At 33.1% G+C, this 63916-nt stretch overlaps 6 protein-coding genes and 1 pseudogene across 7 annotated transcripts in view; 3 read left to right on the top strand and 4 right to left on the bottom strand.

Moving 5' to 3' along the window:
• LOC121246834 (magnesium-transporting ATPase, P-type 1-like) overlaps nt 1–9350 on the bottom strand; it is a 9938-nt gene extending 588 nt beyond the window's left edge. Inside the window, exons 1-8 of the mRNA XM_041145128.1 lie at nt 8906–9350; nt 8676–8792; nt 5164–5390; nt 4860–5071; nt 4662–4764; nt 2958–3328; nt 1623–2121; nt 1–823 (exon numbers count right to left, since the gene is read on the bottom strand). The exon at nt 1–823 is cut by the window's left edge and continues 588 nt beyond it. Coding sequence (XP_041001062.1) covers nt 1–823; nt 1623–2121; nt 2958–3328; nt 4662–4764; nt 4860–5071; nt 5164–5390; nt 8676–8792; nt 8906–9071 — 2518 coding nt within the window. The 5' untranslated portion in view covers nt 9072–9350. The remainder of the gene's footprint in view (nt 824–1622; nt 2122–2957; nt 3329–4661; nt 4765–4859; nt 5072–5163; nt 5391–8675; nt 8793–8905) is intronic.
• Nucleotides 9351–22720: 13370 nt separating this feature from the next.
• Nucleotides 22721–23521, bottom strand: LOC121246543 (protein MIZU-KUSSEI 1-like). The gene has a single exon (XM_041144718.1). It carries the CDS (start codon nt 23519–23521, stop codon nt 22721–22723), a length of 801 nt encoding a protein of 266 aa, XP_041000652.1.
• An 8115-nt stretch (nt 23522–31636) lies between these two features.
• Nucleotides 31637–32990, top strand: LOC121247021 (E3 ubiquitin-protein ligase ATL31-like). The gene has a single exon (XM_041145353.1). The coding sequence runs from the start codon at nt 31767–31769 to the stop codon at nt 32700–32702; it is 936 nt and encodes a 311-aa protein (XP_041001287.1). The 5' UTR covers nt 31637–31766; the 3' UTR covers nt 32703–32990.
• A 5130-nt stretch (nt 32991–38120) lies between these two features.
• LOC121247019 (putative clathrin assembly protein At4g40080) lies at nt 38121–39356 on the top strand. 2 transcript variants are annotated; one of them, XM_041145352.1, is made up of 2 exons: nt 38121–38692; nt 38885–39356. In XM_041145352.1, exons 1-2 carry the CDS (start codon nt 38251–38253, stop codon nt 39313–39315), a joined length of 873 nt encoding a protein of 290 aa, XP_041001286.1. In that variant the 5' UTR covers nt 38121–38250; the 3' UTR covers nt 39316–39356. The 2 variants fall into 2 exon arrangements, with proteins under 2 accessions (XP_041001286.1, XP_041001284.1); XM_041145350.1 differs by having other exon boundaries at nt 38123–39356.
• Nucleotides 39357–42476: 3120 nt separating this feature from the next.
• On the bottom strand, nt 42477–45557 carry LOC121246542 (annotated as a pseudogene).
• A 5935-nt stretch (nt 45558–51492) lies between these two features.
• LOC121247018 (classical arabinogalactan protein 4-like) lies at nt 51493–52442 on the bottom strand. Its single transcript, XM_041145349.1, has 2 exons — nt 52139–52442; nt 51493–52108 (listed from the first exon to the last, which is right to left on the bottom strand). The coding sequence occupies exons 1-2, from the start codon at nt 52265–52267 to the stop codon at nt 51794–51796; spliced, it is 444 nt and encodes a 147-aa protein (XP_041001283.1). The 5' UTR covers nt 52268–52442; the 3' UTR covers nt 51493–51793.
• A 5213-nt stretch (nt 52443–57655) lies between these two features.
• On the top strand, nt 57656–63047 carry LOC121247506 (GLABRA2 expression modulator-like). Its single transcript, XM_041145845.1, has 4 exons — nt 57656–58109; nt 58204–58305; nt 60641–60912; nt 62670–63047. Exons 1-4 carry the CDS (start codon nt 57692–57694, stop codon nt 62856–62858), a joined length of 981 nt encoding a protein of 326 aa, XP_041001779.1. The 5' UTR covers nt 57656–57691; the 3' UTR covers nt 62859–63047.
• The last annotated feature ends 869 nt before the right edge of the window (nt 63048–63916 follow it).

The raw sequence follows: 63916 nt of genomic DNA, 5'->3' as shown, positions 1-63916 counted from the left end.
TATAATAGAACCAAATGAAGAGGAGGGTGCTTACATCACAAAGAGTACACACGGGTCCATTCCATAGAATGAACATGGGTAAACCTTTCTTGGACCATCTCTGTGGTGTTTTCACAGAATCATCTTCCATCTTGTCCCATGGGATGGCAATTTGGCCTACACTATACAAGAAGTTTTGTGTAAGAAGCTCCCTTGGAGTCAATGGCTCATACTGGAGGACCAGGGTTGATATTAGGAGTGAAACAACACTCCCTATATTGGCAATAACTGACATTTTTATGTACTTCATAGTATTCCCGAAAGTGAGTCGGCCTTGCTCAACTCCAGCAACAAGAACGTTGAGATCTTTCTCAAGTAAGATGATGTCAGCAAAGTCTTTTGCAACTGATACCCCAGAGTCAACTGATATACCCACGTCGGCAGCATCCAACGCAAGGGAGTCGTTTACGCCATCACCCAAAAAACCAACAACATGGTTACCAACCGTTTGCAATGACTTTACTACTCTGAATTTCTGGGTTGGGGTGAGCCTAGCTAGTACTGCAGCTCCTTTGACAGTCTCATGGAAGGAATCCTGGTCCAGTAGCTCTAGCTCGGGTCCAGTAATTACATGGGTTGTTTTGATGCCTACTTCCTTACAAACCTTTATTGCCAGGGAGAGTGAATCACCGGTCAATACTTTGGCTTTCACCCCCTTCTCAGCCAACCGCCACAAAGCTTGCTTTGCAGTGTCCTTGGGCGGGTCATAGAATGTTATGAGGCCTAGGAACACCATGTCTGATTCAAAAGTCTCATCATCAACCAAGTTTCCATCACCATTTTTCTGCAACATAAGAAATAAAACAGTAATATGAGTAAATGCTTTGAGGTCCCTCTATTATTCTGCAGTGCTTGTAGTTCTCACTATCCTAAAGTTGGCATAATGGCATCAAAAGTGGAATCAATATGAGTCCCAGGAACTCTAACGCATTAAGTTCTAAAAGAGCAACGATGATAACCCTCAGGGAGGTGGGGATTCTGGGGAAGGTTGTTATAAGGATTTCTGGTACAGACACGTGCATATATGTTTATAACTATGTCCAAGTACTGATAGAATTATGTACTTGAAGTTCCTTCCAAACAATGAAGATTTCTTAGATTTTTTATCTCTGGCAAATATAATATAAAAACGACAGCCAAAAAAAAAAAGTTCCAAAGAGAAAATAGGAATAAGGCTAAAATTTGCATAGGTTGCATAACCAGGTACTGGTAATTATTGAACTTTAATGCTCCTAATTTATGTGGGTTCCTACTTCAGATGTAACTTGGAACTGTAGATAATTCAAACTCGGCGGATAACTACTACGAGAACCAAACTTCTGTTACAGTGGTAGTTTTAGTTAAAACAAAGTTCGAAGACTTTCTAATCAGGACCTCAAGTACGGATATAATAGTGTCTCTAGGCTCGTTTAATGTGCCACTAATTATTTGTCATGTGAAATAAGAAATCAGAATACCAACTAGTGGAATTTGAATTTGATCACGTATATAAAGCAAATGGAAGTTGTAAAGTTCACAAATACTGCAGGATTGGACTGAAACATTTTAAAAGGCAGTACAGATTAAAAGAGATCCAGACACACCGGTTTCAGCCTCTTTATTGCTACTCCTATGGTCCTTAGTCCCTCATTGCTTATTTCTTCTGCCATACTAAGAATCCTCCGATGATCTTCGGGAGAGAGATTTGTAATTTCACCCTTATCAATATGCTCAACGAAAGAACAAACTTTCATTACTTCTTCTAGTGCTCCTTTTGTTACCATGAATCTCTCGCATAATTGGAGGTTTCCATATTCTGCATGTGAGTCTGTTTCCAATATGACAGATACTCTCCTTCGTATGAAATCAAAAGGTATCTCATCTATCTTCCTCCACTTGGATGGCTGGAGCCTGTGTCCATTTGTATATACATATGCCAAAATTGCATCATCCAAAGGATACTTCTGGTCAGTCTTGAAGTAGGAGTTAAGGAAGGCAAATTGTAGAACCTTCTCTTTGGATGAACCCCCACTGTCGAGATGGTTAACCATGATTGCACGGTTCATGGTGAGTGTTCCTGTCTTATCAATGCACAAGATATCCCTGAAAAAAAACATATGAATGAAAAATAAGACTGGACGGTTGTAGTTTCAAAATGTAAATGTTGTTGCATTAAGAACTACAGAGGATGACAGGAACCAGGTTAAGACTCAAAGGCATCACTTTCTGCCTAGACTTAATTCATGTTGTACTGGAACAGTTTGTCGTCCTCCATCCAATTGTTTGGATAGACCTATTAATACGATAAAATAGTTAGTTGCACTTTTATTCTATGAGGATGTGAACTTGGATTCTATGAAAAAAAATGTTTCGGAAATCAACATCGGAGTCTAGACAATCTCTATGACCCGGTTATAAAAAAGAACCAAAAAGTAGAAATAAATTGAAATTTAAAAAGAAGTTAAAAGGATTTAGAATTATCCACTCTTTTCTATGATTTCAAGCAATCATGCCAGGTGCAATGCTATGTTTAAAAAAATATCTGGTCACATTGGTCCAACTCAGTGAATAAAGTTTAATGATGATTTTCAGGGCAGACACCACCCTGCTCTTGTTTAAAAAAACTGTAGATATATGTGTTTACGTAATTGTTCACCTAGTAAATTATCAAGTAAATCTAAATACTGTATTATTATCAAAGAAAAGCCTTGCTCTCGTGAAGTCACTTCATCCACAATCTCCTCTATAAAGTCACATCATTCCTCCAATTGTATTATTGTTTAAGGAAAAATAAATAATATATGCAATTAATTTAAACTTACTAAATGAACACTAATTCATCTAGTTAAATCAATGTTTTATTTAAAATTATATGCATTATTAATTAAATCTTATATTATTCCCCGCATTGTGCAGATATACAACAAGTATAAACTTACATTGATCCCATGTACCGGACGGCAGTTACACTTTTGACTATGCATCTCTCTCTGGCCATAGAAAGTGCTCCTTTAGCAAGACTTATGTTAACAATGAGGGGTAGCATTTGAGGAGTGAGTGCACTTGCAACTGAGATTCCGAAAAGAACACTCTCACTCAAATTATAGGATGTGATGTAGTCAGTTAGGACTATGATGGTGACTACTACCAGCATAACAGCAATTAGCACATAAGATATGCGCCGGACACCCCTCTCAAAGTCATCTGGTGGTTTCTTCTTCCCTATAGCTGAAAACATGGTACTCATGTATGTCTTGGATCCAGTAGAAACTACTAGGCCAGTTCCACTACCTGATACCACATTTGTTCCCTGAAATATATAATGATAACCCATATAACTTTCATGATTTCAAATATAATAAACAATGGACAACTTATTATGAGAGGGCCCTGATGAAAAATAAAACATATCCCTGATGAGAAGACCGACTTGTTAGGAACATATAAGGAAAAATTTAGGAATGGATACTATCTGATCCTAACCCACCTCATTCCACCTAAGCCAAGGTGCTGTAGCCAAATTTTTAAAATTTCATTCCTGTTTGTCATTTGGGTCCCCCAAATCTATGCTTTTGATTAGTTATTTATAAGTTTGGGTTCTTGGATTCATAAAAAACTCTGTTGTATCAAAGAAAATTACCCTACTAATTCCTTTATCTGGTATGTCTGGTAACGATGATCTTCTGAAGGGAAGAATAATAAACAAATGAACCCCCTAATTCTGTCACCAGTTGATACTTTGAATGAGAGCAGTTCATATAAGAATTTAAAAGAATGCAAACCAGCATCAAAAGATCACATCTTCAGTTATTTCACCCTAGATTTAGGAACTAACGGTCTATAATTTATGTTTTGAGGATGAAGAAAAAAATGTTTATATGATGGTGAATAGTGTTTCATATCCAATTGGACCTGTGGTGATAGTATTTCATAGCTTTTAACATTATAGTGTTAAGAAAGGAAGAACAAAAAATACAGATAAACAGTTGTATCAAAGACTCAGATAACATGAGATGAAAAGTCAAAACATATAGAGTATTTATGAAAAGAAGAAATTTTAAAATTTTAAATGAAAGAACCTATATTAACAATCCTGATCAAGACTTCTTTAATTTTAGTGCTGGAAAGACAGGCTTAAAAAGTTTATCTGCTCCTCGAAAATGCCAATGGAGCCAAAAATCTACCAAGTACAACCAGAAGCTTTTGACTGTTGTTCATGGAGTATGGGTCCATAAAAAGTAGGGAAGAAAGCCCCGTATTTGAGGATTCTTGAAAATATTCCTTGTGCATTATGCCACACATTGCTTTCAATCACACATGTTACCTAAGCATATCACGTATGATATATCCACTTAAAAATTAAAAACCTCAGTGAATATTGAAGAAATAAAGAAACTCCCTATTTTCTTTTTTGCAAAATTCCAGGAAATACTGCTATTTGATAACATGCAATCCTTTCCCGGTTAGTATATTTTCTCCTGTATTCGTGATAATTCCCAGTAAAATCCAGATGCAAAGAAAACTCTTCCCAACTGAAATCCCAGTTTTGAAATTTGAGAGTGGGAACCCCTCGAATTTGTCTATAGAATTGAAGCTATAAACTCCACCAAAAATAGAAAAAACAAAAAGACAATTATACCCACCATGAAACAAATATTCTTTAAATCTAGTAAAGGAGTGCCCTCATCTTCTCTGACGTCAGCTGTTTTTTCTGTTGCCATGGACTCCCCTGTTAGCGAGGACTGGCTGTTCAAGAAACAGGATGTGATGAAATGAACTGTAATGAACGAACTCAAAAATCCTAAGCCACAGAAAAGGATAAATGTTTACGGGTAGCATACCTTACAACAAGGTGTTTTGAAGATAGCAGCCTCACATCTCCAGGGAATAGGTCCCCTGGTTCAAAAATGACAATGTCACCAGGAACAACATCTCTCTGATCAACTTGAACAATTAATTCAGTCTGAACTACTCTTCCTGCACATCTTTGAACTTTGACTGGGCATCTTACTAATTCTGAAAGTTTCATGGCTGCTTTTGAACTGCTGTATTCCTGAAGGGCACGTGGAGAATTAGTAAAGATCACGTTTGTGAAAAAGAAATGCATGGCACCAATTTAACCAAACTAATTAAGCAAAGAGATACCTGGTAGAATCGAAGGGAGACACTAATAAAAACCAATACAAGCATGATGCATCCATTAGGAACATCACTGGTTATGTATGAGAGCACAGACAAAACAATCAGAATGATATTAAAAGGATGAAAAAAAGCAGTCCAAAGAAGATTCCACCATCTTGGAAAAGAAGAATCAAGAGGAACATTTGGGCCATTTTCTCTCAGTCTCCTCTCAGCTTCAGTGAAGCTCAGGCCTGCACAGAAGCAAACGAAAAACTAAGGCCAACTCATCATAGGAAATGGTACACAGGGATTTAAGTGTATTAGTAAATACAACGTAAGAAAAAAGAATTAACAGAATGAAATTTGACAATGTAGGTGAAGTAGAAAAGGAAAAGACAAAATCATTCCCATCAGAAAATAAGAAGACATAAATGCTTAGGAACCTGATCCTCTTTGTCTCAACATATGTTCATTTTATGAAAATTATTGGTAGAAAACTGCATAAATAGAGGCTGAGAATAATAATACCAAATAAATTATGCTTGTTTACTGATCTATTCCTGTGCTCTTCATGTCCTTCATAAATCAGTGTAAAAATTTTAAATTCTACTTCAGCTAGTGATATTTTATTACAAACTTAAACTTTATATATGTATTTCAGGGAATCACAATGTGATCAAGTTTGAGAATTTCTCATGTCATACTGAAAAGAACCTAGATCCACTCCTGAAACAAATTTCTTAAAAGTTAACTTCATGAGTAAATTGACAAATTGTTAACAGTACAAACGCAAAATCTTGGTGCATTTGCAATATAGCATCATAATCAGCAAACAACATTTTGTTAAGTTGTTTGTTTTATCTCCAAGTCATCCAATTTAACCATTGAAGCTTGAAATAGTGCATCTGGCTACAGAAATACATGATGATAGGTTAAAATCTTAATCCATGACCACATTGAGGTAGGCATTCTGCATTCTCCATTACTTCAGAACAAAAGAAGAAAAAAGGGAAGGGGAGGTGTGGCGGGAGAGAGAGAGAGAGAGAGAGAGAGAGAGAGGCCAATTTTGAGCCAGACTAATGCAAACCTAAATTGATATGGGGAATCCGCCATCCGGTCCATATTCTATGTTGATTATACTGAACTACCTTAAGAGCGTAAATCTACGCAAATATGGCAGTAAAAGCTTAATTTTCATTGGATTGGGGCAATATCAGTTCTTTTTTTTCCCAAATCATCTATTTACATTCATTTGCCTTCTTAGGAAATATTTCAATTCATGTTTTGGAAGTGAATCTGATTTCGATTTTGGCCAAATTTTTTGCAGGATTCTCATTTACTTATGTATTTAATTTTCATACAATAATTTGGATTTTTCATTTTAGGAAAAACTCTCATAATTTTGGATTTTGAAGCTATTTAAGCCCGGCTTATGGGCTTCATAAAATAATTTCGAATTTTATCATTAATCAATATTTTTCAGAGATTTCTCTATGTTTTGCATCTTTTCTCAATCTCAATCTCTAGTTTCTGTTGATTAACTAGCCGTCAAAATAATCTTTAATCTTGACCGGTATCACAGACCCAAGGCAGGGTAATATACCATGACTAAGGGCTCATTTGGACACTTGGAGTAGCTCAGAATTCTGTGAATAGTAGTGAAATAATTTAAGTTAAGATATGTTATTGGGTTTTGGGAAAGGAGAGAGAAAATATTGAATAAAAATATTATAAATTTAAAAAATTGTTTGAATATAATTTTTATTTTGAAGTTTGTAAAATTTGTATTGATTTTTGTGTTTTGTTATGAAGTTTGTAAAAGTTGTATTGGTTTTTGTGCTTAGATAATGATGAGGTAATGATTAGATGAAAAAGTTGAAGATTTGAAATCGAAAAGTGATTTGTGTTTGAGTCATATTTGGGAATGAAATTATGAGAAGTTTTGAGAATTTTGAGAATTTCATGTCTTATCTTTGTGTCCAAACGTCCCTTTAAATGGTATTGGCTGAAAATGGGGGTTTGATGTTTATCTTCCTTGCATTTACAGTATAAGGCTCGAAATGCCCAAGCACAAGAAGAAAAATCCACACCAGACATCAACCTCTATTAATGATTTCTACCAGATGTGGCTATACAATTTTTGGAATGGTACATAAAACCTTTCAGTGCACTGTTGAAATGGTGCATCTGGCCATAGAAATACAAGAAGTATCTCTACCTCAAAAAGTAGTTTTGCTTGCATACTCAGGAAAACAGCTTTTTGAAGTAGGCATTCTGCATTCTCCATTACTTCAAAAAAAAAAAAAAAAAGGAAAGGGGGGGGGGGGGGGGGGGGGGGGGGTGCGGCCCGGGAGGCCAATTTTGAGCTAGACCCAAGGCCGGGTAATAACATGACTAAATGGGTATTGGCCGAAAATAGGGGTTTAATGTTATCTTCCTTGCATTTAAATTATAAAGATCAAAATTCCCAAGCCCAAGAAGAAAAATCCACACCAGACATCAACCTCTAATGATTTCTATCAGATGTGCTATACAATTTTTGGAAAGGTGCATAAAAGCCTTCCATTCACTGTTGAAAGTATATAAAGTGACTGCACTACTTTAACTGCAATACAAACCATAATCGGCAATAGAAACCTACATTTCTGGTGTTCCCTACATATGACAGAGGAAACCTGTACTTAGCCAACAGTTTATTCGTCCCATTAGGGAACAAACAAAGCACAACACCATTTGTTTACATACCTTCTTAAGATATATGAGAGAAGATTAGTAGGTTTTATCAATGTATTCTGAAAATTTCTTCACGTGAGGGATGGAACCAAAGTTCCCATGAGAAAAAGCTTTTCTGAGAAACTAATGCAATGGGTTTTGGAAAAGTATTTCATGCTCTATCCAGAGTGTACAATTGTATGTTAGATCTGCTCTTAAATGTTTGAGCGTGCTTGAACACATTTTCAATGGATATTGTATCCGTTATGGGGAAGCCTGCGTGAATAAGGCCACTGAATGTCAACATTCTATGAGTTGCCGTGTGGTGACTGGAGTTAATATTTGATTAGGATTTTGGATTGCTTTGTAGCATGAGCTGAAATTAGAAGTTCTGCTATTAGTATGAGTTTAGTTGCTTTTTTCCTTGGTGTTTTATTTCACTACAAATTACAATTCCCATCGTAAGCTATAAAGATTAAAAGGAAAAGAAGTCATGATCGAAGTTATGTTGATTTTTCAATAAACAAAATTTGGTTGTTAGGGAGGCTAGTAGACCATCTCGAGTAGTTTAGTTCTATAGCAGGGGACTAGCAATCCTGAACACTCCTTATCAGATTTTCTTTTTCCTTTAAAAGAGGGAACCTTTCGCAAGAAAGATCCCTGCTCACTTCGCATAAAACATCCTTGTTCGCTACCAGTACAGCAACTTGGTAACGGAGCCAACCATGTCCGACCGCAATTTTTCAATTTCTTGGCATTGCATTAAAATTTGAAAGATATTCTAAGAAACTAAAATATTAAACAATAAAGACGAAGACAATCACCTCTTTCAGTGGATCCTACGTACTCAAAGACCAAGTACTTATCTGACATTGCCAAGGCATACAGCCACGAGTAAACCTTCTCTTCCGCCTCGGTCCGGGACCCCCCATCAATTTTACCTACACATTTAACAGAGAAATAAACACAAACACATACCAAACACACCTCCTGTGGATATCGAAACCCTCCAAAGAGAATACATAAAGTAAATAAAGAAAGCACTGAAACACACCTCCGGACATAAGCCGGCGGAGAAACCCGAAAACCGAATTGGGAGTTCCATTTCTGGGTACACCAGAGTCGTTCTTGTTGAGGAGAGTTTGGCGAGTGGGATGGGAAGTGGGAAGTGATCTTTGGTTGTTGCTTGCTTTCAATATGGTGGAAAGTTTGTGTCCCATAAGAGCCAAACGCTTCTTGAGCTAAAGAAATACACAAATATGAAAGAGAGGAACAAAGAAGAAGATGAAGATGATGATGATGTCGATGGCAAGTGAAAGCAAGCATTTTGTGTTGTGGGGTGGTGGTTTGAAGATTTGAAGAGAAGGTATAGAGAGAGAAACAGATCGATCGGGAACAAAAAAGTGAATTAAAAAATTAATTAAAGCTTTTTATGGAGTTAATAAGGTGAGAGATCTTAATGGTCGAGGCTCTGAGTCAACCGTTTTGTTGGTGTTTTATCTCCAACGGACTTTGTTGCTGCTGATCGTCAACTACCAGACTTCAGACGACCGTTTGGTGCAGTTGCCGGCTAGACGCACTGTCCCAGAAAACAAACTTTCAAAATTTTGAATAAATTAATAATTACATAGAATTCAGTGAATACACATCGACAGACGTGCAGCGACCTATTTTGGAAACAGATTGAGAGAAAATAGAAATAAAAGGGCTTTAAGTTTAGAGATAATTGTTCAATTTTTCTTTTTTCGTAAACGCATAAATTTTTAAAGAGTATTTTTAGTGATATTACGTACAGTTTTGGGATGTATATGTTCTGCTTAATCTCTTTTATAAACGGGAGATATTTGTAAATAGCAGTGAGATAATTTATTAATAATAATAAAATAATTTAAATCAAAATATTTTATGAGATTTTAAAAAATGAGAAAGAAAAAATTAAGTAAAAATATTATAAAGTTAAAATATTATTATAATATAATTTTTGTTTTGATATTTGAAAAAGTTAATTTTTTTTTTCTTTTATGTTTTGTTTGGAAATTTGAGAAATTTATAATGATTAGATGAAAAAGTTAAAAATCTAAAAAATTGAAATTGAAAAATGTTTGTATTTAAATGGTATTTGAATGTACACATGAGATAGATTGCAATCATCTATAAAACCAAACGGGACCTTACTATTAAAAATTGAATTTTTTATATATAAGGCTTGCACACTTTAAAGTTGTACAAATTATTATTTTAATTAAACTAAGATGGAAAATTATTTTATTTGATTTAAAATCCTAAAAGTTCGTACTTAAACATAAAATTTATATATAGAAAATGCTAAATATAATTAAGAAAAATTTATTTCTTCACGTGTCAGTTATTGATATGTTTGAAACAATTTTATATTCTTAATAGAGACAACAAGACTATTTTGTCTTATATATAGAAAGAATTCAAATATTTTCAGTGTTCATCAATAGATTTTGAGTAAATAAGGACATTATCAATGTAAATAATAGTGAAGTGAGTGAATGAAATGAAAATATCATTAATAGTGTTTTGGAATTCACTATGGGCATTTTTGAGTCCAAAATACATTACGTTCCACTCATAATGTTCAAATGAGATAGTAAAGACACTCTTATATATATCTAACCCACTAATATAGATTTGTCAAAACCATGATTCAGGTCAAAGTGGGAGAACAATACTGCGTTATTAAGCCTATGAATCAAATCATTCTTATTGGGAATAAGGTACCTAATCTACTCAAAGAAGTTGTTCAATGGTTTGTAATTAATAACTAGAAGAGGTGTTTCTTTTTCAATCTCTGCATTTTTCTAGATATAAAATGCAGCACAAGACAAAGGGGATTTACTATGCCTAATAATATTCTTAGCCAGTAAATCCTATATTTCAATTTTAAAAAATTATAAAATCTCACTATTCATTTGAATAGGTTGAGTTTTGGTGGGAATATTTTTTTCAGAAAAATCTTTAATATAAGGTAAAATAACAACATATTTCTTCCTATGTCAAAAAACATTTTGAAGATCAAAACAAACACCTTCAATCAGTTTTTCTTTAAAATCACTAATCTTTGACTGTAATAATTTACCAGAAAATTGTTTAGCAATTTTTTTGTATTTGATTTCCTATAGTAGGAAATCTAAATGTTTTGTTTTAGCAGAGTAAAGATTTTAAACTTTTATCCGTATCAATATCAAATTTTGAAATGAATTTAAATTTTATTTTATGACCAAAAGGGTCAATAGTACTACCATCATTTTCTGAAAGGAATAGGCATAAAGAAGAAATAAAAAGAATCCCTATGACTTTGTTAGCCATATTTAACATCAATATTTAGAATACTCTATTTATTAAAATCAACATTATTAGTTTCTTCAATAGAAAAGTCCTCATTAATGATATCAGGGGTATTAGTAAGTGAAATCAACCAAATTAAGACTTAAATACAAGACTTATTTTGTCAATTTTCTTTTGAATTTCAAATTTTAAATTTCATAATTCTCAACATATCAATAACTGATAGGTGAAGAAATAAGTTTTTTTATAAGTTTTTCTTAAATACAATTAGTATTTTTCTATATATATATATATGTATATTATGTTTTATACTATACTTTTATTTTCATAAACAAATTGAAAATTTCTTTTCAGGAAAAGCTACAATATGAAGATGAAAGTATATTAAAACTTGACATATTATAACTAAATGTATACTTATTTAATGTTTAGAAGAATATTAATACTAAATATAAAAGAAAATTTATGTATATATTTCAATTCTCAAATCCATCAATTGTCAAAATCAACCCACATTCTTTTTGTTTTAAATATTATCCTTGAGTGATTCAGATTCTTAACTAAAAAATCTTGTCACGATTTTCTTTCAAACTAAGACATTAAACAATCAGTCAGAAACTTATCCATTTATGAATTACAAATAAAAAATTCTAAACTTTTAAGAGAAATTATTAAAATTTCAAATTCAACAGATCAAATATTTTGTGCTTTATGATGGAATAGTAGTCGAGATTTATAAAGCTCTATGGAAAAGAGAGTTTGACAAAGAAAAATAAAACCTTTAAAGATATCCATTAATGAGTGAAAAAGACAAAAAAAAAAAAAAAGAAACAGAAAGAAAGAAAAGGTACTAAACATATAATCTCATTCTTAATGGTTATTACCTCTTTAATTCACTTATTTAAATGAGTTGTAAGCTATACAAACAAATGGACTTAAAGTTTAATTTCTTTATTTTTAGGGATATTTTAAGCATGGCCATATGTATAATTGTTTGCTTTTTAAAAATTTGTGTTTTCAACAAGAGTGGGATCAGAGCACAAAGATAGAGTATAAAGCATAGCTTGTATACGTATAATAGATATATATATATATATATATATATATATATATCTTTCTATTATAATAAGCCGATATCCAGCTGCTACAAGAATGAATAGTAAATTTGTTGTCATTGTGTTTTGTCTGTGTATATTTCTCACTCTTCTATTTTATTCCGTTTACAGTCCGTGTAAGTCAGTTTGTTTTATTTTTTTATGCATGTTTTGGCATGTGTCAGTCAGTTTTTTTATTATGAGTGATGGGATTGTGTCAGTGTTGGATTGTGTCAGTGCAAAAGTGTGTTTCCCGATTCTATGTAGGTGTGTGAGTGGTGGGTTGTGTCAGTGATTTAATTTATGTGATTTTCCACCGGTTGCATCAGTGCATGTGCTATTTGTGTATATTTCTCACTCTTCTATTTTATTCCGTTTACAATCTGTGTAAGTCAGTTTGTTTTATTTTTTTATGCGTGTTTTGGCTTGTGTCAGTCCTTATTTTATTTTTTATAGCTTGTGTCAATCAGTTTTTTTTTTATTATGAGTGATGGGATTGTGTCAATGCATAAGTGTGTTTCCCATTTCTGTTTAGCTGTGTGAGTGGTGGGTTGTGTCAGTGATTTAATTTCTATGATTTTCCGCTGGTTGCATTAGTGCATGCATATAGATGATGGCACTTCGTCAGACATGCATACAGATAATTGTGCCGATTTAAATCTTTAAATATTTAAAAAAAATGTAAAAAACAAAACCAGTGCTCACTACGGAAGAAGGAAAAAAATACAAATATTTAAAAATAAAAATCTAAAAAACAAATAAAAAATAAAAAAAAACATTAAATAAATATTCTTAATCAGTGGGTAAAAAAAAAATAATCAAAATCTAAAAAACAAATAAAAAATCATAAAAACCATTAAAAAAATATTCTTAATCAGTGGGTTTAAAAAATCTTCCTCATTACTGAAAAAAATAAAATAAAATCCATGCATGTCTCTTGCCCGTTCATGGTCCTATTATTGAGTCAGTCTTCTACCAACTCTTTATTTATTTGATACTCTAAATTGTACTTTTCTCCGAAGTAAAATAAAATACATGTTAGAGAGATTTTTAAGAAGAATGCATCTAAGTGGGTAAAAAAAACTGTACTCATTACTACAAGAAAGAAACAAAAGAAAGCATACATGTTAATAAAAAACTGTGCCCGTTACTGAACAAAAGAAATATATATATTTATATATATATATATATATATATATGCATGCATGATTTCGTTAGTTTTTTCTCATATTTGGTTTGAAAGTTTTTCTTTTTCCATGTTTGGTTTGATTGGTTTTGTAGTGGTCTAATAGGTGATAGGATGTCTGGGAGGAGAGTTCAGGGGACATTGCACGTTAAAAGGGTCTTTGAAGGTTATTTTCCTTTGCCTACTTATTTTGTTTGGTGATTTCTTTCAGACATCCAGATTTCCTCACATTTCTTTCTTGGGTTATTTTCCTTCTCATACTAGCTTTTCTTTTTCTTTTTTCCATTGTTTACTTCTGGTTTTTACTGGTGATTTCTTTTCATGTCTTCTTGGTTGGGGTCTTTCAGAGTTCAAAATTTCTGATTTTTATCTTTATAAGTGTTCTGGTTTCTTTTCATTTGTTGTTGCTCAGATTTATGTTATTTTCTGATTTGGTCCATGCTGGTTTATGCTTGTATCTAAGAAGGTTCAAAATATGGAAAGATCTAAAAAAATAATGCATTGTATTGTATTTGTTTTCTTGATTCGTGGGTTAGTTTCCTTGCACTACCAGCTTCTTTCTAAAATATTTAGTATTTTTATCTTGTGTTCTTTGTTTGCTTCTGGATATTGTTTCTCATTCCAGGTGGTTTTCTAGAAAACCTTTTTTTGTGTTTTTTACTTCTCATATTTTCTCTTCTCTTCCATTTTTTTCTTTTACTGATTTTTAATGTTTACTATTGGTTTTTACTGGTGATTTCTTTTCAGTTTCTTTCCCAGTTCTTCTAAGGTGTTCTTAGTTAGGGATTTCCAAAGCTGAAACTTTTTGGTGTTTGATCATCATGAGTGCATAGTTGTTTAGTGTAGTATTTCTGGCTTTTTTTTATTTTTTTGTTCGTTGGTTACTGCAGTACTTAGTATTTTCTGATGGTTATTTTTTGGTGATTTGTTTTCAGGTCTTGTTGGTTGAGGGCTTTTAGAACTGAACGTTTCTGGTTCTTATCTTTGTAAGTGTATGGTGTTATTTATTTTGTCACGTCGTTTGTTATATAATTTAGTTTTTCAATTTTATTTATTTATTGTTATTCTATTTTATATTATTTTTCTGGCTTGGTTGATACTGTGTTTAAGAACATTACCATGTTCAAACAGAATATACAATATATGCGAAGATCTAAATAGAAATCGTGTTCTGTAAGTATTTAATAGAAGTTTGCCAAATAGGTAGAGACAAAGAAAATGCATCTAAAAACCATATGTTGTATTTATTTTTTCTATTTCTCATTTCTCATTTATTATTTTTCATTTTGATACAGTGTTTTTGGCTTTGTTGATCTTGTGTTTAAGGACACTAATGTTTTCAAACAGAATAAACAATATATGCAAAGATCTAAAAGGATATTGTGTTATGTAAGTATTTAAAAGAAGTTTGGCAGATAGGTAGAGACAAATAAAAAGCATTTAAAAACAGTATGCACCACAAAAAATATATAATAACATAATATATTTACTTACAACAGATGTATATATTGGTGAGAAGTCAAACAAATTGCTACAAAAATAAAAGTCATAACATTAGAACATACGAGACAGATAAGTGGTTTAATACAAACCAAACACAATATACAATATACATAACCTAACAGAAATTGTAAATGTATTTTTTTAAAAAAATTGGCAGATAAGTAGAGATAAAGAAAATGCATCTGAAAGCCCTATCTACAAAAGATGATATATAATAACCTTATTTACAACAGATAATATATTAGTGAGAAATCAAACAAAAATTATTATAGAAATTTAAAAAAAGAAACATTAGAGCACACTTAACAGATAACTGGTTTAGTTCAAACCCAACACAATATACAGTATATATAGAAATATCTAATAGAAATTGTGAAGATAAAATTTTTTAAAATTCCTTTTTTTATTAAATAAAACAAAAATCCTGTTTTATTTAGAAAAGCTAAAAATAAAACAGAATGTAAGAAATTCATTGTAAAAAAGGGGGCACATATTGAATCATAGAGAAAGGATTTAGGAAAGTTGAATCTAATGGGCAATAATACAAAAATCTAAAAGAAATCATGTTTGCACATAAAATAAATTTTCATATAGGCAACCCAGACGCTCTTAAAAAAACACTCAGAAACCGAATCATATAAATTAGATGTAAGTAAAAAAAACAAACTAAACATTCAATGGGATATCTAGAAGAAGCAAAGAAGGGATTTAAACCAAACCAAATTAAATATATAAAAGGAAACACAGGTAAAGAACTTATAGATGAAACCAAACACAATGTATATTTTGGAACTATCATTTATTATATTGGTTCTGAGAAACGTTTCATGAAATACACTAAATACATTCAGAATGTATAAAATCAAACAAATGCACAATATATACAAAGATCTAGAAGAAGTTGTATTTGTAGATAAAAATAGAAAATTAATGTAAGATACCTCTTATGTTCCAAAGTAGGAGATCCAAAGAAGCAGTGTAAATAACAAGAAAAAATCTCCAAAGCAATGTTTAGATCCACAACCCACAGAACGAAACAAAATATAAGTCATACAACCAAGAAGATGAAATCCAAGAATCTTAAGGTCTTCAAGAACAAAAGATCTGAAACTAACAGCCAGAAAACCCATAAAAATAGATAGTTTCATTTTTTATGGAAAAGAAAATCCACGTAAAAATAACACCAACAAAAAATTTCTTCAAAGAATGTTCAGATCTACAACAGACAGTACATGTATAATAAAAAAATAGAGAAAATAAAACGAATAGCGAAGAAAATGAATCTAGAACAGACGCTTAGATTCACAAGCCACAGACTGAAGAAAGGGATTTGAAAGTGATGTCCAGATTCACAACACAGGGACTCAAGAAACCATTTTATGTGTGAGATATTAAAATATATAAAACCCAAGGCATTGACAATTTAGAGTATCATTTTAGTCTAGATCTGTTGGTGTTTGTGAAGAACAAAAAATAACGTTTTTTTCTTCATAGCTATGGGGTAAAAATCGTAGATCTAAAGAATATATACACAAAAGAGCTGGAAAAATATGAAGCGAGTTGAACCAAATAAAATATTGTATCCGTTATCTTCTAAAACAAACAGACATGAGAGAGAGAGATACACATTGATGCTTAGTAGAAGTCGTCTTCATGCTCAGTGCATGGACTAACAACTATTCAAGAAATATGTCATTGATCAAAAGTAAAAATATTTTTTGAGTAGTATATTCTTTTAGAATTATGTTTTAGTCTTTATTTCTTGCATATTTTGTTAATTCTTTTTTTATTCCAATTTTGTAGTTTAAACCCCGTATTTTTAACTATGGGAGGTTGATTTGTGTAAAATGAATGCAAGAAAATGCCGAAATAATTGGGACAAATCCAGTTACATTTGGAACAAGGATAAGAGTTGGTTCTTATACTAGTATTTTTAATAATTAACAATTTTATATTTTCTTTTGTAATGTATATGCTTGCATTAATCATGATATCTATTTCCAATTAAGGATTGTCTCTTTCATCACGTCCGAAAAGTAAATTTATGATCAATCATGTTGTTTTTTAGGCAACTTCATTGCAAAAGTGGTAATCGTCACAAATAAGTCATATTTGTTTTATGCCATTTGAATATTGAAATTTCTATATTTTTATTTCTTATGTTGCATTTGTTTTTATGAATTTTAAAGCTGGTGATTAATGATTCATTACTTGAGAGTATTATTGTAAAATGCTTAACATACCCGTCCCCATCTCTGTCTTCTATTGGTATTCTGGAAATAATCAAGAATTGTGATGTTGCTGAGTTGATCAAAATTTTGCAACCCATAGCAGTAAAATCCTATTTTTCGTAACAAATTCAAATATTTATACAATTAATTCATCTAAAAAACTATTTCTAATGTAATGTAGAAAGTAAAATTTTGAATAAAGACAAAGATAATTGTAGTTGATTTGGTGCCAGATATTTTTTTACGTGTCATGTATTGGTTGTATTAAAAGAACTAGGCATAATTACAATGATAGCTTCCTTTGTTACCATTACAAACACCAAAACATTTCCCAACCACGGTACGTATCTTTCAAATTTTTTATTTGATAATTTATGTGATAGATTTAATGTATACATTTTATTGATTCTAACTTAAAATAATATTTTCATCAAATTTATAGTTGTCGAGCATATTTTAAACTCGACGATGGTATAGAAAGACTATCTGCTGTTATGTTTGGTGAAGTTGTAGAAGAATCATTCGGTTGTTCGGCAGTTGAGCTTATGAATCATATTGGCTATATATGTTTTCTTATTTTCCATTGTCTTTATTGTTGTGAGTAAAAAAGTCAATCTTAGAATTTTTGACATATTTACTATATTATCTATAAATACATTGAGGTTTATATTAAAAAGAACTATTAAAAGCAAATTATAACAAAAATCATTTAAATTGATTTTTACATACTTGTCTCTTATCCCAATTTTATTTTTATTTATAACATGCATAGTAATTTAATTAAAAACATTGCATTCAAATATTTGTGTTAATTTATAAGACATCAATTTCCAACATTTAAGTTCTTTAAATTTTTATTAATCATGCAAGGCTATTAAAAATTTCTTTGAATGAACATTTGTCATATATAGAAAATCTTGTAGCGCAAGCTTCACACAAAGAGTGGATGATTAAACTTTTAGTAGACCCTAATCGACTCAACCAACAGCAGCACAAGAATTTCACTGTCGTCTCTATTGATGCTGTACAAGATGACACAAAATGATGGATCATAGTGAAAACATCAAATGACTCATATTTTGAACTGATGTTTTTGTTGGATTTATTACTAAAACTATCGATGTTATAAATATATGTTGTACTAAGTTATATTTTGAACTAGTGTTTTTGTTGGGCTTGTATTAAACTTATTGCAGACAACTTTGCTAAAACTATTGATGTTATTAATATGTATTGGACTATGTTATATTTTGAACTAATGTTTTTATCTTCTAATCTATCCAAGTATGTAATTATTATACTTTACTTAACTATTATCACCCCTAAATATTTGCTAGATTTCACATTTTTTTTCCATATGCCTCAAATTATTGATTGAAATCAATTTTTTGATGAAATATATACTATTTTTCTAAAATAATTATTTCACTGAACTAGACAAACATGCTTTGCACGTTGTTCCGACCTAGTATGTATATATATATATATAATTATAGACTCATCCAAATCAGCAACAAACAGATGAAGGTTGCACTTATCTGCTGCACAAAGACCAGTTCAAACTGATGATAGTGATAAGTGATAAAGTTTGTTAAACTTCAATTGTATTTATCTTATCTCATTTAGCTTATCACATTCTGTTGTAATTTCAAATATGTGATCCAAGCTTCTATACAAATTCATTTCTATAAATACAAGGCTATACCTTGGTTGAAGGTAAGGCAGACATTTCATCAAACATTAGAAACTCTACACACATACACACACACACACACACACACACATATATATATATATATAATCATTTTTAGTTTTAATTGTCTCCAACAATAAGTCAAATGTTAGAAATAAAAACAACAATTTGACTATAGTTGAATTTGAAGTTAGAAACATTTTCTTTTTGATCATCTTTGGAAGCATGGTTTAGGATTTGTTAGTTTGGTAATTTACTTCTAATCTCGTTACAACAAAACACATGAAATGTATCTTGCCAACAAATAGAAATTTTTATTACTATTTATAATAGATACAACGTAGCACATTAAAAAAATCATTTTATAATATTTTGTAGCACTGACATACTCTAATTAGGGGTGAAAATTGAGGTTGTCAGTGCGGTTTCAGTCTAAAACCGACGCCACACTGACGAATTTTTCAGATGTTTAGAACTGACTGAACAAGCCGATTAGGGGGGAGTAAACTGGCAGCCTCGGTGTGATTCCAGTCCGTTCTTCAGTTTTCTATTGATGGCCCTATGAAAGAGGAAATGAGTAGAGGGCTATGATGATGTTGGGCTGCGTGTGTAAAAGGAGAGAGATTTTGAAGAAAGAAGAAAAATCGGAAAGGAGAAGAAGAGGGAGGGGAGTGGGTGGGCTTATTAAACTCTAGGTTGAAATACTCAAAACGGTGCCCACCATTTCATATAATTCTTTTTATAAACTTCAAAATTAAAACAACGTCGCTTTACTTACTGTATAATATATATATATATATATATATATATATAACCGAGACCAAATTGACCGACATCAATTTTCATATTTTTCTACTGCCATCTGATCGGTTCTCTGCTGGTTTTGGTCGGTTTTGGACTCCAACGGCCGGTTCACGTTGGTGACGGCCGGTGTGATCGGTTTTTGTATAACCCTAACTCTAATTCTCCAATTCCACCTCTCTCTCTCTCTCTCTCTAATAATTTTTTACTCTTTGAAATTCTTCTACATTTTCTTCTATATCAATCCCCATTTCTCTTGAGAGAGTGTTTTTCTAAGATGGAATACCGTTGAGCCAAAATACGAGGCCTTGGAGGCCGGCTGGAGCAGGGTTTTGGGCTTTTACCAATACCAACATGGAATGTACTGTTTTTAGTTCAAGAGAGTGGCTTGAATAGAACTCCAAGACACAATTTAAAAGGCCCATCTTCGTACAGATGTGAGGCCCGAGCCTCTGGGCTCAGGTGAGAAAGAAGGTAGGTACTAGCTAGGTATACGAACATCTCAAAATAAACAAACAAAACTCAAACGATCTTAATTTTTATTTTCTTGGCACGAAGGATTTTCTATTTTTTAATAAATAAAAAAAACGAAGAATTAAGAGAGAGAGAAAAAAAAAGAATAATAAAATAAGGAACATGAACATCCATGAAAAATATATACCTGTTAATTATGAGTAGTAGTAATGTTAACGTTAATATTGAATATTTTCATCTTCAATTATAATTGCCTGCTGGCATTGCATATTATTATTTTAAGTGATTTTTTTATTTTAAGTGCATATTAAAAGTGTAATTAGAAATGATAAAACATAACACCGACCGGTCTTCTTAATTAAAATAAATATGCAGTTTTTGCGAGACAAACAATTAATAGACTGAAGGAATTTATCAAACAACTGATCTCATGTGACATTAACATTAATAATCATAATAACATGAACTAACTAGCTCTTTCATGAAACCTAGTATACTAAACCTAATTTTTGTCTAATACGTGTAGGAAAAGCTTCCAGCTTTGCAGGATTAATTTGATCACCAAGGAAGGACCCATGACCATGCTGCATGGACGTCGAGCTTCGGTTATCGAGACCCATGGCCACGCATGCAATACTGGACGTTGAGCTTTGATTATATATAAATGGCCATTTATAGCCATGTTCGCACATCTTTAATTGACCTAGGAGACCCACGGCCTTGCAGTACTTGCGCGCAGGGGTCTCTGTTCTGGGGAAGAGCTCAAATAATATTGGTTATAAGGGGGAGAAAGATGTGAATTGAGGGGAGGGAAAGAGATTTTAGGGTAATATTAATGGAGTTTTTGTCAAACTTATTGGATCGATATATATAGTTACTTACAATAAAACTGCTTATTTGCGACTAGTTAATTCCAGCGAAATGACTATTTGTAATTAAAATTAGTTGCGAATAATCTTTTAGTTGCAATAAATTGATTACAAAAATATGTTTTTCTTGTAATATACACAAACTAATACCACTCATTTGCATGCATGCATGCAAAAAGTCCAAAATTTTCCGAAAACGATGCAAATTTGCAATGAATTTTAATCCGCGGAAAAGGAATTCGTCGCAAAAGGAAATTTGTTGCAGGTGGTGTCCACAGTATATATAAGTGACATGAATACATGTACGAATATACACGAAAGAGTATATATATATATAGATATATATATATATATATATATATATCGAATGATCAATATACATGACATGACATGAGGGCTACGTGCATCGATCTCACAAAATCAGAGTCTGAAATTCATGCCCATTTCTTAGTGGAAAGACACCGGGAATCAGCTAGCATAACAGCTCATGCAACTGCTTGCCCATTTTGAAGGCCAGGAAACTCCACACAAATTAAAGTAGTACTTAATATATCAAAAAGAAAAGCACGAATAATTTAATTAATTATATATCATGTGATATTAATATCTAGAAAATTAAACTTCTCGATCAATCGATCAAAGTGACATGTTCTAGTCTAGCTTGGTGGTGGAGATCACATGGAAATATTGATGTTGTTCGGTCGGCCTCCTGATGATCAAGAGAACGTACGTACTAGATCGATCCTGTAAATGCATATATAGCAAAATCCATCTCGTCTTTACTAATTAATTAATTAATATATATTATATATACGTAGGTGGGTCATTATTAAAAATGACGAGACAGAATTTGGCAGCTGTATGAACCAGCTTGTCATGAAATTAATTATGAAAATTAAAGTCGGTGCAGGTTTAGTGAGTTAATGATGATATTTGACCAAATTAAGTAATTGATTATATATATCATGTCCATGAAGATCTGTTAATTCAAGTAGTAATTGATCTTTATCTGTTCAATCAATTAATCGAAGATAGTGGGCCACAAAAAGGACCAGAAAATTGGCTACCTAATTGATGATCAACAACTTTCACCTTTAATTTGATCATGGATGCTAGCTATCATGATATATTGGCCATGGCCATTGCTGCCGTACTTCCAACCCCTCCGATCCGGTCCTTCATCTCCTAGCTCGATCTTTGGTATAAATGGTTAAGTATCTTGGCCATCCAGGAAGAAATATTGCATTTATTTTTAGAAAATATTTTAGTCATAAAAAGATTATATAAAAATAATCTCACAAACTGATATGGCTTGATGTGGTTTAATCAGATTATAAAGTTACTTTTATTATAAAATAGATCTAATAGATAATATGAAATCATATCAATTTATAAAATTACTTTTATATATTTTTTTTGTGATGTAGCATAACTCTTTGTATTCATTTTATTCTTGGGGAAGATTAAAAAAAAAAAAAAACAAAGAAAAAGATTTTTAGCTGAACTTTCTCTTCCGGCCAAGTACTACTCCTGACAAGAAAAAAAGCCACTCTTCATAAAATGAAAGCCAAGCTACAAAACATAGCTCAAAAAGGAGAGAGATCAGGTTAAATATAGTTTATAACCCATGATCTTTAGATCAGTACTGCTTGGGATATATTCATATCTTTAAGTCAATGGGAATTAGGTGGTCATGATCACCTTCAGCGAAAAAGGAAAATACTAAGCTCCTGACCAATATTGCTCCCATCAGGATCAATCAAATGGAAGGACTCAGAATTAGCTGACCCGAAAACTCTCCCAAAGTTGGCCCTAAGGTACAATAACTCATCATCATCTTCTCTATTAAGCTCTTTCCCACTTATAATGCCAGCACCCGCAACAACCTCACTCATTAGCCTAAGTGCCTCCATATCAGCCTCAGAAGGCTGCCGCTTAACAGCATACCCAACTTTCCTCCCATTGCAGTACATTGTCCACAATGGCATGGACAAGAGAGAGCAAGAGACACCACCACCAGCAGTACTATATCCCGGCGGTGTGGCACACTCTAGTGCAATTCGAAGAATACCCCCTCGCATTTCTCTAGCTAGGGTTGTTGTTGGGACAGCCAGTTCAAGGAGGAGGACAACTGGGTTAATGATGGAATTGGAAGTACTGGTTTGGATACAGATCCTGGAATTGGAAGTACTGGTTTGGATACAGAGCCTAACTTTGCCGCGGCGATAGCCGAAAATGGTGCCGATGATGGTCGTGGAAGAAGTACTGATGGAGGTGGGTGGTGCAGTTGTTTGGTATGATCTAATTGGTCTTCTATGAAAGTAGTCTTCTTCTTCTTGTTTGATATGTTCTTGATCTTCTACGAAGGTGGTGCAGTTGCAGGTTGGGATGAGGAGCTCCAGGAGAGAGCGCAGAAACCTCCATGAACGGACTTGTTTCTGGCAGTCCACGGTGGTGACACCATTGGGTATGGCGCCAGTGACACCAATTCGTGGGTATGCCATGCCCTCGGTTAGCTAGCGGCCCTCAAGGGAAGAGTACTACTACTATACGCGGAGGGGTGCCAGCTACTACAGTACTGATGAGGCTTATATATATATAGGAGGTTGTGTGTGGCATCTACTGCATGTATATGTGTCATATGTGTGTATATAATATGTAATATTAACTACAAAATATAATAATCTATGTATATTTATATGGTAAATATAGGGTATACTTTATGTAGTGAAGATGTGGTGGGTTTGTTTATTGACATGTGTCCTCATGATCATGATGTGAACTTATTTAAAGAAAATTTGTTATCAGTACTTAATTAACTCTTTGATCAGTCAGAATACAGTGCACAGAAAGAGTGTTCAAAATCTGATCAAAAGTAATTTAAAAATATTGGAGATGAGATCCCTTCAATTGCAATAGTTTAAGATCATATACATGAAGTATGTGAAAAATGATAGATATTTAGCTCAATATGGTAATTAATTGGGAAATGCATGCATGCAGTTTATTATCTTACAGGAAAGAAGGATTTAAATTAAATTGAAGAGCATAAATAAAGTTTTTAAATAATGATGCAAAGAAGGCAAACTCCCATTATAGGAATAAAATTATAATATGGGTATTAATTTACAAAAATTCTATTTGCAATCACTTTTATACGTATATTTTGTGCATTTATCTATTGTGATTGGCTGCATCACTTCCTAACGATTTTTTTACAAAGTGGTGACGAAATCAAAGTGACTGTATATAATAAAACTTATTAATTTAATATATTAATTTTAGATAAATGGAAAAATAGTACAATATATTTAATCACCAAAGCCAACTTCATGCGTCTAATCATTTGGGCATGAAAGATATATAGTGTAGCTAGCATACGTACTCCAAGTTACAACTGTTGAAGTACTATTTTATGCGAGAATCTAACATGATCTTTTCGCTGTCTATAATGGAACACTAATTTTGTGAAAAATAATGTGGACTCCAACCCCACACATACTACCTTTAGCCGTAGATTTTATATCCCCCGTCCTGTCCTGTCGTATGATGCCGCATGGGAAGGACTTTGGGGCTAAAGAATTATGGGGAATAAATTAAATTAGTTTGGTTGTCTTGTCGCTTTCTAGCCTGTTTAATTTCTCCACTCATGTCCCGTGTCTTTTTCTTGTATATAATATTCCAGAAAATGACACCGGAGAAAAATTAGTTTTAGGATTAGTTTGGATTCGAAGAGTTGAGATGAGTTGAGATTAGTTATGAATAGTAGTGAAATTTGTGAGTTAAAATTGATGAATAATAATAAATAATAATAAAATAAGTTGAGATGAGTTGAAATGAATTGAGATGACTTACGAATACAAACTGGATCTTAAATATTTTCCCTTTGTGCAAGCGCCAGATAAAATCATGCAGCTTTTTCATTCCAGAAATAATAATAAGTATAGTTTATCATATTTTAGAGTTATTTTTATTATAAAATAAATTATAAAAATATATCAATTTATAAATTTATATTTATATTTATTTTTATAAAATATTTATAAAATAATTGTTGCAGGTAAAAGATGAACTGATCAAGCTTAATTAAATGATAAAGCTGTGTGGATATATGGTAGCTTTTGTTGGTTCCAGATCAGACAAAAGCAACTGCACTTTTGCATGCACTTTGATCTTCCCCCACAATGTTTTTCTACAGACATAAAATATTGGCTGATCAGTACTTCTAGATTTGTGACCGTGTGTGCAACAAATAAGAGAACTAAACTCGTTTTGTTGGTTTTCGATTCGTAAGTACTGGAACACCAAAAAAGGAATATTGGCAGGGGACAGAACAAGGTGTGCCATCTCACTGTCTGGATCCATGTTGTCGATCATCATGCCAAGCCAATTTTTGCTGTCCTAATTATCATGTGAGGAGAGCATATAATATATTAATGATTTTAAGAACAAACAGTAAAAGATCAAAAGAAACGTAACGCATATAATTATATATATATATATATTATATGATTTTTGAGTGGCTACACATAATACAGCACATACACTTAGGAAAGGTGCAAAAAGCCTCTAAAAATTTAAAATTAAAATACAATTAAAAATTAACAAAAAGAGAGGTCATAAAATTTGGAGAAGCCCCATCGATCGGCCTATTATATATATTTGTTTTTTGAAAAGAAAATTCAATAATTAATGGGAAAAGTACTGATCTTCCGGCTGTCTTACTATGAATGTTTCAATACATTAACATATATAATCTTTCCCTACTATGAATGTTTCAATACATTAACATATATAATCTTTCCGTCCCAAATAATCTATTTTTTCATTATGAACAATTATTTTCGACAATATTATATATAACATCACAACATGGTCACAAATATAACATCTAAAATGACTTTTGGATTTTTTTTTTTAATAACAATGTTTACTGTCTACTAGATCAATTGAACGTGCGAATGACGTAAGATCAAAGTGAAGAATTAGGATTAATGGTATTAAGATCATCTATAATTTTCTAATTTGAGTATTTTTATAATTTAGAAATAACGGTAGATACTTGTGAGGGGTGTTATCCCCTGAGCCAGACCAGGAGAAAGGCTCGGGCTCGAGCCCAAATATGAGGTCTAGCTTAGGCCGAGCATACTAGAAGGGCCCAGACTCGAGCTCAGACGTGAGGTCTGGGCTGGGCCAAGCGTACTCAAGAGGCCCAACTAGAAGAATGGTTAGACAGGAAACAATAGTAGACATGTGGTAGGGAGGACATTTTAACACCCCACTGGCTGACAGATAGAGACAATCCCTGACCATAAACATCGGTGTCTAGACATGACAGGAAGGTAGGAACTCCTGGGTGAGGCCACGCCACATTAATCAGATGGGAAGAGTTATGAAGGGGAAACACGCCGCATTCAATGCGACTTGGGGCTTAGTACGCACGATGTGAGGTTTTGTGTCAAGGGCGAGTGCCATGAGTACTTGGTGGAGGCCATGCCGCATTAATGAGACGGAGAGAGCTGTGAGATGAAGGCACCTCGCATTCAATGCGTCTTGGGGCTCGGTACGCTCAACGTAAGGCCTTGTGTCAGGAGCATTCTCCTTCATACCTAAGTGCCTTGTAGCACGGAAGGTGGACAACGTGAACATTGATTTCATACAGAGCTACACCCCACTAACATGATGGCCAGACATTCAGGTATAAATAGACTCCTCCCACGATCAATAAAAAGGTTGACATCTACATCTACTCTTACTACAAATTTCCTTAATATATTCTCCATTTATCACTTTCACTAAGGCTGACTTGAGCATCAGAGGTACCACAGACCCCGAGCCCACCATTCTTCATCTTAGTAGAAACCAATCCGTACACCAATAGCGTGGAGTTGTCCAGGCTACGAAACATGACATCAACAATACTGTTTTTGGATTTTAGAGTATTGAATGTTCTTTGCATTCAATTATGTGGACCAAATCACTCCATTAATTATAGTAGAGTTCAGTCTATAATTATAGTAATAATAATAACAGAACTGCTTCTAAGCGGTCCGGCTGGTTTTCCTAGAGAAGTAGCCCACTCATTATCGGCTGCCACATCAGACATCACACAAAATACAGAGTAGATGCACCCACACGCAATCACAAACCACCCAGATCGACGCGGCCTCACAAATTTATGAGATTTTGCAGTTCATATCGAAACCATTTTGTACAATTTCTTCTGAGATTTCGGGCTTGACTCGGTTTCCTTCTTTGAAATCATGACGACTTCCTTTTCGTCTTCTGTGTTCTGTTTCTGCTTCATTTTCTTCTCTGTAAACTTATTTACATCATCTATAAAAGGAAAAGATAATCGATGGGATTGATATTGGAAGGGGAAGAGAACGGCCAAGTCTTGCTTCTACACTTGTGATATTGGAAGGGGAAGATAATCGATGGCATTTTCAGATCCCGTAGCAATATAATACACTTGTGATTTTCTCTTCTACATTTTAGCAAACACCTTGTATGCACACTGTTTTCTCCATCGCAGCAGGTCTTCTACATTTCCATTGTCCTTTTCCTTGATACAAACAACCAACATTCATACCTCCAACGTAAACTCTAATACTTCAATCCATCAAAATAGAAACAGAGAAATTGAGAAATTTTTCGGGAGACCATCATCATCTTCTTCTTCTTTTTTCTTTTGTTAATCTAATCCAATTCCATTTTTCTGTTTACTTTATTCATGTGTTTTTTGAAATTGAGAATTTGTTTCGTAGAGAAGGGTTTTTTTCAAGTACTAATCTGGTTCGCATCAGGGGGGGTTGGTCGGGGCCCTTTCGTGCCAGAGAGAATGGGGGGGGGGGGGGGAGGGGTGGCGAAGTGAATGGCTGGAGATCATATGTGGTGCGGTTTCACAGAAAGTAACATGTGCAGCGTACGTGGCAATCCACTATTGAGGGGCTGTTTTTTGTGGGTTATAAGCCCAACTGATCCTAAGGTTTTCTCTAACAATAATAATAATAATAATAATAATTGGGACATAGATGATGTTATAACTCATCATTACTATATGAAATTATGAATCTCTGCCTCCAAATTAATTAATAAAGTACATGATAGATAAAACAGTCTGCAACGTATATATATATGCAGTGAAAAATTTTATTCATCATTTCTACACACCACACACTATACTTCTTTTTATTTTTTTTCTTATTAAATGTGTGGTGTATAGATTATGAGTAGAATAATTTAATTACTTTAAGAAAAATAAAAAAAAATAATTAAAAATAAAAAAATAAATACGATATGTGGTGTGTGAGAATGTGAGTAACAAAACTCATATGCAATTGGTGCTTTCTCATTGTAGTACTTAATTAAAAACGGTTTGGATGTATAGGAATTTGACGTGGTATTCTCCATGTTTGGTCTAGATCGAGCCTTAAATATACTTATTTGCTTTAAAAGGCCACAAAAGTACTTTATGTATGAGGAATAATGTTACTAACAATAAGATATGAAGTAAAGTAAAAATCAAATCAATCGAACATATGATTTTACATGGTTAGACAACGTGCTAATTATGTCCATGGAGTTACAGATGATTTTATTAAGATCAAAGATCAATGATATAGTGTAGCTAAACAAGGGTTTAATACAACTTATATCAAATCTTAATTAGTAGGTTGGGTCTGACCAAGGGTCAAAACAGGTAAAAAAATTCACCTGGAGGCTTCGTTGAAAATTCATAAAAAAATTACAATAAATTCTTGTCGTATCAGGTCATTAAATCGGACCCCATACAAACAAGACCAACAAATAAAATGTGTCTAGAAATGATAAGTCCACCATAATCTTTTGATAAATTGAAGTTTACCATAAGAAGAAAATGGAGACAATACATAGTCTGCTGACTACACATGCAACTTGATGTGATATAAGCAATGAAGCTGTGACTTAAGTTGGAGGGAGAGGAAAAAACTTATATAGGACATAATAAACCAAGAGAAAGCAGATGAATAAGGCTACTTTAGTTACACAAATTATTTCATCTCATCTCATTTCATCTCATGTCATGATCTCATTTTTAATTTTTTTTTCCAAATTGCTACACAAAATACAATAAACATGAATTCAACTAATTTTTCAAATCTCAAAATAAAAATTATATTAAAAAATTATATTTTAACAATATTTTATTTAATTTTCATTTCATCTCATTTGTGTAACCAAATGAGGCCCAAAAGAAAATTTGATAGGGAAATGAGACTTTTGAACCTAACCAGAGACTCCAGTACTAATTAAGAGGGCAAGGGACCAGAGAGTACTACGCCTCTCTTTCTTCTTCTTCTTCTTCTTCTTCTTCCTCAGTTGTCCATAATAATTAAATTTAAATAATTAATCATTTCTATAATATATTAATCGTTTTTACGTTTTTTCCCATTTAATTAAAATATCACACCTTAGACGACTACTCACTAAAAATTAAGTGATAGCTTGGCCAATGCATAAAGCTCATGGAGAGTGTTAGTATATAATTTTATAAATAGTCAAATTTACCTCTTCAGAAATAAAAATATTAATGAAGGATTTTAGCTTATAAATCTATTTTTTTCGTATATCTATTTTGAATATATAACAAATCATGATCGGCTAATTTTGAAGTTCTTAATTAATTAGCCGAATAATGGAAATTATAAATTAAAGCCCAACTCGAGGCTCCTTTTTTTGGATGATCTAATTATTATTCAGGCCAGCCCAAACTATTTTATATATCAAATTAGTTCCAAATATTTTAATTTTAAAAAGAATCAGAGTACTTCTAGATCATAAAGAGTTATAGTACTCTAACTCTTTATGATGGTGCGATGTGGACGGGTTAATAAATAAAATGATTATAAACTTAATTTATAATGAGAATATCTTGCATTCATGAATCCTAAAAAAAAAAAAAAAACTAATTTTGGGTTTTCATGTAATTTTTTTTTTTCATGTGATGTTCATACATTAGATCACTATCAGGCCAATTAATTATAGTAGACAACCCCTAAGTTCTGAACTAATCATTTTTTAACTTGTCTTACGTGAGCATTTAAATAAAATACATCAATGATTAGCAAGGATGATAAAATTTAAAATAAATAGTAATTAATATTGCTAATATAAAGACTTGTTTCTCTATTTTTTCTTTGGTTTGTTTATGTCTTTTTGAGAGACTTATCGGACCGGAGCTGTTAATTGAATGGTCAGTCTTTAGAGTTGAGAGGAAACCAAGTCATGTTTTCAGTCACAAAAAGCTCAAAGTTAATTAGCCATATTTAAATTAGGAGTGGTAATTCGTGTCCTCAGATTGTTCTATCAAGTCATGAGTATTAGATTAATATATAAGTCAACTCGAACACGACTCGTTTAATTATATGGGCCAGGTCCTAAAACCCTAATATGACTTATGTAAATAATAGGTTATACGACATGTTTAACCTGTTAAAATCCGTTTAACCGTTTCATATAAATGGGTTGAGCTTACCCATATATTTATTTTTTAATCTAATTCATATAATATATATATATATATATATATGGATAACTATATAAAATCATTCATAATTACAATTGAATTCATGATAAAATATTTTACTATCAATTTTCCAAACTAATAATATATAAGAAAATTAATATTTTCATAAAATGAAATTACATCATATTGACAAAAAAAAACTCAATTGCATATAGTTTGAGATATTAAGTAGTGATCAAATACTAATAATATTAATATTACATTCCAACAATAACAATAAAGTATATAAAACAAGACATTTATAAAATTTAAAAACAAGATTTATTCATGTTATACGGATTGATTGTGAGTTTTGTGAGTTAATCCGCAACTGACTCACTTATTAATTGTGTTATGTGTATTATTGAGTCAATCCGTGTTGACCAAAATTCAAATCCAAACCCATTACTTTCGTATCATGTTCTTGTTGGGTGTGCATGGACTCTCAATATGGTTTGATGATAATATTTCTCCGACCTTCTGTTTCTTACAAGTCAATACATATATATAGGTAAATATACTACTTATTGCATCATGCATGTGATCAGACTGATCAGAACAATTATAGATTTATATTTCTTATATAAGCCGCTATGCATTATGAGTAGACTACTTTCACATTAGTAATGTATTTAATTAGTGTGTGTCAATAAATATGTATGAAAATAATCTTTCTACTGAATAAACATGTCTGTGGACAGATTATTAAGTGGCAAACAGAAACAAATTAAGTGGCCGGGGGCGTGTAAATATAGCATGCACTACGACAGCCGTTTCGGGTGAAGCAAACCAGAATTCATGCATAATGCATTGAATAACTGTTTCATTTTGGGAGGCCAGCCGTTTCAAGAGAAAGCAAATCACTTTCTTCATTTCTTTCGGTTAACGCTCCAATGCATGAGTTTACAGGTATCTAGGGTTACCTTTTTTTTTTTCCTGAGCCACGTGGATGAACAGTGATTCTGATGCATGCATGCCACCACGAAGCTAGGCTCTTTGTTTTTTCTTCTCGACTCCGACAACATTAATATTCGGCTTTATTTTTCCTCTTTTTCTTGAATTTCTTCACGTACTCTGGAGTGATCTGCTTCTCTCTTTTGCTTTCCAGGAAACTTCAGGCTACTTTTTAATTATTATATACATATATACCTACATACCTCTGTGTGTGTGTATTCTTTTGCAGTGAGCTAGAGTACTACTATATGCATCTTCGATCTCCGTTGGAAATCATGAGAGTACCAGAGATTATACTCTGCCGGCCGATCATTCCCTGTGTTGTCCTGCTATTCCACCGTGCCAATGCACTGCCGGGTACAGCTTCACCAGCATCCATTTCCTACGGACCCAATGCGAATCTCGACCAGTACTCTATGGTTGTGGTCATCCTGTTCCTCATGTGTGCATTCTTCTTCATGGCCTTCTTTTCCATCTATATCCGCGAGTGCCTCGAATCTAGTGCCACCGTGAACCAGACCGCCGGTTCAGCGACTGCCGTCAACACGTGCAGGAACCAGGGTCTCGACCGGGCCATGATCGAGACGTGCTTCCCTATCCTCGTCTACTCCACGGTCAAAGATCTCAACGTTGGTAAAGGAGCACTCCAGTGCGCGGTTTGCTTGAGCGAGTTCGAAGACTACGAAACGCTACGTTTGTTGCCAAAATGCGACCATGTGTTCCATCCAGTTTGCATTGACGCCTGGTTAGCTTCTCATTTAACGTGCCCAGTATGCAGAGCTATGCTTACGCAGGATGAACTCGCTCCCGAAGAGGCACAATCCCGGTTGTTGACTCAGGAGGACGCGACGACCTCCGAACTCGGTGAGGTGCAAAACGACCACATTTTGATTGATATTGACGATGATGAAAGCACGGCGGAGATCGTGAGCTGTGATCAGGGGAGTACGAGAATATCGGAGACTTTCCCGAGATCGCACTCGACGGGCCACTCACTACTGGTTCAACGGGGAGAGCACACGGACAGGTGTACTCTGAGGCTGCCGGAGGAGCTGGCGATCAGGAAGCAGATTGTAGAGAGTACTGGCCGGAAGCTGAGGCGGTCAAGCAGCTACGACGTCGTTCTGGGCAGGCTATGGAGCTCGAGGAACGGGTATAGGAACGGTGGAGATCGTGAAAAGTAGCAGATGAGGGAAGCGTAGTAATGTGGACCGGCGGTCCTCGTCTCTAGTATTTTAACATGGAAACGTTAATATTAGAATCTTCGATATTTTACATATGATATAAAATATTTTATATTTTATGGAATACTACAAATTAGAAAACGTTCATCCACTCCAACAAATTTGAGTTTTCGTATCGGTTTAGCAACCATCACAGAATATACCTTTTAGGAACGTACAGTTTCTTTACCATCACTAAAGTTGGAAAACAAAATACTAAAGTTCAAACATTGATGTTTATACGTTCGAATGTCATCAAGACGTTGTCTTTCTTATAGTATGTTCGAACATATGTTTATATGTACTAACAGTTTTGTAGTTAATTCAAAAGTTATGTGATCTACCTACGAATCATGTACTCATATAAAATTAAATTTATATTATGTGGATAAATTACGTTCGAACGGTACAAGGTTCGTGCCAACTTTACGATTCTATGGTTCGAATGTAATGACTTCTTGACGATATGCACTAATGTTCTTACATATGTGCATAACGTTCGAACGTAGTTTTTTTTTTTTTTTAGGAGCTGAAATTTGAAAATTTAAATATATAGAACAAAAGAAAGAACATTGAAATAGGGAATTGCAAATTAAAATATTAGTGAGAATTAAAATACATAAACATGACATATATTAAGAGATATTGTTCATAATAGAAAGAGAAGGAAAAATGACATAAATTTATAAATAAAAAAGTCAAAAATAGAATAGTAGAGCTCAGTACTCGTTGTCCTCTACTGATGCCTAAATTGACCTGATTTATCAGTCGATGTGCGCAAGAATATTCGACACTATCGCATTGACCCAAGCAGGACGCGCATCCCCTGGAGATGCACCCATCGGCTCCCCACTAGTACTCCCGCTATGGGGAGCAACACCAGCCCTAGACTGGGTCAGTGACACAAGATCTGGTGGAGGCCCAGCCTTACGCCGAGCAGGCCCGTTGGGGTGCCACTTACCTCCGCCAGTGTGAGGTCATATTGAACGGGCTCATTTGCTCAGCCAACCACTCCTCGGCTTGGGGTGTCACTCCTCGATGCAGTAGAAACCAAGTAATGATCACCTCATATGGAAGGTTGTCGGTGGAAATGACATTGGCCTCTTAATGGATCCTCTCAAATATCCGCAATGGCATGTCAATAGGTTTTCCACTTGCAAAGCATAGAAGGAATTATGCACGAGTCCGATTGAAGGTGGCCTTATGTGCCACAAGATTCACGTTTGTTGTAACTATAAGTTGAAACTTTCGAAAAAATGGTAGTAGCATGTAATGCTGGAACGAGTTAGTCGACCCAAATAGGGTGCGGTATCTCCCCGTCAGACTGAAGAACTCCTCGTTGCGGTCAACATCTTGAGGCTAACTCCCACTACCATCCAATAGGTCTACATCTCTGCCTATCGGATTGGCCACGATAGAGCCAACACATGATCTAGATGTCCCAACATCTGTGTGTCCTCAGCCTGATCATTGACTGTAGCAGATAACTCAGATACTCGAGGGATCCCGAGTAGGTCGGCAAAAACGTCCGTCGATACCTCCAACTGAACACTGTGTACATATACGGTGTGAATATCTGCATCCTATGGCATGTCCTGCATCTACATGTAGAACTCGTGGACCATGGACGGGTATATCTTTCCCCTCAGTGTGCATATGTTGGTCCATCTTTTGGCAATGAATAGGGACTTGAGACTCCTCCCTTCCCAAGTCAGCACGTTGAACTCATCTATCAAGTGAGACCAATACAAATACATTACACCTCAATCATCATGAGGCTTTCTTCTTCCTGTATGATATTAGTGGCAACGTGTCATAGGAATGGCCAGAGGAACGTCTACCCATCCATGATGATTGACACATTGTAAGACTCACACACACACACTTAACCAAAATTACCCCATCACAAATTCGAGTCATTCAAACCTCAAGATCTTAAAATCACAAAATAAAGATATTCAAACTCTAAGTAAAAATGATAGTAAACATAATGAAAGAAAATATTCATTTATTCATGATAAAAAGGGGAAAGATTACAAAATATGCAATGCAAATCCCATGACATACCCACAACATTTACCCCGCATTTTTCAGTACTGTCTTAGAATCTAACGTACTTCATAATAATACACTCACTACTACGGCACTGCTATACTCTTCCTCTTCTGTTGCTCTCTTGAAGTCATTTGCTTTCTTTGAAGATTTTGACGTCAAAGAAGATCTAACACTTGGCATTTCAAAAGTGAGGTTTTGGCTTTTACCTTGAGCCATCTATAGAATGGGATCATCAAATGTCCTTCTGACTCCAGGCATGCTTGAATGGTAGCTATTTAGTTTAGATTGTCCCACTGCAAGATGACAGAGATAGACTATCAAGACAAGGCATGCATGCCCTTACGGCCTGCCTTGGGTCCAATCCGCAGTCTCTCTTTGAATGAGGGTGTCCCATGTGGTGCTGAACTATATTTCTAGGTTCATACGATATGGTCTGCAGTACCGTAGCCTTCTCCTTACAGACTCATCGTAGATGTGACCTTTCATATTCAGTGTAGGTTTTTGCATACAACAATATTGTCCTTTGAGTATTTTCGTGTTATCTCAAAAAGCTCGTATATTTGCACGGATCTTGTCCTTAACTGTTGCATGCCTTAGCTGGCTTGTTCCTCACATTTGTACGATTGGCGCCTTCCAGAATTATGAGCCTCTTCAGCTCTTCATTCCCCACTTGGTTACTACCTAGCCCGACTTGAGTTGAAAGTCTATATTAAACCCTGTGCTAAGATGTGTCTACCGAGCTTTTTAGATAGTATCACTCGCTCTTCCATTGTACTAACTACTATGCAGACTACTTCTCATTTTTCATCAAACCAATAAGGAAATATCATCTTTGTCTTCCACTCGACAAGAAAAGGCAGAATACCTTGAACCGATGCGGAAAATCTTAAAATTATATGTAATATTATTATTTTTTATATTTAGTTTATATGGTTGAGGATGAACAAATATAAAATGAAATAATAATATTTAAAAAAAAACCAGTCCGCGTGGCTTGGCTTGCTACATTCTGAAACGTACTAGAAGTGATCGAACCAACAAAGACTAGTCTAAATGATTAATGACTATTCAAACGTCTGAATCGTGTTATAAAAGTGATTGAACCCACTAACAGAAAAACGTCGTGACCTTTGAAACAACTTGAAAGGGATGCTCACCCAATACAAATAAATCGTCCATCACCATCGTTATCATCCTCCCCTTCATCAATAGATAGTTTTATTTCAGATAAGTTGGCCTAGTGTGGCTATAGTACTTTTTCTTTTTCTTTTTGATCTTTCAACTACTACGGCGACAAAAGTCGGATTTCATAATAAATGTTTAATTGGTACCAAAAATAAAAATAAAAAACAGTCGCGACATTTCATTAGTCGTCGTTTTCTTAATCTTCTTCTTTATTGGATATTATTATTATTATTATGTTTTTTTTCTCACTATAAGAAAATTATTTATTTGTAACTAGTTAATTTCAACGAAATAATTATTTACACCTAAAATGAATCTATTTTGATCATAAATAATATTTTCATCGAAAACAAATGACCATAAATATCCATTTTTCTCGTAGTAGATCTGGATTAGAAATGGTAAACATACAAAATTACAAAATACAAACTCCTCACATTAACGGTATTTTTTATTCACTTTGTGTGTCATCGCAATCCTTTCTCTTTTGCATTGTGATTTGGAAGTTTCAATCCAAACTCCCCATCATGATTCCCAAGTCTTGGTAGGACGTTGATATGTTTCTATGATAATATTAGGTTGCCTAAGAAAATGGTGCAAAGCCTCTTATAGAAGTATTATAGATATAAAAGAATTAAATAAAATTAAATTCATAAATTAATGTTTCATGTAATCCGTTATATCTACTCTACAATTAAAATAATTTTACAATTTGATGTATGGGTAATACCCGCCTGGGCGGGACGCATGGTCAACCCTTCCCCGTACCCCGCACCCCGCCCTACTACAATAATTTCAATGGCCCACTAGGCTAAAAAAATTATTCTTGAGCCCAAAAGGAAAAAAAAAAAATCGGCGAATGTTGACGTCTTATAGTGGGGTTTTTCATTTGAGCGGTGCTATTTGCCGCCTGAGTAGCACCGCTTCATTTGACCGTTAGGCTAAATTGGATTTTTTTTTCAATTTTTTATTATTTTAAAATATTTTTAAAAAATATATAAAAAAAAAATTAATATACTAATAGTTACTTCTTTAACTATTAAGTAAAAAAAAAAAAAAAAAAACTAAAATAAAAGAGGGATCAAAATAAGGTGTCAAATTTAAGTGTGAAAGAAGCATTTTTCTTTCATTTTCGCTTCGTAAAATTTTCTTTCCCAGGTGTGAATGCGAAAGATCGATTTGATTAATGTGTTGCAAAGTACCTTTGAATTTCGAACATCATTTCACGGCGAGTAAAAACTTTATCATATTTAAAAAAAAAAAAAAAAAAAAATCTTTCACGTTTCTATTTGAATATAATAACATTTAAATACAAATTCTTTCTTTTTTAATTGTTTTAAATTAATCATTATAATTTTTTCAAACTAATCATTATCATTTTTCTAAATTTTTAAATAAAAAAATTAATTTTTTCAATTAAAAAATAATAGAGTTACCGAGAGTTGAGTCCTGATACCTCTTTTTCAATTAAGAATGTGATTTTTTAATGATATTATGAACTTTTTAAAAAAAAATTAAGAATATAAAAAAAAAATCTATGAAAAAAAAGAGGATTTGGCCTTCTTGAAACTCATCCTACTTGTTGTAACACTTACTCTTTTTAAATTATAAAATGAAAATAACATTATAATATTTTTTATTCAAATTTTTTTTTTTCAAAAACTCAATAAATATTTAACTTAAACTATCTCACTACTATTCATAAATCATCTTCTTACTATTTACAAAATTCTCATCTCATTTTATTCTTCAAACATCTCTAGAATTTATTATTTTTATTATAATCTCAGTGATTTGGGTATTTTTCCTTCTAGTAGTTTTGAATATATAAATTTTTTTTACTAATATTGATACCACAAAATAAAAGGTTGACAATAGTATCTACGTCAATTTTTAATCAGAAAGTCAATACTCAATTGCAGGTTTTTACTTTATAAATAAGAAGTGTTAGGTTTGCACACAAATATATTAAATTTATTTTATAATAATAATAATAATAATAATAATAATAATAATAATTTTAGAATCGATTATATTAAACTACACCAATATATAAATTTTATTATATAAAAATCATGCATAGACCAGCATTTCTCTTATAAAGAAGGTTAAAAAATCTGGATAATGATTTTGCATTTCTAAAGTTTTGAGATTGAAAATAAGCAGTCGCGAGTACATTAGACATTGAATAGGGTTTTGGCCATCAATTAACAAACACACCCACCCTTCTGAGTTGAGTTGAGTTCTGTTCTTCTTCTCTCCCTTCTCCATGGGACGCACTACATCAGGGAAGCTCAGAAACATCCTTGGTCTAATCAAGGACAAGGCTTCTCAAAGCAAAGCAGCCCTCCTCTCCAATCCCACCACCCTTTCTTTTCACCTATCCCTCCTCCGCGCCACCACCCACGACCCCTTCACCCCTCCCCTTCACAAGCACCTCTCCGCCATACTCTCCTTCGGCCACTCCTCTCGCGCCACCGCTTCCTCCGCCATCGAAGCGCTCATGGACCGTCTCCAGACCACCCGCGACTCCTCCGTCGCCCTCAAGTGCCTCTTCATCGTCCATCTCGTCCTCGTGCGCGGCGACTTCATCCTCCAGGATCAGCTCTCCGTATACCCCTCCACCGGCGGCAGAAACTACCTCAAGCTCTCCAACTTCCGTGACAATTCCAGCCCCTTAAGTTGGGAGCTCTCCTCCTGGGTACGTTGGTACGCGCAATACATCGAAACCCTTTTATCTACCTCTAGAGTTTTGTGCTTCTTTCTTTCTTCATCTTCGTATAGTTCAGAGAAAGATAAGCAGGAAGAAAAAATCACAGCGCTTATGGATAAGGAATTGCTTGTAGAAGTTGTCTCCCTGGTGGGTTTGATGGAAGAGATTTGTAAGAGACCGGACCCTTTACATGTCGAAGGTAACAAATTGGTGGAAGATATCATGGGTTTTGTTTGTGAGGATCATTTCTCGGCAATAAACGAGGTTTCCGTTCGAGTCGGTGAGTTTAGGGAGAGGCTGGGTGGACTGAGTTTCGGCGAATCGGTCGAGTTAGTTTGTGCTCTGACAAGGTTAGAGAATTGCAAAGGGAGGTTGTACGAGTTGTCCGCCAGAAAAAGGTCAGTGATGGAGAGCTTTTGGTGTTTGATTGGGGAGATTAAGGAAGGGGTTGGGATGGAGAAGGATGGGGGGAAGTTGATGATCAGGGTGAGAAGTGAGAAGGCTGGCGAGTCAGCTCGGTATGGTGAGCGAGTTCTGAGGTCAGGAGACTCGGTCCGGTTTTCTTCAGGAAGGTTTCCTTTCCACGTTCCAGAGTCGATGGAATCATACCAAACGCAATGATGTGAAAACTCCTATATATATATATATGCTTTCGAGTCCAATTATAAATATTATTTATTTAATTATTTATTTTTGGGTAATATGTGAGATTAATTTTGTTCATACGAGTTATGGTTGCTGCTGATGAGACACTCGATCGGATATGTAGGTACTGCGCAGAGATGAACTTCATCTTTTTCTTTCTTTCTGTAAACTGGGTGGGGGCGGCGGCGGCGGGGACATCTTCTTTGACTTGTCTATAATATGTGATTTTTGAGGTACTGTGTCCCTTGTCGGCTCACTTTTGACTTGAGATTGTTAATTCATTAGATATTATTTACTGTTTCAAGAAGAAAGAATAATAAAATGAAAATAATGTGATTGATTGTGTTAATTTTTTTAAATATAAAATTTAAAAAATAATAATTTTAACAGTAAATATATAAGTCTCGTGTAATTATTTTTAAAAAAATAAATAGATAAGAGATTCATATAAAAAATAATAATATTTTAATAATAAATTTTATTTTTTTTTAAAATAACTGTACGAGGTTTATATATTTTATAACTGTGTAACATTAGAACATGAAAGTATAAACAATATTCATGTTAATGTAAACTATATTAATATTTTAATAATAAATTTAAGTTTTTTTAAAGTTGTTTGTATTTTTATTTTTATTTTTTATTTTTTGTGCACATAAACTAACCGAGTCAGGCAGGCCAGTTTATAAATGATGTATCTTTTTGTACCACCCCACGTTTATCATTTATTGAGCGGCACCAAATCGTAAATGCCCTGGGCCATTTCGGTTGGTGTAACTTATTCGGTTTGGTTCGATTTTAAATAAAATTTAAGATCGAATCGGTATATATTAATTTTTTAATTTTTAAAATTGATTATACTCTAATTATCCTTTTAAATCGGTACATCCGGTTTTACTGATTTCCGATCTATTTCAGTCTGATTTTTTGATTTTTTTTAAATGTAAAAAATATATAATACTGATTTCCGATCTAGTCCAGTCTGATTTTTTGATTTTTTTTAAATGTAAAAAATATATAATAAAATGTTACTTCTTATGATAAAATATTATTAATAATTTAATATATATATATATTATGTTTAAAGCATATGATCAATTAAATTTTCATCTTTAAGATTAAACTTTTATTTTATAAATTATAATAACATTATTTTATATATAATTATATTAATAATATATGATCAAACAAATTACAAATGTTCATATTTAAGTTTAACATTTTATGTTATAATTTATAAATTATAATATGAAATTATTTCATATATAATTATATATTATATATAAAAATTTAATATATAATTATATATTATATATATAAATTGTATATATAAATATTTTGTATAATATATAAAATTAATTTTTATATATATATTTTTTCCAACCGGTCCGGTTCGATCTGGTCCAGTTCCAGAAACTACGGAACCGAAACCGGACCGGTTCCGACCGGTTTTCATAATATAGGAACCGGTTCCGGACCGGTTTCAGCCGGTTTTCATAATATAAGAATCGGTTCCGAACCAGCCAGTCCGGTCCGGTTCGATTTGGTCAGGTCCGATTTTCCAATTTTCGATTTAAATTTACATCCCTAATTCCACCCAAAAGAATTCGATATTATATTATTTTTGGAAAAAAAAACACCCAGAAATTAAAAAGTATTTAATCGTGCATGTATACCCAAGTATTAAAAAGTATAAAGAGGTTTTGAGTTGTGATGAATTTAATAATTTAAGAATTAGATGTTTAAATGTTAGATTTAATTTAAAATTAGATTGAACTGAATTGATCTCAACTGAATCTTGCAACCCAAACGAGACCTAAAAATAATTGAAGTACACATATCAAAACTGAGAAAATGATTACATTTCAATTCTAAGTTAAAATATGTGGCAGTATTTAAAAGGAATAAATTGTAATTATCTAAAAGATTATTAAGTTATAAACATTAATGCATGGATATTGAATATAGGACTGGAATTATATATACCCTTGTGAAGAGAATAATGATGTCCTATTTTAAAAAATGCAGACTAATTCATATACAAAACACAGAGTTAAAATATTAATGGTTTGCATGTGTTTATATATAATGTTTTACGTGCGAGTATCCTATACATCACTGATTTTTTTTTTTTTTTTTAATTTTTTTTTCCATTTAACTCATAGTTATCAGCCTCTTCGAATTTGAATGGAAAATACAAAGTATACCTATTATTTTTACAATCGATAGTGTTTTTTTTTATAGTATTTTTATTTGTTTATTTTTTAGTATTGTGTTTTTTTTTTTTAAAAAAAATACACAAACTGAAAAAAAAAAAAAAAAAAAAAAAAAAAAAAACAGAATACACCATTATGTACCCATTTCGATATCAAATCGAATGTTGGTGGAGCAATTATAAGCTTGTAAGATTGTAATACATGATGATGATTTGATGCAATATCATGCATGCAGTAGTACTGATCTCAACATTCGATTTCATTGTACGTAAGATTGCAATATTACTAGCTAGCTAGGCACAATAATCTTTTCTTGATCTCTTTGATAATAGCAAACTTGAGAATGTAGAAAGAAAAGAGAGAAAACATGAATTAAGAAAATTAAGCATAAATACCATGCAATTATCCAAACTATATATATATATATATATATGTATATATATATGAAAGTAGTAGTAATTACAACGTCTAATTATAATAATTACAAGCAGGAAATCCGCCTTGCATTCTAAGTGATATTAAATAATTCAAGAAATGATCATCACTGGACATGAATTCTCTTGAAATAATACAGATGATCAGCTAAAAACACACTCAATAATAACCCTAGCTGGCTAGAACGTCTTGGAAATAAAATAAATACAGAAATAATCATCATCATACAGCTAATTGGAGTACTACCTACTCATGTTGGACGCAGATCATCAACAAAAAGATCAAAACGTACGTACTACGTGTTGTAGTTTCTTGTATTAATTAATTTCATCCAACATTAACACCTAACAAAGATGGCGGTTTTTATAATTAATGCAGGCATGCAGGTCCTGATCAAATTCATGGCAATGGGACTATATATATACATATATATGCATGTCGATCTGTATAAATTTGTATAATGTTGTCGTCTCTAGATCAACAACATTAGTTTTGATCTTGCTTTATGTCCGATGCCCACTTGGTTAGGTGCTTGGCTGCCTTTTCTGCCTGCATTAATTTCAAACCACAATAAACCAAAAAAAAATAGCCTTTAATACGCGCGAATATATACAATTAATTAAAGGGTCTTTTAATTAATTACGTACCTCTTTATAATCCCAGTCACAACGGACACTAGTAATGATGGCCAATATCAAGGTTTGAACTGCTGTCCCACCAAAAATCATTCCAGCCCAAATTACCTGCAGGCCGGCCACTACTTGTGTTTAATTTAAAATATGGTTACAAGTTCGTTTATTCACATACTAGTTTAGATATCTTTGATGTCTTGGAGCTTATAATTATTACGTCTCAATATCTTATGAAAAATATCCTTACGTATACTCTATTAAAAACATTCTTATATGATGTTATGAAAAAAATTATAAGTGTGGGGTGTAAGAGTGAATGTGAATAGTAGCTGATGCATAACATTCATCATATATCATACATACCATAACTCCTAAACCGAAGACCCATTCCATGAGAACCCCAAGAGGCATCCCAATAAGATAGTAGCAACCCAAGTTGATGTATACAACATATGATTGCCATCCCGATCCCACAGCCACGCCTAATTAACGAAAAACACATGATCGACGATGATGATCATGTGATGAAAATGATCAGTAAGTTTTCATGAGATCAGCATGCATGCAGTTCAAATCATGTTGGATCAATTAATAATGGAAATTAATTAATTAGGTATATAGGAAATTAGCATTAAATAATAATTACCAGAGAGAACTGGTTGAACACTATTAAGAAGAACTGTGAAGGCTAAGAGGACGTAGAGCTTCTTCACTTGTTCTAGGACGGGTTTGCTTGTAGAGAATATCAAGGCCAACTTATTTTGGAAAACCAAAATCAATAACCAGAAGAAGAGACCCATTATAATTGATGTAACCACTGATACTTTGGTTGCAAGTTTAGCTCCTTTTCCATTCCCAGCTCCAAGCTCATTTGCCACCCTCACTCTCTCTCTCTCTCTCTCTCTCTCTCTATATATATATATATATATCATCATCATCATCATCATCATCAAAAGATTTAATTAGTACTCATGGAGAGCATGAATCACGTGTTTTTTTTTTTTTTCCACTTTTAATCTGATTTTACATTTTTCTTAATTGGGGACATTGATCATCAATCAGATTAAAAGTGCAACGTACAGCCATACATCCAGAAATATTAATGTTTGAAAGTCCAGAGACACAGGGACCATATCTTTTGTACCCTGGCCCAGGCATATGATCATGTAGACTCCACCAAAAGACAGCTTGGACATGACTATTTTTGAGAAAGAAAAGACCAAGAAATTAAGTAATCAATCAAGCATAGCCGGTTGCAGCAAAGAATCCAAGAGGAATCATCATCTCCCAACCACTTATGGACATGCTGCCAAACGACAAAAATAGTATAAAAATACCAAAATTAATTAACAATGGAGAAAATCACATTTCATCCCATGCATTATCCTTGTGAATTGAGCTATTATTGTGTCCTATTTTAGAAAGTCATTTTCTTCACAAGTCGGCATAGAAAACACATCATTCACATGATCATTGATGTAGCGTCAGTATTATTTGATTTGCAAAATTTAAATTTATAAATTTTTCTTACAAATTAAATCATGACACAACAACAGCAATGTAGAGTGTCATTAATACAGACTTATGAATATACTTTTTCTATTTCAAAACATGATGATCACTAATTCATTTATAACAAATATTAAACAAAGTTAAATTTATCTTTCGCGTGTTTTATGTATGCTGCAAGTCTCTTATGAACAAATATCTAATTTACATAACTAATTTATTGAAAAAAATTTGTTTATTTATACCCAGTTATTTTATGCTAAAATGACAAAGCATCCACGGCAATCTCTGCATTCTTCATGTTTCCAGTCATCAGTGTAAGTATTCTATAATACCAATTCTCTAAGCTGCAAGTTTGAATGAAAACAAAAAGACGTTAAAAAGAACCAAAGAATGTCAAGACTTCCATAGTTCAGAGAGAGAGAGAGAGAGAAAGAGACCAAAGCATGACGCCAGAAGTAGCTGAGAGTTTGACAAACTCCCAGAGACCAGAAAATGCATCAATGGAGAAGCCAGTCCAAGTAAGACGACACCCACCGAAGACCGTATAACCAAGAAGCCCAAACACCATAAACCCACCAAGAATTGTTCAAAACAATGGTAGTTCCCACAACTCCGAGCTGAAGTCTATGCACAAATAGCCAACACATTAACACATGCACCAAAAGTGCCACCAGAGATACGAACGCAATCACTCCAGTTTTGAGCTGGCTCTGCAAAAACCTCTGCAGAGGGAACTGAAATGCAAAGCTGAAATGAATCGGTATTGCCCACATGCACACGATCCCAGATAGATCAGCCACATGTGAAGGCTGCCCCAAAAGCTTCAAGACCGGGGCGGCGAAGAGATAGAGAGGCAAGAGCAGGACACAGCATATTATAAACAGAACGATCCATGATCGTTGCAAGTATATACCCATCATGTGGTAGTCTTTTGCCCCAAAAGCTTGACCGCATAGCGTTTCTAAAGCACTTGCCATACCTAGCTGTTAAAATCCAGAACCATAAAAAAGCAAAAACACAAACAGTTTTAACGTTTACTATTTGTTTCCTTTCTGTTTTTTCACAGAATGCAAACAAGATCCTTATATACATATGTTTTATGAGAAAGAGTCATTGATACCAAGAGGCCAAAGTTGAAGCCAATGACAACATTATAGGTAATGGAAATGGCGGCAAGCTCAAGGTCACCCAAGTGGCCAGCAAAGGCCTGGGTGATGACGAACATGGAGTAGGTGGCGAGGCGGCTGAAGATTGCAGGACCCACTATGTGCCACAGCTTCTTTGATTCAATCCAAACCCTGATCAGCACAAGATCATGGTCTTGATGATTGTCTTGTCCATCTTCGGATCGGCCTGACGTTGGCGCTAAATCCTTCAGTAAGGGCACATTCTCATCCTCGACCGATGCCCTGTTTCTAGACATTTTTCAGTAGTAGCCTTGTTTATCTTGCTTGTTCACGAATTTCTTGGGATCCAAACAGCCTATGAGTGTGTGTGTGTGTGAGAGAGAGAGAGAGTTGAAAGTCCCAACACTACTGATCTCATTCTTTGGATGAACTCTTTGCTGGTTCTTGATTTATGGTGGTTTGATCGAGATTAACACGAAAGTTGTGTTGTCATTTCTTTTAAAAAGTGGACATGTTTTTTTTTTTTTAAATGTTCTAAAGGACATTAAGAAAATAATAAATTAATCAAGTAGTTCATGAATAAGGTAAAACTTGTTAAAAACAAATAGTTTGATTGTGCACGTAAAATATAACTCGATCATAGGAAAAAAAAAAAAAGTTAGATTTGTAAGTCATGGGGAGGACACTTTCATAATGTCAACGTAATTTGATTTTTATAAAAAAAAAAAATTAAATCTTATAAATTAAATATTATCACTTAATAATATAAATTATTTTATTTTTAAATAGAGCACGTTAAAGAATGACTTAAATGGTATCAATTTAAAGAATGAAACGATTAGGTGAGTCTTTACATTATTACTATTAGCCAAACTAAGAGAGGGGTTTGACCTTTAATTCCTAGTACTATTTTACACGTACCGACACATCGTCACATGGGACTTAAATTTATAGAAAATATCTATATATAATATTTTATATAACAATATATTAGATGAAAGATAGTTTTATAAAATATCTTATAAAAATAATATAATTTTATAAAAATATCTCTCTTTTATAATATTATTATATAATATATTATATAATTTATTATATATATCATTATTTTAAATTTATTAGTCATATCCATTTGTTTCAAAATGAAAGCTATAATCATTGTTTGTTGTTTTTCGTCTTCTTGAAGTTTGTAATAATTTTGTCATTTTAATCATAACTAGAAGAAGTCCATCATGATACTGTACAAGCATTGATGGGATCGATGTTGTCCCATGCACGTTCGAATAAATATCTAATTGCTTTCTTAGAAGCACATGATTGGAACGTTGTTCACATTCATAATAAGCATTATAAATAATTTATTAATTTTATAATTTTTTTATTTAATTTTTAAAACTTAATAAAACATTTTGATTTAAATTATTTTATTACTATTTACAAATATATAACTGAGATATTCTAAATATCTAAACAGACCCTTAAAAAACAAAAAAGTGCAAATATTAAAAGCAAAATATAAACTAAAAAAAAATTGTATAAGCAAACAAAGGAAAAGACATTATATAAATTCAAGACAATTCTAAAACATTAAAGATTATGGTTATTGGATTATTATTTAAGTCTAGTACGACTAAAAAAACAAATTATAGGAAGAGGAGGGGGATGTCCCTCCACAGATTATTAAGATCCAAATCTCATAAATAATTGGACTAATGGATAAGATCATCACAAGAAGTTATTGTCAATATAAACAACAATCTTGTCGTTAATGGCAAAGGGACATATAGAGGAGAGGGGGTCATGCATGCTCACTTCAAAGATTTGTATTTATCTCTATATAAATTGGACTATACATTTAATTATCAAATTTTGACTTTAGTATACTCTCTACGTTGTAAGGAAGCTACGTACCCATCTTCTTTCCGCGGTAGTTTCTAATTTTATTTTCATTATTTGTCATGAGTTTCATAAAACTTCTTGTAGTTTCATTATTTGTGAAAGTGCAGCCACTAATTATTTTTGTTCAACTGGCCCAAACGTTTCTCCCACTACTTTTGAGCTTTTAGACAATAATTTTCTTAATTTTTGAGATTATTAATTTGATCCAATTAGAAATTCTTTGGCTTCCTTGGCACTAGATGGGAAAGGCCAAAACAGCAAGAGGGATTGTGTTAAGAGATTTAGAACATTTTAACTTAGCTATGTTGGCTAAACAATGCTGGAAACTGGTGCCGAATCCACATTCTCTAGCTGCTCGAGTACTCTCTCATTTGAAAGAATATGTTGGCAATAAGACCTTTGCTTAAAGAGAGACTTTTCTAGAAAATTGGAAATGGCAAAAGTGTTAAGATCTGGACAAATAAATGGCTGCCACAACTAATTTTTGAACACTCTATTGAACACAAAATTGTAAACCCCTCGACATTGCACTTGGAATTACAAATGCTTTTAGGTCTTCGGAAAAGTACAAACCTATTTCCTATAATTACAAGATTGTCATTTAAAGTTTCTTTTTCTCTCATTGCAAATTGTTACTATGCAAGATAAGGGTAATCTTTAATTTTAATTACCTGCATATCCTTTAACACATGGCAACCAACGTTGGGCTTAAAACTTATCCCGACGTTGATTTCGTATTTGAATAATTATGTTAATCCAAAAATCCTATGATTTATATAAAATTATCTATGTTTTTAATTATTAAATTTTATAGTGAAAGTTCATTAAATTTTATAATAAAGAGTTTAAATTTATTTTGAATGCTTTAACTGGAGTAAATCTATTTTTATGAAATGAGTTTCCACTGTGAGTTAATATATTTAAATACAATACGATTTCCTACTAAATTAAAATATGTTATTAGTATTTAAATTTAAGATATAAACATTCATTGATTTTATATTAAACAGAATATTTATTCATTATATTCTACCGTGCGAATTTAAATAAAGTCGGATATTAGGACATGCTTTCCTAGACAGATTTAGTGACGTTTAATACTTTATATAGGTGACGGGCTATGGAGTAAGATTCAGGAAATAGCACTGCGAGGTAAGTAATTCGATCACAAATTAGGATCATCATAGTTCAGCTTATATATAAGTATTATTTAAGCCAATTCATTAACAGCCATTATTTTATGCACCACTCATGTCATATGCAAACATATTATTCAGCATAGCATACGATCATGTCATTCCGCATCATGTTCAAATTCAGAAATTATAATTATGTATGTATTATGTCATGCATCTCATGTGTATAAGACACGTAAGCTATCTCAAGTCCAAGTATAAGATAAGAGTAGATCAGTTAATCAGGTGGTCATTCAGATGCATGGTACCAATACAGTTCAGTTTCAGAGTGGATATGCAAGCCACGGACTCAAGCGTGGTCCACCATAATATGCCAGAATACGATCAGCGGCTCCACTTGCAGCCGCGGGATGTGGGGCCGATGCACAACCTCGCATACAGGGTTAAACGTGTTAGCCAGTCAAATCAGTCAGTTAATTCAGATAAATCATTCATGCATAGTATACACATCATAAGAGCAGTCATGAATTTTAAGCTCTCAGTATGAAAACTTTTATGAAAAATTTATGTTTATTATGTTTATGTTGTGATAGATTTCTTGCTAAATCTTCCACTCATTTTAGTTTATTTCATCTCTTTTAACCACCTAGGTGAGGATGATAAATACGAGCAGGCAGGCCAAGATTAAAAGGAGCAGTTAATTTAGTTTCAGACTTTCTAAAATAAAATTACTTTTATGACATAAATTTATTTAGTTTATTCAATTAAGTTTTTGGAAGATATTTTATTAGACAAATCTTTTATGAAATAAATGCTAATTTCATGTTATTAAATATGATATCTCTTATTGGGTTTATTTTTTTACGAAAAATATATGACACTCCTAACCTACGAGAATGGAGTGTTACAAGAAGGTACCATCTTCTTTTCACGGTAATTTCTAATGTTATTTTCATTATTTGTCAGATTCATAAAACTTACCGTAGTTTCATTGCTAGTTTCTTTTGAAGTTTCATTGTTCGTGAGAGTGCAGACACTACCTTTTGTTCAACTGGCCCAGAGGTTTCTCTAACTACTTTTGAGCTTTTAGGAAGTTAGAATAATTTCTTTAATTTTTGCGATTATTTGATCCAATTAGAAATTGTAAAATGGTAGGATCAGAAAGCAAGTGAAAGAAATTCTTTGGCTTCCTTGGCACCAGATTGGAAAGGCCAAAGCAGTAAGAGGGTTTCGGTTCAAAGATTTGAACTTCGTTTGTTTTCACAGATGAAATAAGTTGAGATAAAAGTTGAAAGTTGAATAAAGTATTATTATAATATATTTTTTTTAATATTACTTTTATTTTGAGATTTAAAAAAGTTGAATGGTTTATTTTATTTTGTTTGGAAATTTAAAAAAATTGTAATGATTATATGAGATGAGATGAAATAAAAATAATTGTGAAAACAAACGAGACTGAGCATTTTAACTTAGATATATATGTTGGCTAAGCAATACTGGAAACTGGTGCAGAATCCACACTCTCTAGCTGCTCGAGTACTCTCTCATGAATACTTTCCAGGAGGCAATTTCCACAAAACCATTATGGGAAGGAGTCCCTCCTTCATTTGAAATAGTATGTTGGCAGCAAGACCTTTGCAAAGTGGGAATTGAGACTATTATCCGTGATAGGGAATGCAAGATCATAGCATCAATGAGAAAGAATAGAACTTTATTCCCTGATCCACATCTTGCTGAGGCTTATGGTGCTCTTCAATCCATTTTATTTGGCTTAGAGATTGGTCTTAGAAAGGTCGTACTTGAAGGTGATGCACTATAAGTTGTCAATGAAATAAATGGAAAATGAGAGCATTGGAATCGCAGTGGGATGTTAATATCTGGTGTGAAAAAGATTTTTAGCAAGTTTGCGTGCTGGTCTGTCAAACACACTAAGAGAAATACTAATAAGGTGGCTCATTGTCCTGCCAAGAATGCACTAAATCGATATAACTGATCAGGTACTCATTGAATTAGATATTCCTCTTTGTATTGCTTCTCTTTTATAGAGTCTTATAGGAATAATAAAAGTATTTCTTAGTTACTGAAATTTAAATTTAAATTTTAGTTCATCTTTTATATTTTTAAATAAAAATTTAAAGATTGATGGACAATATATATATATATATATATATATACAGTACTTCATTATATCGACCGATATGACAGTATAATGATCAGCTGTGGCACGTAGAATTCTTGTTTGAATAGCTGGACTAACGTTATGCCTTGAACAGAACATCTTTTTGACGATCCAATTAAATGTAGCCAGCTAAAGTAAGTAAACGTAGGCTCATTAATTTTCATCTTAAAAATATATGTTTTAGTAATATTATATTTAATATTGTAAGGGATGATTAATGTTTTATAAACAGTGCAAATCATTATCTTTCCTTTTTATTTTATTTTTTTCCTGCCACGTGCTCGGCTTCCGAATTAACAACTTTGGGTTAATAGTGTTGATCGACACTAATTAACGCAAATGATCATAACACGACTTTCGTTATTTCAAACCTATAATTGGAAAATGATATATACACAACACATTTTCACATGAAATAATGATATTTTTATAAGATATTTTATAAAATAATGTTATTTTTATAAGATATTTTATAAAAATACATTACATTTAAAATATAATTATGTAAAATATTATAAAAATTATTGTGAATAAATTATTTTCCAAACAATAATAGAGTGCTTCTTTCATTACAAAAGTTCTTGCGACCGACATGAAAAAAATAAATAAATAAAAGTTGGAAAAATTGGATAAAAAAGTTGTAATTTTCTAATAATTGAATCTAATTCTTTGATCTTGAACGGCCTATTTATCAAGTCGAATTCGAATAACTTGTCATTGTTCATTTACAGCTTTACGTGTAAATGCTTGATAATCTTTCTTTAAAATGAATTGGTCTGCCTTATCAGACCGTGACCGATTGAGAATTCTCTTCTATATTATAATGCCATTCCGTTTTGGATGTTAAGGTCATCTTAAATGATTTATAAATATTAATAAAATAAAAATAAAAAATCACATATAGCCATGTTTATAAGTTGAGAGATAATTTAATGGTATCTTCCAATTAAAAAAACAACCGCAACGCATTTATACCAAAGAGAAGAATAAATTTGTAAGCTGCAAATATATAACAGATTAGAGACTAAAAGAATAACAAACTGTTTTATTCAACTACTAGAAAACTGATTTACACGAGTCGACTCATCTACAAAGGGCTACACGTGTCAATACCAAAGAAATGAAAATATCTAAATAATCATTCACATCGCCATATAAATGCATCCTCCGTCAAACCCAATATTGAATGAAACAAACACGTACGGCAATAATAATAAATATCAAGAAAACAAAAAACAATAGATCTCAACTGTCCATAAGAAAAGAAGATCCGTAGTTAAAAGCGTTGAACATCCACGTGGACAGATCCGAACCCAGTCTAAGCCAGAACAACCACGGCGAAGAAGGTTGCAACTAGAGCGGTTCCAGCGACAACGGCTTTGCTAGGAGAGAAGGCACCACTGGGGGGCTCAGGAGAAGCCGCCGGCTCGGTCGAGGGGCTCAGGGGAGAGGGTGCAGGGGGCGTTGAGGTTGCGGGAGAAGGAGACGAGGAGGATGAGGGAGAATTTTCCGAAGGAGTGGGAGCCGAAGAAGGGGCTGGGGTCGGTGCTGGTGTAGTCGGAGCTGGTGCTGGTGTAGTCGGAGCTGGTGCAGGGGTTGTCGGAGCTGGGGCTGGGGTGGTCGGAGACGGAGCCGGCGACGGAGACGTTTTAGGTGACGGCGCTGGAGATGGCGGGGATGAGACTGGTGAGGGCGGCGTGGCGGTGGGTGCAGGCACCGGAGCCTGGGCTAAGCATGAGGTGGCCAAGAGACTGGAGATGATGAAAACTTGGAGAAACCGAGCAAAACCCATCTTCAAGAACGAAAGAAAACTGATCCTTTTCTTTTCTGTTTTGGGTTCAGAGTATTCCGGGGAAGATTGGAGAAGCTGAGAGAGGCAGGGTGACTCAAAAGTATGGAGAGGAGAGAGTTATCTTAAGTTAAAGGATTAAAGATTGCTGTCTGTTCTGCATACATTGTACTTCGTATTTATAGTAAAAGTCCACGATCAGGAGCTTGGAATATTGTCTCACATAATCAAATAATCGGTGTTTTTCCTCTGCAAGGATAAGGTACACAGAGGGTGTACGTAGTCAACAAGCCAGGATACGACACCTGTCCTAGAATGGAGATTAATTACGATGGTGCAATTGAAACTGGACATGTGTAGGCAGCTGAGGTAAGTTGGACATGGTTGTTTGTTGAATAAAAAAGAGCGGACCAAGCTGTGTTTGTGCGAACTTTCGCAGGCTGTCTTTATGGGCGGCGCGAACCTTTTCAACACGTTGTGGCGTGGTGAGTCGGTACGTATCCGCGTGTTTCAACTTCCGACGCAACCCATAATTAGGATGCGGACGGGAAAGTAAAGTTACTCTTGAATGTCATCTCTCATTTATTATAGAGCTCTAGCTATCTATATATAATAATTCATCTGTTTAATATTACTCTAATTTTATTTAAAATTTGTGTTTTTCAATTTTATTACAATTTAACAAATGAATTTACTTAATAATTTTTCATATTTATCCATGTCACAAAAAATGGTCGGCCATTTTAGAATAGATAGATGGGTGATGTTTTGTTAGCCATTGTTGTAGGTGAAAACAATACACTCTTTGCTTTGCTTGGAAGAGGCGTGTTTGGTTGAGTTTTGGTATGAGACTGGCAAGTGGCCGGGTGCTCATGTTGCAATAAAAGTAAGTACTTTTTTGCTGTATTTCTGTATATAAAATACACGGTGCTGTTACTATATGTTGGCTTGAATGATGAGTATAAGCTGGCATTAATTATGAAAAATATAGGTTATAGCTTGTGGTGAAAGGCTGGCCAGGAACATGCGCGGCATATATATATATATATATATATATATATATATATATATATATAATTCTTCAGCCGTCTTATATACACTTATTTTTATTTTTTATTTTTTTTAACATACATATAGTATAAAATTATTGAATAGAATAACATATTTATATATATTTATTATTGCACAAAGTTCAAGATGATGTTATGCTCTACGGCTCCAAGCTGGCTCCAAATAAGATAAATAGAAAATGATGCCTCAACGTACAAAAGCATTGAAATATACTCGAAATGACATGCTACCAATTATGAGTATCGATTCTTGTATAAGATATACGTCCAAAATGTTTTCACTAATTTATATAGATGTTGGTGTCACGTTTATATATATATATTATAAGAAATAGATTTTATTTTATTCATTAAAGAAGTTACGGTTGTGACTAGTTAATACAAAAAATAATTTTAAATATAAGTCAAACTACACATCTGTATATAAAAAAGTCGATCAGTTTGATAATTAATAGAATTCCATTTCTAATTTGTAAATGAAGTTCTTAATTTGACGTTTATAATGATTCAATAATTAGTTCTTTTGAGTCATGCACGTTGTGACTTTGCTGATTTTGATTGTTATATGTCGTTGATAAGTACTCAATGTACGTACGTGCATTGTATATATATTCAATTTTTCTTAGTATTATTGTTGGCATCAGATCCAATATATTATGGCAAGGTGAGAAATTAGAAATGATGTTACAGTTCATTCAAACAAGAAGTATGAAACTTACGCCAGCTCATGATGTGTTAAGTGGGACATTGTGATCATCTTGAACTTGTATATATAGGAATGTGGCAAGTGATCAGATCAAACATTACTTGAAAATGACAAATGACTTACCCATTACAATGAAATTCAAGGCCAGACTTTTATTATAATATGACTAATTTTTCAAAATCCTTACACACTATAACAAAAATGGGTATTTATGATTTTTTTTGCGATGAAAATAAATTTATTTTAACTGAAAATAGTTATTTCGTTAAAAATAATTAGTGGCAAAAAAAACAATTTCTTTTTAGTGACACATATAAGTAATAACTCGACTTCTCACAGCTCTTCCATCTCTATTAAGACCATGTTTAGTTCGAAGGTGGTTTCATCTTTGACGTCAAAGATCATCATCGATCGTACTCCCAAACTTACAAATCCTACTTAGATTTTCATAAATATCAAAATTTAAAACAAAATAAAAATAAATAAAAGCCAGTAGCTGCCACAAGTGAGGCTCATTGTTCTTTTTTTTTTTTTTTTTAAATAATAATTTAATATATTATATAACATTATTTTATTAATATTTATCAAAAGTTGGCTACGTTTAGATGTTAAATTGAGTTGAGTTGAGTTAGGATGATAAAATATTATTAGAATATTATTTTTTAATATTATTATTATTTTTAAATTTGAAAAAGTTGAATTATTTGTTATATTTTATGTTGATATTTAAAAAAATTGTAATAATAAGTTGAGATGAATTGAGATATTTTAGTTATCAAATGAAACAAATATCTAATCTCAAACTTATCTTACCTATCCATAAATAATTAAGTAATGATGATTAGATAAAAAAACTTAAAAGATTTAAAATTAAAAAATATTTTATATTTGATTAATATTTAAAAATAAAATATCTAAAAATATCTGAAAATATTTTTTACACAAACAATCCGTTACGGTTAAATTCTTCCACAGTCTGGAAAGTTCCTAATTAGAAAACTAAGGAAAGAAGATCGACACGTACAGATGGTTGGGACCCCAGTTGGAATTATTTGGTGAGTTTAATTGGGACACATGTAAAAAGTTAATTGGACAATCAAAAGTTGTCTTTCTTTTCACGAATTTCGCTTTCTCAACCACGAATGATTTTGATGTGAGAAAATTTCGATGACGTACGATTCTTGAATTAGCCACAGCTAGCCATCTTTCGATGGAAATTGTCAAAAGTTCTGCTCATAATTTCCATTTTCCCACTAATGGTGAGCAGGTGAGAATCTGAATGTTTCAAACGTCTCATTAAGGACTTAATTTTGAGCTTATTACCACAAGTCGTCAGAGAAAATAGATCTTCTATCTAACTAACTTGCTTCGAATGCTACACCAATTGATCTGATAAATATTCCTTTCTACTAGTATCCAAAGACGAGAAAAATGGAAAAATCATATCCCAAATATGGATTTCCGTATATACATGGTTTTGTTATAAAATTAAAGCAACTTCTAAATTAGGTTGTGAATAGAGATGTTTTTCAATTGTTTAATCAAATTAGATGGTCCAATTGTAAAGATAAATAGACGCATTATATAGACATTACAACATGGATACTGAGATAATCTCAAATGATTTGAATTGATTGGTGAATAGTAATATTTTGTGAGTTTTATTGAGATGTGTTTGAATGTATGAACTAGGTTGAGATAAGTTTAATTTTTTTTTATAAGAAGTTGAAAAAGTAATGGATCCCATCAATGATTGATTTTGGAATGAGTTGAACTCACTCTAACAACCAAACACAGGTATGTTTGGATACTCAAATACTCAAAACTTATCATAATTTTATTTCCAAACATCACTTAAATACAAAATACTTTTCAATTTCAAATTTTTAATTTTTTTATCTAATCATTATCTAATTATTATTTAAAAACAAAAATCAATACAACTTTTACAAACTTTAAAATAAAAATTATATTCAAACAATTTTTAATTTTATAATATTTTTATTTAATTATTTTCCTCTCATTTTTTAAAATCTAATAAAATATCTTCACTCAAAACATTTAACTATTATTCACAAAAATTTTGAGATACTCCATATCTGTAAACTTGTCCCGAATATTGTCAGTATATATAGATCATTATTGATTAATGTGAACCTCATTATATAATTAGCTTCTAATGCTTTGCCTATATATCTCAATCTCATGATATATAGGCGCTGATGTATGAGAGGCGGCGGCGACTCGGTAATATTATCAGACGATTCAGATCACCTACTCAAGCGGCCGGATAGAAAAAATATTATTTGATGTGAATAATCTGAACAATGAAAAGGTCAAGGGAAGAAGAAGCTTTGTGTTGAAAGAGTCAAGTGAGCTTTGAACTTATCCAGGCTCGCAGCAGTCAGAAAAAAACGATTACTGCAGGATATATATATATATATATACTCCTAGTGGAAGTTGTAAACTGCCTAGTGGAAGTTGTAAACTGACCCATTATTCTTGCAGACCAAGTCTAAGAACCTCAATCTTCTCTCTGCGATGAGATGTTAAGTTGAACTGAGTTTTTTTTTTTTTTTTAAATAATAATGAGTTATGTATGTATGTTTGAATAATAAGATAAGTTTAATACTATTTATAAAAAATTGAAAAAATTGTCAGTCTCAAGTATAAAAATATGTTGAATTAAAAAATGTTATGGGTTTTACGTGTAATGAGGTTTTGAGTTGAGATGAGTTTAATAATTTGAGAGTTGAGTATTTAAATGTTAGACTCAACTTAAAATTAGATTGAACTGAATTAATCTTATCTTAATCTTGCAATTAAACGGAACCTTAATCTATGCACCTAATAAAATAACATAAAGCAAAAATGAATAAAGAAGCTTTAAATCCAAATTGGAAATTTTTCTAACATATATAAAGCTACACTGAAAATTCAATTTTGTATAAATTAAAATTTATTTATTGATTTTTTAAAAAATCAACATTTATGTATTTTCTTAACTAAAAAGAACTCATGATCTAATTGAATTTTCTTCTAAAAATATTCAGAAATATAAGAAAAATGAAAAATAAAATTGATTCGACCAAAAGGGGTTTTCAAGTGGTATATACGACCTCAAGAATGATCCTGAAAACTTGATTGAGAAAATTACTCATGAGACGATCCCATGACATGACGAAGAGATGGACTTTATATTTGGATAAGGCTTTTTCGTTTATTTTTACAGATTAGATAAAATGAGTTTAATTTTACGATTTTTGTGTTTCATTAGTATGAGGTATACATTTGGTGTACATCTTAACATTGTCCTATTATCAGTCATGTGTCATGTATTATCAGTCCTATTACCACATAACGTTATTCTGGAGATAAAAAGTAATATTAAATACAGTCATGTGTTATGTAAATATCGCGTATTCTTTTTATAAAAAAAGTAAGATTTATTATTAAAAAATAAATTTTTTCAAATAGATCTATATTTATTCATTTTTTTTAAAAAAATTGTGTAGCGTTTATACATTTTAAGATTGTAAATATCATTTTTAAGAGTTAAATATATAATGCGAATGTTGATAAATATAATTTGTCTAAGATTATTCGTACAAATTTTCATTTGAATATGCTCCGCTCCGATCGAACGTTCAAATGAGAGTATTTATAAGAGCGTTTGCCTACATACCACGAAATCTCATATTCAAAATATATTCAATCAGCGTCATCGAAACCTCCAAAAGAACGACCCAAGAAAAGGGAATGGAAAATCCCAGGCCTGAGGCAGAGGAAACCGCCACGAATGCACATTCCATAGAGCCCGGTCACGAACCGAGCGGGGACACGAAGCGGACGAGTTTAGTGTTGGGATCGGAGTCTCGAAACGTGATTGAGAATCAGACTCCAACTCTGGCTGAGGCCGAGCCATCGACGAACCGTACGGCTTCGATAAAATCGGTGCATTGGAGCCCTGAACTGGTGACCGAATCGTCCGCCATGTCGTCCCCTCACGGATCCAATTCAGGCGCTTCTCCTTCCCCTGTGCCCTCCTCGTCTTCATTTTCCTTCAAGGGTAATAGTATTCTTGTTTTTATATGCTAGGTATTGGCTCTACCTACGTGAATCATCTGGTATTGATGGACTTTCTGTGTTATTTTCTTGGGCAGATAAGATGGACAATGTACGGAATGTCCTTGGTAGGTGGGGAAAGAAGGTTGAGGAAGCCACCAAGAAGGCTGAAGATCTCGCTGGAAACACTTGGCAACATTGTTAGTCTTTTTATATTCGGTCTTCTTTCTTTCATTTCAATTTATTTTAAAGATGTCGTTCTTTTATTGCGTTGAATGCTGCATGGTCAAGTTGTTTAATTCCCTGCATATAGGTTTTGGCGCAACTATGATTTTCAATGATCGGAAACTCAAATATCCGGATAAACATAAGTGCTAAAAACCTTAAAATTTTGTACGTAGATGTGTCTGGTGGTTCCTTTAGTTATTGGACTTTTTATTATAGCTCTATTTGTTGGGGGTTATATTGCTTGTTTCAAGGTAAAGGGTTTTGGGGGACTATGGGAAAAAATTGTCACAGTTTAGTGTGTGATTAACAGTATCGGGGTGACGATTCATTGATCTTTTATAATAATTCCATGAAAGAGACAAGTAAGAGAATAGCGAAAATATTAATCTCTGGATTCTGTGGAAGATCACTTCAAAAAAGTGGCTAGTAAAAGTTATCCACATGAATGAATAGGAGGGTAAAAGTGAAGAGGATGCTTCTTTTTCCTTCTGTTTTCTCATTGAAGGAATAAAATAGACTTACTTCAGATCATGATGCGAGTGCAAAAAATTAACATACCGGTCTTGCTTACAACATTGAATGCTTGAATAATAGTTCCTTGCAAAGATCATTGCTCATTGGGTATCGGTAGCATCTTTCACCTCATTGAGCAAGCAATATCAATTTCTTAAAGTTGTGGACACAGAAACTAGCGTTTTGACATGGTTAGGTGTTATATGTTATTAGTTATGTATGCATGTTTATCTCTTCACATGCATAAGAACTATAGGTTTTAACAATCATGAAAAAGATTTGCAGTGATGGAAATAATTTTGCATCTCTCTTAGGTATAGACGGTGAGTTTTTAAGATGTTTTCAGACAAGTGTCAAATACAGTTGCTGTATCTTAAAGTTCTAGAGAACATATTTCAATTGGTGAAGTTTCCTGCAATTTTTGGAATACCAAACATATGATTTTTGGGAAATGGTTTTCAAGCTTTGGGAATGTAAATTATGGAATCCATTTGATGAGTCCATTAAGATTAATTACAGCCTTAACATTGCCAAATTCTATTCTCTGTTGTTCCAAGTATTATAAACATCAATACTAAAACTTGGTGTTTATATGCATTTAAGTAGAGATTCCTGTGAAATTCTGTTTTATTTAATTATGGGCTTGTCCAATATACTATCCCTTTCCTAGATTGTTGAAATTATTGACCCATATTATGAAGATCCACTTGATAGGATGTCTTGGGACTCCCTATCTGGCAAAATATTTATTTGCTGATTATAAAATTGAAGGCTATAAGGTTGTTTGATGTCAAGATTCTGAGCAATATATCATTATAAGTTTTAAAATAAGCAGGATGTTAAATAATGCTGGGTTGACATATGATTCTAAGCAGTTTATAGGAATTAGTGTCTTTTTTTTATGGTGATGCCAGTATTGCTGTTTAATCAAGAGTAATGTGCAAGTGGCCTTTGGCCCAAATGGCATTAGCATTGGTTTCTCATCTGGAGAACTAAGGTTCGAATCCCCCCCTCCTATTTCCTACCAAAAAAAAAAAAAAAAAAAGAAAAAAAAAGAAAAATCAAGAGTAAATGCTACTCTTAACATTTACGTAATACGACTGTCATGACTGACAGGTATTCAAGATTTGGGTATGATTTTTTAATTTTGATTTTTTATGGCTAATGTATGTCTGTCACCGTGTCGCGTTAGTGGTGTTATGTGCGCATCTTGTTGGTGGTGTTAGAAGTAGCATGGTTTGTTAGTCAAATCTAAAAGGTGAATTTCTGAGCTGGCTTTCATGCACATTTGTAAACTCGAAGTGGAGAAACCTGCCTTTTATTTTGTGTCTTTTTGGTTTACAAATGCACATCTAGATCAATGTTTTATTTGCCAAATTATTAAGCATGCCATCTGCTGTGGTGTCACATTTTGGCAGACATCTGGAGTTAAAATTTTAGATCATGATGCCTCTCCTCATAATCATGGTCCATGCGCTTATTCCACCATAACAGTACATGTAACCTTTGTCTGTGTAGTGGTCCTGTTCAAATGTGACCAAACCACCTATACTAGAATCTTCTTTTTTAATTCATGTTAAGGACAAAATGAGGATTTTGTTTTTATAATTTTAGTACTGAAAGAGAGATGATTAATGTCTCTTTCTATTTTGTTCTTTGTTTGTATGTAGGTTGCTTTTAATTTGTTATAATTACTTTTCCAAGTTTTCACATTTTTCATACATGAATCTCCTGGTGAAAGATCTTTTTTTCTTTTCCTTTTAGTAATATAGTCACACCTCCTTTTGAAAATAGTGAAAACCAGCCCTAGTTTTGCTGATGCTGCTTTGGGAAGAATTGCACAAGGAACGAAGGTCCTAGCAGAAGGAGGTTATGAGAAAATTTTCCGACAAACTTTTGAGACTGTTCCTGAAGAGCAACTTCAAGATTCATATGCATGTTACCTATCCACATCAGCCGGTCCAGTCGTAGGAGTTTTATATCTATCTTCAGCAAAGCTTGCCTTTTGTAGCGATAATCCTCTTTCATATAAAGTTAATGGCCAAACTGAATGGAGCTATTATAAGGTACATTTGGACAAATCCTATATGCTTGCACAGTAGGATATATATTGTGGAGATTTCTTTTCTTTTTTAATGCTTACTTTAACCTTGTGTAAGTTTTATCTCGAGTATCTGAATCTTGTTGGACTTTTTTTGAAGCAAAATCTATATAATTTTTTCTGCACCTTTATATATGTGTAATTGAATAACGGTAACAAGGAGGGAGAGGGGAAGAGAAGACTGGAGTTGACTAGACTATTTAGTTGGATGGGGTTACGTGCACTATGCCAAAGGTGCGGGGGAGTTTTGTCCAGAGCCTGACTCCCTTATTTAATCCACTAGGAATACCCAAACTTGACAGGGCTTTTGGTGTAGAGGGGCATTGTTCCCCTTGGCTACCCCACAAGTCCTCTGGTATATATTTGTGATTGAATAACAGTAATGAGGAGAGAGAGGGGATGAGAAGACAAGACTTAACTGACTATTTAGTTGCATGGGGTTACATGCAATATGCTAAAGGTGCGAGGGAGTCTTGGGCCTGAGTCTGACTAACTTATTTATTCCAATATGAATTCCCAATCTTGATAGGGCTTTTGGTGGAGAGGGGCATTGTTCCCTTTGGCTAGTCCACGAGTCCTCTGGAAGTACGTAGCTTGTACTTAAAGATTTTGAATCGGAATTCATTTTAGACACTTGGGGGAGTAGTTTTTGACTGCCTGCCAACTTGATGGTCTTGCCTACAATGTCAGGGCACAAAACTTGACAAGGATCAATTCAATGAATAGGAAATTTGCTCAAGTTGAGATATGATGCCAGCATAAGAAGTTTGAAATCTTTTAAATGATTTCAAGTTAGGAACTATTATGATCCTGATCTGTTATGGGCCCATGCACAACAAATTTTCAGAGTCACATCCTACCATGTATTCCATTTACATTTTTATTGGACAGGGTTTTTATTTTATGATATTATTTCGGGCCGTTTGATTGGGGGAATAGAAGCTGATGATATGAAGTTGGGCTACCATGAGGGTGCTTTCTTTAGATGTTTAAGAGGTCTTCTTCTATTTTGTAATTTGAAGCCGCATTGTCTCTCTAAAAAGGTAGAAGACTAAATGAATGTTATAAAAGTTTCTTTATTAAATATTAGGAAGATTTTGCTTTTGATATTTTGATGTTATAGGAAATTTTGGTTGATAATGTTGTGAGAGAAGTTATGTTGTTGTGAGAGAAGTTCTGTAAATTTCATTCCATTTAAAGTCACTATTATGAAATGGTTGTTGCTTACAAACCCCCTCCACACCCCCCCCCCCCCCCCCCCCCCCACCCCCCCCCCCCCCCCCCCCCCCCCCCCCCCGTCTCTCTCAATATCTCTTAAGTAGATCTTGGCTTCATCCCTGGCGAAAACTTAGTATTTGGTTATCATCAAGTTTGAGTCTTCTTCTATGATGGGAAGACCTGTTGCTAACTGTAGTGCTAATAGTTTGAACTCCAATATCACAGGTAAATCAAGACTATATTGCTGATTTTTAGCTATCCTACACATACCTTTCTGTTTATCAGCTAGTGTTTTCTGAGGTCAATATTCTTGAGGAATAATGTGGTGAGATGTTCCTTTAGAGAGTAAAAGTGATGGGAGTCATAGAACCTGTTTTGGCTTGTTACATGTGTTTTGATCAGACTTCTTTGTAGTATCCATAAACTACTGTATAGTTGCAATGATTCTTTTCTGAGTTTTCTGTCGGGGTTTTTACCTATTTTCTGTGTGATGATTTAATATAGGTAGTTATCCCATTACATCAGCTCAAAGCTGTTAATCCATCGACAAGCAGAGACAATCCCGCTGAAAGGTATATTCAGGTCATCTCTATTGATAACCATGAATTTTGGTTCATGGGATTCTTAAGGTACGATGATGCTGTGAAATGCCTACAGGAAGCTATGCAAGCCAGCAACTTACAATCTGTATAATACCTGTTGTTGTGTCTCATAGTTTTTACTCTTTTGTACAATGTGCTTTTCATGTAAGTCAGAGTTAACAGATTAGACAGTTGTACATATCATGTGCTGGTCTCAGAGAATCTTAGATCGGGGCACAATTAATTGAGAACTCAGCTTGGTATTCCTTTGAAATGAAACCAAGTAATTTTGTACAGTTTAGATTTTGGTCTTTTTCTATATTTGCAAGTCACCGTGAAAGAGAGAGAGTTGATCTAATAGACTTACAAAGTAAATGTTGTCATGTCAAAAGGGGCCTTCTCCTCTGGTACGGGGCTTATTATAGTTTTTTTTTTTAAAAGTAGATTTAGTGAGTTTTTGATATTTTTTCATGGTACTTTTTTTTTTGGAGTAGTATACATTAAAGTTTTTCTATTTAACAATTTTACACCACACACTTGTTCAGTATATATATGTATGTATGTATGTATATGTATATGTATATATATATATATATAATATATATATATATATACACACGCTATCCTCAACAGGTATGTAGGATTGTTGAGCAGAGTTTTTAATAAACCAGCTTACTCTTTAAAAGTTGGGAGGCTCTGTTTGAATACTAGAGTATTCTGATAATATTTTACTATTATTTATTATTTTATTATTATTTTTTTATCTATTATAATTTACTATTATTTAATATTTTATTATTATTTTATTATTAATTTTTTACTATTATTTATAAAATATTTGAGATTATCTCGCTACTTAAAACACAACCTTAATTGACATGGGCAAATATGATTATGATCATCTGTCTGGTGCTCATTGTTATTGGGACGAGTCATGTCTGTCTCCCCTTGTTCGGAAATAATCACATGACTAGCTATGTCCTCGTCACTACCTCGGCAGATATATGATCCAAGTAGCTAAACATTGTAGAAAAGGCACATGTCTTTATATATATATATATATATATATATATATATATATATATCATGACTTAATTGAAGTAGTACTGTTTGTAGCTAAAGCATGCATATAATATGCATCATGCATGCTTAAAACGATATTTGACCCAC

Source organism: Juglans microcarpa x Juglans regia, chromosome 1S (assembly GCF_004785595.1).
Source record: "Juglans microcarpa x Juglans regia isolate MS1-56 chromosome 1S, Jm3101_v1.0, whole genome shotgun sequence".
NCBI classification, from domain to species: domain Eukaryota; kingdom Viridiplantae; phylum Streptophyta; class Magnoliopsida; order Fagales; family Juglandaceae; genus Juglans; species Juglans microcarpa x Juglans regia.
This window is presented reverse-complemented; position numbering and strand designations above follow the sequence as displayed.

Coding starts and splice junctions, on each gene's coding strand:
- LOC121246543 (XM_041144718.1), bottom strand. CDS start 23,521: ATGGCATACCCACGAATTGGTGTCACTGGCGCCATACCCAATGGTGTC.
- LOC121247021 (XM_041145353.1), top strand. CDS start 31,767: ATGCATCTTCGATCTCCGTTGGAAATCATGAGAGTACCAGAGATTATA.
- LOC121247019 (XM_041145350.1), top strand. CDS start 38,251: ATGGGACGCACTACATCAGGGAAGCTCAGAAACATCCTTGGTCTAATC.
- LOC121247018 (XM_041145349.1), bottom strand. CDS start 52,267: ATGGGTTTTGCTCGGTTTCTCCAAGTTTTCATCATCTCCAGTCTCTTG. Junction 52,109..52,138: donor TCTCATCCCCGCCATCTCCA/GCGCCGTCACCT, acceptor TCTCCGTCGCCG/GCTCCGTCTCCGACCACCCC.
- LOC121247506 (XM_041145845.1), top strand. CDS start 57,692: ATGAGAGTATTTATAAGAGCGTTTGCCTACATACCACGAAATCTCATA. Junction 58,306..60,640: donor TGGAAACACTTGGCAACATT/GTTAGTCTTTTT, acceptor TTTTGAAAATAG/TGAAAACCAGCCCTAGTTTT. Junction 60,913..62,669: donor CTGAATGGAGCTATTATAAG/GTACATTTGGAC, acceptor GATTTAATATAG/GTAGTTATCCCATTACATCA.